Here is a 60,948-nt window from a genome sequence, read left to right as displayed (position 1 = left end):
ATAAAATTTAATTTTAATATTTGGTCAATGATACTCTTCTCATAAGAGAAATATAGGCAGAATGAGATTTGATTTTTATGGAATATAATAAAATTTCTAATGAGAGGAAGGCATAAAATTATGTTTCGACGGACTTAAAGAAGATTATGATTTGATAACATCAATCTAAAAATTGTCTTGAATAAAAACTAAAAAATTTATTTTTTGTGAAAATTATAAAATTTTGTTTTTTTTTTAATTTAAAAAGTTCAATAGAAAGAGTTGATATTTAATTTCACCCTTGTACTCATTTAAAATGTTCAACACAGTTCATTTTTAATTTTGATTTTCCGCTTCCGTGACCTTAAACGACAAAGAAATTTTCTCTTATTTCATGTCGTATGATAGAGGTGATTGATGGGTTGATTTGCCTCCGCCTTTCCAGCTTCCTCTAAACCAGACACGCATACGGCGTTGCTTGCCGCCAAGTACTCGGGTTGCTCTTGCTTCCTCAATAGAAGCCGTGCAAATGCTGATACGACGGTTACCTGTGATGATGATATCGCTCACTACGGCTCTTTCATGGCGGCATCCACCTTTCACCTTCTTCCGGACGCAAACTGACCTTATTTCCCTGAAATCAGTCTCCGCCTCCCCTAGAATTGCCCCGCTTTCCTTCTGTTATAGCTCTCAAATTTCTCCCGAACTCACAGGTTCAATCTCCGAAGACTCGTCAAAACGTGTAAGATGATGACCTTCTTATAACATTAGCTTTAGAAATTGGGCCTTTGGCATCTTACCACTTCTACCTTCATTTTCATGGCATATGATTATTGTTGCATTTGCAGGGACCTTTGAAACCTGGTTTATATTTAGTAGGAACTCCGATTGGAAACCTTGAAGATATCACCTTGAGGTGCTTGCTCAATTGGAAAATTAATTTATTGCTGCTTTCTTTCCTTTTTCTTCAATTGCAAAATTTGTGTATGAGCAACACAGGAAGCATTTCATCATTGCAGGGCTCTCCGTGTATTAAAATCTGCGCATGTGATACTTTCAGAAGACACAAGGCATTCGGGGAAGTTACTTCAGTATTACAATATTAGAACTCCTCTTGTGAGTTTGTTGCAGCCTTGTTTTGTCTTCAATTATCGTTTTCTAATCTGTGCTTTGCATTTTGTTAGTTCTAATTGTGCCTTTAGATTTCAGCTGAGTTATCACAAATTCAATGAGTCTCAACGAGAATTGACGGTGTTAAAGAGGTTAAAACAGGGTGAGATTGTGGCTCTGATCAGTGATGCAGGGATGCCAGGCATTAGTGATCCTGGTGCAGAATTGGTAAGCAGATTGTATATTTTGTTTGTGTTCTTAACTGAATCAAGGATTAAATAGCTATCCTTTCTGGTTTCTGGAACGTCCATCTAAAATTTGAAATCCCATGAGCTTGGATGTAAGTCTTTGATGGTTTGCCCGCATGTTTCTAATTGATGAATATGAAACCTATCCAAATTTTGATTGGAACTTTTTGATCCCTTGGACACTAGTTGTTCAGAAACAGTATCTCCATTTGAAAGTTTTCATATTCAAATGACTGAAATTAAGTTCTTTGCAGCATAAATATAATCTTTTGTTTCAGTTCCTTTAAATGTTCTTGAAATAATATAACGAATCAGAATTTTCTGGTCCTGTTCATCAAAATTTTGGAACAAAACTTAAAATTTGCATTTAGTTTGCTATAATCATGCAACTTAGTTCTTGCATTTTTGGTTACCACATAGAGTCTAATGAATACATATTCTGGAATCTTGCTACAGGCAAAGTTATGTGTGGATGAAAATATTCCTGTTATTCCTATTCCTGGACCTTCAGCTTTAGTAGCTGCTCTTTCTGCCTCAGGCTTAGCTACAGATGAGTTCACATTTGGTAATTTTTTTCCCTTTTTGCATGTAGGTTTGATGCCTGATATGCTTGTATTTATGTATGGACATGCACCTTTGAATAGACACTGTTAACAGCTTTAAGATTACAAGGACTTACATTTTAAATGCAGTTGGATTTCTTTCTAAGCATTCCAGATCAAGGAGAGAGAGGTTGATGGCTTCTGCAGATGAAGCAAGAACCCAAATATTTTATGTTCCTCCTCATAAGTTTTCTCAGTTTCTAGAAGAGACCTCATCCCTCTTTGGTGACTCAAGGTTTATGCTTCCTATTTTTATATATTTCGCTTGACTGGTCCATGACTACAATCTCTTGAGTTATCAGTGTATTATGTAGTCCACGTTCTCTAAGTTTGATTTTTAGTTTTCAAGATACGTAACTCCTAAGGTAACACTACAATACTGTATTGGATGTTTTCTGGTGGCTGATCCTGTAAGGCATAGGATTCTGATATAGAAAGGTTTTGTGTGCACATTTCTCTTCTTGGTTCTGACCTTTTCCAAAGGATATATGTAGCAACATGATGAAAGCAACATTTTGCCATCTGATACTGTCTAATATGTTAACCTTTGAATGGTATAAACCTTATTTGATTGCACATTCTTACTAGATAAGTTGAAAACAGTTTATTAATGAAGAACAAAAGTAAACTCAATTATATGGGTTGTGAACAAGCAACCCAGCCTTAGTTGCGGCAAGCCAGCAACATAGAAAAGTTGAAGTGGAGCAGCCTAACCTTAAACATAATTCCTAGTATCGTATGTTGATCTGAAGCCTGGTTAACAGTTTGCTTTCACCTGATGACAACTCAATTATCTCTTGTTCGAAGGTGGATGGACTTACATTTCTGAATTTATTAGTTACGGCATTGCTGCATGTATACAACTAGTTTAACTATAATAAAATTTATTTCCACCCTTGTCTTTCTTGAGTTAATTAAGATAGATAATTTGTCAGGCTGGCTGTAACAGTTCATTTTGTTGCTTTGCAGACAATGTGTCATGGCACGGGAAATTACCAAAATACATGAAGAGGTTAGATTTATTTTAAGCTACCTATTACACTGTTTATGTTGCTCATTCGATGGTTAAGAATTTTGAAGTCATGCTGACCAGGAAAACCTAAGCTAAGTTGCTTCATTTTACCTGTTGTATTTGTGATGAATCAATTAATATTAAGCCTTCCCCCTTCTCCTCACTGCTGATTCCTTTAGTCCGTTAGACTACTGAACATAGATGCTTGGAATAATTTATTCAAAGGGACAATTACTTTTTCTTCTCTGAGGTATAGCATAATTAACGGATTCGTCCTTCTATTTTTAAGACCCAACACTTCAGTCTCTGAAGTTTTATTCTGTCGAAATTATAGGTCCCTCTGTAAAAAATGTTGTTAGTAGATCGAACTACTCATTTTAGAATCTAACACTTTACTCATTGAAATTTAATTCCTGCAAATTTATAGGTCCCTCTCTCAAAAAATCAAATCGATAAAACCTTATTTACAAATTAAAATAACAAACTGAAAATCTCAAACTCAATTGCAACAAACAAATAAAAATTTCAATAAATTCAAGATTTAAACTCAATAAATACAATAAAAATCAAGGAAAAAAAATACTTTTTCGTCTATGAGATATAACGTAATTAACAGATTTGTCCCTCTATCTTTCGAATCCAATGCTTTAGTCCCTGAAGTGTAATTCCGTCAAAATTTAAGGAAGAAAATTTTAAACTCAATCTCCACAAACAAATAAAAATTTCTATAAATTCAAGATTCAAACTTAACAAGTATTATAAAAATAAAAAATTAAAACTCAATAGAAATTGTTTTTGTGATGTCACTTGCTGTCGATCACTGCTTATCGTTTGAAAGATGCATTAGAACGTCTTTAACATTTTAAAAAGTCTACTAGTTAGTCCTTTTGTTAATTTTAGTCATTAAGTATTATTAAAAAAAAAAATTTAAAATACCCTTGATACGGAGGGACTAATTAGTAAATTTTTTAATAATTTAAGTGACCAACTAATAAGTTTTTCAAAACTATAGAGACTATATAGTAAAATACTTAATGACAAATTCATGGATGGACTAACTAGTAGATTTTTTAAAACATTGGGGATGTTTTAATGTATTTTTCAAAATCGAGAGACTAATTAGCGGATTTTTCCGTACCATAGAGACTAAGTAGTAATTTTTCCGTTTTATTATTGACAAGAGTATTTTTGGGATTATATATATTCTCTTTCCTTTGACTAGATGTAAGTATAAATAATTAATTTAACAGAAATTTTTTATGGAGAGATATTGGATTTTGATGGAATTAAATCTCATGGATGAAAGTGTTGGGTTTTAAAAATAGAGGGACAAATCCGTTAATTATGCTATATTTTAAGGACTAAAAAGTAATTTTTCCTTTATTCAAATCTTAGAATTAAAATTCACTTGACATCAAAGGATATATATATATAAAGAATGGTAAGATATATATATAAAGAATGGTAAGGACATCATGGATAGAGTTCCACGGGTATTTCCCCTCAACTCTTAGGTTCATTATCCTGGTCCTCCACAATCCACATCTTGTCTTTGTTATGATAGAAGAAGAAAATATTTTGTAGTGAAGTTAGCAAGACTCAGTGGTGTTTAATTCAAAACAACTCAGCCAAGCATGACAGCTAAGCCACAAGAATGTCAATCTTGACTACTTCCACCTTGTCTAGAGCTGATTGCTGTGGCAGTAGATATATCCAATGAAGTTGAAGTGGTTATCTACTAGAAGCTAGTAGTTGCTTAACTAATGGAGTATGCATTTCTACCAATATATAAAATTGTTTAGATCAACATTAATATTAATTCAATAACATGGGGGTGAGCACAAATCCCACTTTTAAGAACTATAGCATATCAAGTGGAATAGAAATTGTAGCTTCAATTTTCAGTATCAGTCAGTATTAGTAGCCCATGTATGATCCTTCTGTGCCAATGATGATGATACTATTTTCATTTAATCAGTTTTGGCGAGGTACTCTGGGGGAGGCAAAAGAAATATTTTCAGATCACCAACCCAAGGGTGAGATCACGCTGTTGATAGAAGGCAAGATGAATAGCTTGGTTGAACCTCCATCTGAGAGTCAGCTTGAGAATGAATTGAGAGACCTGATCTCAACCGGGCACAGTCTATCTATGGTACTGACAGTTTTGTTTGGAATAAAATAATGTTGAATCAAGTTTTTTTATGTTATAGAGAATGATATAAACTCATTTATACTCACTTCAGAAGGTTGATATTGGGGAATTTGGTTAGATTAGGCAATTTCAAATTAAATGCTTATGTTAAGTATAACGTAAGAGGGATTGAATTTGAAATTAGGATATATTCATATTAGCCCTGTAATAAGGAATTGCAAACAAAATTAATATACTTATGATACATGATATAATTGCAATTGAAAAAACAAGCAAATTACAGGATGTATAAATCATTAGCCCTTTTTTGGAGTACTACTTTTTTTCTTTTTGGAAATATGTATGCAGTGTCATGAATTTGACGGGATAACAGCAAGGCATATTACAATAATGTGAATTGGTGTTAGTTGTTATACTCTTTTCACACTGTACAAAGTATTGGAGGGATTTTTGATGCATGCATATTCTTTTAAGATTGTGCTCTTATTAAACTAAAATGGATCCCTGACGAGCTGTACTATTGCAAATCAATATATTCATTCAGCCTGGACACAAAGCAAATCAATAACAGAAGGGTGGGGCCTCGTTACAAGCACCCTTCTGTCTTGTTTATTGTTACAATTTTTGTAGGTATTACAAACCATGATTATGATTATATTGATGTGTCTTTAGGCAGTCAAAATGGTGGCTGAAAAAACATCAGTCAGGAGGAAAACTATATATTCGCTTGCATTGAGGAAATTGGGGAAGCAGCTTGAAGAAGAGGATAGTTCAAATTGATTTGTAGCATTATCGGAGTGGGATAAAAGGTAGATTACATCTCTCGGAATTTGTTGAGCTTCTTTTTTTCTTAATATCTTTACTATCAGAGGGGTATAAAAGGTACATCACTTGGATTTTGTTGAGTTTGCTTCACTTTTCTTAATATCTTCTGCAATTGTATTCTCAACATATGCAACTGTACTTGAAGAAACGCCATATGCAGCACTAATGGCAATTTTGCATCAGCTATTGCTTTAGGAGTTGGTAGGGGTGCCGTTGTTGGTGCAAAAGAAAACAATATGTTTTGCTCTGTGAATCATCCTGCGGCTATTTCGGTAGCCTGTGTGGCTATCTTAGACAAGATATAAGCTTTTTAGATGAAAAACAAACAGAGATTGCAAGAGAATAACATGAGGACACTGGGATTAAAAGTGCAGTGTGTGTTAACTGGCAGTTTTGGTTTATGGCTGCTCAATGTCAAGCTCTTTACTGATGGGTGATTTTGTCCAACCTTGTACCGAACAAAATGAGATCAAGTGATCAATCAGCAATTTATGATTGAACTTTTACCATACTAGAATCATAATGTTAAAAAACATTGTGGTAATGATTGCTAATTAGTAATTTCTTAAGATGACAAAATAATATTTTAACTACAAGCAAATTACATGGTGGTTGAATTTGGTAGAAAGCCAAAAGGGTTAAAAACAGCCAAAAGGATGGAACTGGAACCACCATAGTATGAGCTGTGCTTAAAGAAGCTGCAGACGACCGGTCGAGATCACAGGGGTCAGTCACTCCAGTCAACTACATGACATGACATGTGTTCCTCCATCATCTCTGGACCCCATCCCTCTCTCCTCCGTCTGATCTCAATTGCACCCATACAGGCAACATATCCTCCACAGCCCCACCCCACTGTAAAAACAAAACCCTTTCCCATTTTCTCCTATTAAATCCTTAATAATAATATCATTATTAACTATTTCGATTTCCCATATTGCCCTCATGTACAAGATATTCCTAAGTCAGTATATGCTATATTAGGTGGTGTACTGTAAGTAAAAATATCTGTGCGTGTCGTCAACTCGATTACCACGGGGCCACGTTAGCAGAAGAAGATGAAGAAGCTAGAAAGGAGGGCGTGAATATACGTTGGCCAGTTGCTAAAATGCGCCGGGGATCAAATTCCATTTTCTTCTTGTAAAACTGGGACCACTTATCACCAAAGTGGTCCACCCACTGTTGCTGAGTAGTGTAATGAGGTAAATATTGCTTCACCTTGATCCCTGCATCATCACAGAATCTGAGTATCTGACGGTTCTGATTGCTTAGATACTCCAATGTCTGGGTCTCCTCTCCATTATCCAGAGCTGATCTTAAAAACGCCACCAAATAAAACACGTCCTCATCGGGCGTCACCGCGGAGCTCCTCTGATCCCACCTGCACGGTATCATCGATCATCATCGTCAAGATTACGCTTGTATAATCACAGAGATGAAGAGAGATTGAGTGAGAGATTTTGATTTGATGGTTCAGAAGGAACGGGGGTAGTTGGATTGTAGTAACTGCAAAATTTGTGGAACTACCAAAGTAACAGGACATGGGTAGCAATCCCATCAGGGAGGGTCCACGGGGAAGATCTCCTGACACGAGAATCTTCCCACTTGGTTAATCGTTACCGTCGATTTGTTGGGTTCCAGTCAACAAAAGAGAAAAGTGTTTGTCAGTCCTAGCTGGCTCTTGATTATTCATCTCTTTTGTGGTGTTGGCCATTTTGCATGTGGACCACGTGTCTCCCTCTTATTCTAGGACCACCATTTAGAGTGGGTCCCTTAAGCTAAAGGCTGCTTCATTAATTATCAGTTTAATCACTAACAAAATTAACAATCCTGTCAATTCCTGTTTTATCACCATCAACTCGTTGCATCTCCTGAGACTGCAAGGGGGGGCAAGTCAGAGCAAACGATGACGTTTTTGTCTTTTGATGCCCAAATGTTATAAACAAGAATCAAGTGACAAAATCCATCTTCATTTCTGTTAAAATTGTGGCACCCAATTTTTTATTTTTTATTTTTATTTATACCCATTTGTTAATCAGTGAATTAATTAATTAAAGATACTTACTTGTTTGTGTTCATGGGGTAAATAAGGATGGGTCCACTTGTTTTATTGTCCAAAATGCCCTTGAAGACTCCCTTGTCAAAATCAGCGATCCTTGATTTAGGGACAAAGAGGTTGAGCCAAGGATGAGGAACGTCCCACAAACCTTTAGACCGAAGCTTCAACTCGGCGTCGTGGACTCTGTCCAAGAAATCCACGTAAGGCAGATCCGTCGTGAACACTGATGATGGAATGAAATTCAGCTTCTTTAACAGAGACTCTACTTCCTGCACTCTCAATTCATACAATAATTATTATTATTGTTATTGTGATTAGAATAAGCAATTAATCAAAGTACACCCACAAGAAAATAAAATATAAAAATTAGAGGAGAATAATTTGGTGGGTTTGGTGAGGTTTAGATTTACTTACACTTATATTTAATTAAAATACCAAATATCTTGCATGCTTTAGCATTTGTTTATTTTACTGTGATTCTTAATTTGTACGTAAACTTAATTAGTTAACTGACATACCATGATCCCGTAACTACCAGGGAAAATTAATTAAAAAAAATAAGTACATACCTGATCAATAGTGTCCACATTGGATTGGTGATAATTCTTGGTGATTTCCAAGCAATAAAGCACACCACCATCAGCAGCAATAGAGCTAATCTTGACTGGGTTTCGAGGAGAAAAGAAAGAGGATCTCCAATTATTAATGAGACCTTCCTCTACAATAACAAAACCCTCAACGTAATCGAATTTTTGGGTTGGTGGGTTTCCATACAGAGAAATTAGATACTCTTGGTCTCTGGCAAAAGACGAAAAGCTGGAGTACAGTACTCTGATCCACCTCACCTACATCAATAATATAAATAAATAAAACACCCCAGAAAAAAATATATATATATAAATAAAAAGAGAGACTACGTTAGAAGGCAAAAGGAGATGTCAACAACATTGCCAGCTTTAGAACAGCCGTTTGAATGGGTTAAAAAAGCTTGTAGGAAATGGACCCAACTAGCTTTTCTGGTTTCGTCACTAACTATACTAGGAAATTTATTTATTTTACTTATTATTATTATTATTATTATCTCTGTAATTTAGTATGGTTTTAAATTATTGTTGGTTCAAATATTATAGGGAGACAGAGAGAGAAAGATAAAAGAATATATACCCTTTGGGGAGCAGGTTCAAGAGAAATTCTGGCCCTAGTGATGATGCCAAACTGACCCAAACCACCAAGAACGGCATGGAACAGCTCTGAGTTTTCATCCTCTGAACATGTCAAGATCTCACCTTTACCTGACATTACAATCTTATTTCATTACAGGACACCAAATTACAAGTACCCATTTTTCAAAAATTAAAGCAGACAATAAACAGTTTCAGTTATCTCGCCAGGATTCTTGAATAATAACTTTAAAAGGAAAAAAAAAAAAAAACACTCGAGACAAAAACTGTCTAATCATCCCATGTCAACAGAATACCTCATCTAGTTGAAGATAATTTTATAAACATCCATGCAAAGGAAGTGAGTTGTAACCTGTAACGACGTCGAGTTCATGAACATTGCTGATTTGAGGACCATGATTGAAAGCTTGCCCACTAATCCCTGCATTAGATAAGGTACCACCAACTGAAAGGTACAAGTAATCTGTCCATGATTTTGGTGCGAGTCCATACTCTAGTGTACTCCTCAATACATCTATCCAAAGCTCTCCTCCCCACACGTCCGCATGCATCTCTTTCACTGAAACCTGAGGAGGATTCGGATTGCCGAAGCCGAGCTGACTTCCTCTAGACCGGCGGCGGCTCATCTCAATCACTACACCACTACTCGTCTGTGCTTGGCCATTTATGGAATGCCCATGACCTCTAGCAGACACCGTGAATCCAGTAGCTGAATTATAAGCAGAGCGAACAAGCCGTGCTATGTCTTCTGCAGAAGCTGGGTGCAATACTGCCATAGGCTCGGCTCGGCTAAGCAAGCCGAAATCGACAGAAGCGATTTCCACGTCTGAGGGGTCAACACTTAGTTGACCGTCGACTCCTAGCCGGAGAAGCTCCGCGGGGTCCACGGTCAACCCCACGGTTACGATCAACCGACAAATAGCAAATGTCAAAAGAAGCTTATTAATTTCCATTTGTAAATGCGTCTTTGTTTTATCTTCTACTACTATAAGATAGAAAAAGCTGTGAAGGGTTAGAAAAAATGCGCACACCGGCGGAGAGAAGAGGCAGGCGGCGGAGTTGGGTAGTTGTGGATGTAGTAAATAAAGAAGAGGAGGAGGAGGAGGAGGAGGAAGAGAACAAAATGTTGTGGGAGCTAACGTAAGCGGGATTCCGCTTTAAAGATTTGGTGCTCTTTAATCTCTAGCTCTTGGCCTTTTTTCACGTAGCAGTTGCAAAGATAACGCACACTCATGCCTCTGCAGATACACATACGTATGTAAAGAAGAGAAGCAGAGGAATTGAACTAAAAGAAATTCAACAACATTAGAGCTTATTTTTTCTTTCTTTGCTCGATCTGGGAAGAATGTAGAGAGAGAAGGAGGGGGGCGGGGGTTCTTTACTCTATGATGTCTAGCATGTCCTGAATTTATAGGACAACACGAGGGAGAGATAACGGAGGGAGAGGGGGAACACGTGGATATCACGTGCGTGGAATAGGATACACGTGTGTGCGATGAGGGGGATGAAATGGCAAAAGTGGGACCATTGGGGGCTTGGGAGAGAGAGAAAAAGGGGCCCACTTATGGATACGGAAGATCTGTGTAGGGTCTCGAGCGAGGGAAGCGTCACGTGGGTGCAAAGACTGGACGATGTTGTTGTATGCAGCCAATGAAAAGATTCTGAAAGCGTCCGCCCTCTCTCTCTCTCTCTCTCTCTCTCTCTCTCTCTCTCTCTCTCTCTCTCTATCGGCTACCAGACAATACATAGCCATCCACATTCAACAAGCTAGCTTACGCTTTAAGCTCTTCATACTCTATTATTATTATTATTTTTATTAATCCATCTATTAATTTCATAATTAATTCATTTCAATATCTAACCCTAGATTGCAATTGGGCTATTTCCCATTTCTCATATCCCAATTAATTAAAAAAAAAAGTAATCATTGAAATAAAATCATAATGAAGCAAAGTGCATACTCCCTAGATATAGGATACACTCAAACCTAGCCAGTTATTTTTTAAGACATTTCCTTTTAATAATATAAAAAAATACTATAATCCTAGAATTGAGACAATGAACTTAATCATTTCATAACAAATGGATTTGACATAATATGTCTAATTACTAGACCTTTGATGGTAATTATGAATAAAATGATGGTTAGCTGCCTTATAGATTAGAAAAACTTGCATGGCCTACCCATGAATAATAAATTTTTTTTCCTACACAAGCATTTAATTTGTTGATGAATAAGGACTTAACAACTTATAAATATTATTCTCACTATTTTATTGGATATTTTGATATTTATTTTATAATTTAAAAAATTAATTTTTAATCGAATTTAAATTCAAATCTGGGAACGAGTTTTAATTATCATGGTATTTGTTAAAAATTATTATTATTAAATGAAATGACTGGAACCTATTACCTAAACAAAAGACATGGTTGGTGCACAGACAATTAGTCTTTATCGGTTTAGATTTTGACAAAATTCCTGAGGTCTACAAATTTATTTTAAACACATATGAAGTTAGGTTTAAATGGACCAAATTCTCCAGACAATAGAAAAATAATGGTTTTGATTACGATGGGTCTTGGCGATGGCTAGATGATAACAAGAAACATGTAGGGCCAACATTAGATGAGACCTAGCTAGGGTTTCATTATTGTCACACACATTGACTCTAACCCCAGCTTTGCCATTTGATGTGAACCCCATCTATTTAATTTTCCTGGAAAATAGAAGCCCACGTTTTTTTATTTTAAGTTATATGTATAATGGACTTGGTTTTGTTGCACTGCTGTGTGAACAGTTGAAATGAAATCCTCTTTAACTGTTCGTAATTTCTTATACGCTTCACAAAAATAATGTGTATTTTAAACGAATTTTAGAATATTTATTCTTCCTAAACTAAATTTCAAATTGAGTTAACAACTTTTCTTATTCATTATATATTAAATATATTTGAAATTTATTTTTTTTTAAATTTTAAAAATAAAAGTTTATATCTTCAACAACATATTTAAAGATTAAATCTTTTTTGAAGGGCTAAAAGAATTTTATCAGGTCCTTTTTATGCAGGGGGCTGCAGTCTCAGTTCAACTTTGGTGACTAGTCTTTTCTTAAAAGAGGAGCTATGTTACAGACTTCACCCTTCACAAGTTTTCCTTTAATTTGTATTTTCTTTTTTGGAATTGCTTTTATATATAATAATAATATTATTTTACTATTTCTATATGCATGATGGATAGTGCTTATAGTTCATTAAACAGAATAATTAATGATTAATTTTAAATAAAATTGTCAATAAAATCTATTGGCCATTACTGCCAAAGTTGACTAGGACATCTTTCTCATTTTAAAATACAAACATTAGCCTTTGGTTTTTTTTTTTTTTTTTTTTAAAAAAAGTTTAGATATGAATATATAGAAACAGATCACAAAGTTGTTTAAGAGATTGGATTCTTATATCAATGCACTCATAATGATGCAATCAAACTATTAATTAATAACTTTTTATTTAAATATTCATTCCTTGAGTTTGAAGGAGAACACTAATAATTATATAAGATTCAACTCATTTATGCCTTAGTTTTTTATTGGGTGCATAAGAATATAACTTTCTTTTTTGGTAACTGGGAATATAACATACCCAATTTTTTATTTGTGTGATAATCATTTCCTTAGATTATGAATGCTAAATAAATCCATATTTGAAATGAATATTTTATAGCATATTGATTTCTGACCAATTTTATATTAAAGGTGAATAAAAAAATATCAAAATAGTGCATGGATTGGATAGACACAAAATAAGATGAAATTTTTCTATACAAATGCATGCTCATGCTTAGTTCATGTGAATTTGTAGATTTAGGTACAAAGATTGGCGATGGATGATGACCCACCAAGTTGATGGAAGCATCTGCATCTTCCACCACCCAACTGCTTCATGCAAATTAATGGGTAAGCTAGAAAACAAACAAAAACTCTGGTCTGATTTTTTTTTAATAATTATTATTTTGATGGGTAATGAAAAACCCTATTTGGGTGACAAAAGCATGAGGTTGTTTATGATCATTTGTACTACCATGTTGACAAAAAGAACTGTGGTAGTTGGAAAGAGTTAGCTGCCATAAATGAATTTCTTTAAAAAAAAAATCCTGTAAATAATATTTTTAAGAAAAATCTTCTTCTTTGTCTCACAATGAGCTAGGGCTAGCTAGCTACGGATATATAATGCCATATAGGAAATTAAATAAAGAAAACTTGAAAGAACATTAAAAAGAAAAAAAGAAATTAAGCAATTGGGTATTGAATTATTCATCCGCCAATTATGGCTTTGCTTTTTAGCATAAGATTTAAAATAATAAGAAAATAAATCAGTGGGCTTGAGTGATGATGGTCACTAGGGTTTGCCATTATTATGGATTAAATGGGTATTTTATTTATTTATTTTTTCTTCTTCTTCTTTTTCACTAACTGATTAAACAAAATAAAGACCGAAAATTTTGCTTTTTGGTCGGTCTTTTTAATCTCTTTACACCTAATATCTTATATTCAAAGTAGGATTCCTTCGTCCCCAAAAAATTCAATATGTTGGTGTCTTTCTTGTGAAAAATCTTTTGTGTATCTCTTTCCATTATCAAAACATCATCTTGTCTTTCTTTTGAGTTGAAACCCTAAAAAGCTCTCTGTGTTTCTCTCTCTCTCTTCCTCAAAGTACAAAGCATGACCTACCCAACTGTCACTTTCTCAACAAAAGAACTTAACAGGCAAAACAACACTCACTTTATTTATTTATTTTATTTATTTATTTATCTAAGGGAGAATCAGCCTCTTTTTCTTCCTCACATCGATTAGATTCTTCTTCTGCTTCATGTTCTTTAATTTTCTTTCCCAGTTTATAAGGTAGGCTATAAAAAAAAAAAAAAAACTAGTCACTTAATCCATCTGATATAGACTTTAGAAAAAGGAGTGCATGGAATATTATGAGAAAACTAAGGAAGCTTTGCTTTCTTTGCTTTCTATGTTTTTACAGCTCAATCCTCATTTGTTAATATTATCATTTCAATTTCACTTTGCTCTCTTTCAATTAATATTTAAATACCCATATATGCATGCATGCATATGCATGGTAATTACTGGTGCATGGAGCTTTTTACACAGATTCTTTCAAAAAGAACTGTGACATGTTCTCTCTTTTTTTTTTTCTACTTTTTAATAAGTAAAATTTATTCATATGATAATATATATATATATATATAACTAATCATATGTCATCTAACTAAATCCTAACCAGTCGACCCTTTCAATACATCCAAATTAGAACAACATATGTTAAAAGAGAAAAAATAAATAAATAAAAATTATTCAAACCTGTTAGTTTTTAGAAGAGAAAAATATAAATCGATCGATAAAATTAGATATCATAAAAAAATATTAGATAGCTAAAAATATAATTAACGAAAACTAGCAATTTGAATTTAGAAACTAAATATTTTATTTAAAAAACATGGATTTTTTTAAATATTTTTTCTTCATTTTACTTATAGATTAAGTTTTGAACTTGAAATCTCATAGTCATGCATGGAGCCTTTTGTTTTTCCTAAAATTTCTTGTAATTGATGGCATTTTTCAGAAGATAGCTATATGCACCACGGCCGCCTACCACATGTCATCATTTTCGTGATGTGCAGAGACTTGGAGGCATTTGCTCTTTTGATTAGATTTTCCTCTATTCCTTCAAAATAATTCAACCTTTGTTTGGTAAACATGGCAGTTTACGTCTTCAATAGGACTTCTATATTTTGTCAATAACTACAGGTACAACAACCAATATTTATACATACATATTTATATTTATATATAGCATTGTCAATGGCCGTTTCCAAGAAATGTAATGGCTAGCTAAGCTAGCTCCCAAACAAGTCTTTTTTTTTTTTTTTTTTCTAAGAAAAAAAGAAGAAAGAAGATCTGAATGGAATATATAAGCTGCAAGAAATAGACAAAAAGGGGCCAGAGAGAGCCAGCCAGCTGCCTAACTTTGTCAAATTTTCTCCAAATATGAAAAAGCTGTATATAATATGATCATCAGCCACCAATCATGGTGGTTTGCTCTGTGGGCCACCCCACTCGAGCTGCTTCCTCTCCTCCCATGGACGCCAAAGTCCTAACTTAGTAAGATGCAGCTGTAAACTGGATAGACACAAAGAAAATTTTATCGGCAAATAATATTCAGTCATGCATTGTAATTAGTCATTAATTACTTTTCTTGAACATGCATGATAATGCAATGCATGCATATGTCTTAAGAATTATATGATGGTCATAATTACATAAATAATCATAATTATTGATGGGTTTTTGTTTTATTTTGTTTTTTTTTTCAAATTATAGTGGACATGTTTACAACATGTCCTTCCATAAAACAAAAGAAACCCTAATTTTAAATGAATTACGTGGGCAACGGAATGTGGTATGTTCCTCCATGCAAAATGCAAATGGTGGTAGGACATTCAGGAGAGGAATAAAATCTAACACAAAATCTTGGTCCATTATTAACGAGATGGTACTCAGCCCCATTATAACTCAAAATGATGGGTCCCCTCCATTGATAATGCACCTATGGATGATGATGATGATTGATGGAATCTAATTATTCACTAAGGTCGACCTCATTATGTTGTAATCTATTAGTAAAGATTAACGACAAAGGTTTTTTTTTTTTTTTTTTCTTAGAAAATCTGGAAAACGATTGATATATACATACTACTGGTTTAAAGTTTATCAGTTTATAGAAATTCAAATTCAAATTTAAATTTAAATCGATAGATGGAGTACTAAGAGAGCTTATATATATCTCTAATAATTATGTAATAATGCATTTTTTTTGTCAAATGGATTCCAGCCTTTCTCACACCCTATGATGTACCAGTTGGTTGTGCTCATCATGATCATGTTAATAACCTGGCACGTACACATCAGTCCAAAATTACACAATAATTAGTGATTTGAAAGGTTGTATGGCTTTGTTTGCACAGATAATTGATGGGTTTTGTTTTAATTATATATATATGATTTTCAATATTCATGCTTTCTTTCATGTCTTAATCTCGTTGAATGCTACCTTTTAACTATTTTTTTCATATTTCAACCACATCTTTTAGAATATTATCCAATCATTTTTATATAAAATCAAAAATTTCATTAAATTTTGTGAATTTTTCTGTTAGTCTTAAAAGTCAAAGCTACCCTTATTTCTAATTTAAAGAACTTCAAACCCTATTATCTCTTTTACGTTTTGTCTGTTCAACAGCAACTATAAAACATATACCACAACACCATGATATCATTACTATATACAGGAAAATTAAAACAAAAAACACTTCACATAAAATAAGTGCAAATTTCAGAAATCAAGAGAACTAGTAGCAGCAAACCCCATGCTAGTCACTTCTTCCCCAGCAACATTTGCAAGGGATTATGCTGACTTCACAGCTGCATAGATGGCATGCCAAATATCTGTGGACGATTGATGGTGTAAGATAAAGCCAAATAATTCGAACTTTATCTGAAATGCAATAGAGAATACCCATAAGAGCAATTACAATTAATTTACCTCCATCCAGTCACGTCCTTTGCATATCTGAAATGGACTACTAGCGGACCACAGAAGTTTCTCATTGTCATCGAACAAACCTAACGCACCAATCTAATACAATTGCAAACTTTAGGTGGTAAAGAAGGGAGAAAGAAATGAATCAGCACGGGCGCTGCCGGTGCCGACATGGACACGATGAAGACATGGTGAAGAGGGGCAGTGGTGGTCACAGTGGCGAACATCACGATGGAAAGAAGAAGCGGGAGTAGAGGAGTTATTAAAAGAAGGATCATAGAGAGGAGTGAGGCAAGCAATTGTGTTGTATCGCACCACTCTCTCCTCTTACCAAAATGTCATTTTGTTTAATATTTTGATTTAGTGAATTTCTGTGGATGGGATAATTTGTGGAAGATGAGATTAAGATGAATGTGGATTTGTTAAAGGTGATCCTTGTTTTTGGTTCATCAACTGCATTTCTCTTTTGAGTCTTGAAATTATCGTCTGCTCTCTGTAACTTTTATGTTACAAACAAAACCATTTCTCACTAATTTCTGCCATTTCAGTATATAAACAAATTGAAAGAGACAATAGTGAAGGAAGACGTGAGGACCGAGAGATTGATAGAGAGGATAGTTGGGAGAGTTTTATTGGTTAAATGGGGTAATTTGGGTATAAAAAGTCAATTCGCTCATAGAATTAACGGTAAAATCACAAAAAATAAAAGAATGTTTTGTGTAATTAATGGAATGAAATTATAGGATATTTTAATATAATTTTAAAATTATAAAAGTATTTTAATTAATTTGATTAAAATACTGAGATATAATAATAATTATTCTAAAATTATATTTGATTATTTTTCAATAAATTTTTATTTAAAAATTGAAAAAATTTAATTTTTTATTTTAAAAAAATAAAATTTTATATGATTTCATAATTTTTTTCCTATAAAATTGATGATTGCCGGACTTTTGGCATTAGGGGTGAAATCGGGCCTGAAGAAAAGAATAGACTCAAAGACTAGCAGGCAGACCCACCAGCACGTCACTCAGCCCGTGACCAAAACAGTCGAACTGGTACAAGACCTGAATTTATTAGAAGAGAGCCTAACTCATGTGATGCGACAAAAGGTAAAAGAGCAGATTCGGCTACACCACGACTCTATTAGCATGCGCGTCGAAAGAAAATTAAATGATCACCTGATGAGAATGAGCAAACAGATACGTCCGTATATACGAATCTACATAACAGGAACATGTGGTACTGTAATAGGGTGTCGATTATGTGTGACTAGAAAACGAAGATAAAAATGAATAAAAAGGAATACGTGACTCCGCAAATTAAATTTATATGTACTCTTGTAAACTCTATTTTTTTTTTAAATTTCTCAACATAAAAAATGAAGTGGTTCAAAATGAAAAATTGATAATTTTTTAGCATTCAAAAATAAAGATAAAGTCCAATTTCCTACTATTTTATTTATGTGGGACACCAAATTTTGGATATTTCTGAATAGGGCTAAAGAATCTGTTATTACCTCTTTAAAAAAATGCACATTCAAATTGTGTTAGATTATCCAGAGGGCAAATTTTATATAAGATGGATTAGAAATAAAACAAAGTTCATAGAATCAAATCAAATCATATAAAAAAAAATCAATCAAATCAAATCAAATCAAATCAAATAATTCTGTTCCGACTAAATATCATTGTATCTGAAAAATTGCCAACAATATTTGGCTTGCTGGAACCTGTAACAGGTTACAAATTTCTCAACTTATTTATATGGTTTCTCTTCATATCTTTAATGGGCTTTGCTTTTTCTCTGGCCGAAAAGCTATCCCCAAGACAACATCCTCCAAACATGAGCCATCGATATATAAAATAAAGGGTTTTATCCGTTATTACGGGATATGCTAGAATCAACGAGTAAAAATTTTTTATTGTCAATAATATAAAGTTTACGGTTATAAATTTATGGTAATAATATATAATTATTGTATTAATTATTATAAAATTACTGTTATAGATTTTTTTCAATAAAATTATAGTTATTATTAAAATTGTTAAAAAACTCTTTTTAGTAATTTTTATAATTTTTATTGTTATTAATTTTTTCATATATTATTATTAACAATTATTTATATCGTAATTATTGTTTATATTATTATTACTATATGTTGATTAATATAACAGTAAAGTAAAATTAATGTTATTAAAAATTTTTGCGTTAATTTTAATATTTATTATTGTGAGTTTAGAGAAAAAGAAAGATACGATTCAATAAAGAAATGGTTATTCTATTCTTCCCTCTGTATTTCTTTTGAATAGCTAATTACTACTGCATAAGTAATATATTGTGGCCAATTGCTAAAGAAGAGCCCAGAACACTACATGGGATTAAAATAAAAAATTTTAAATTAAAAAAATTATTTTATTTTATTTTTAATAAAAAATTAAAAATTTTCATAATTTTATAAAAATTCATTTAAATTTTTTCTTATAGATTGAATTATAAAAAAACATTATATTTTTTTTTATAGATTGAATTATAAAAAAAAAACTGAAAATGAAGTTAGAGACTCAGTCTGCCCAGCAGACCTTCGAGGCTTGCAAAGCACATGACAAGGGCTCTTATTCACATCTCCAGAAAATTTAGATGTAGCCGATTGACGCCTGAACCTAAAGGAGAAATATCCCCAGAACACATCATCCTCCACCTACACTTGAGAACAATATTTTAATAGATTTCAAAAAAGTGACACTTTATTACCTGCAATACAAACGATTTCATTTATGATTCTTGCGGAAGCGTTAGAATTTTATTTCAATTATATCAATATAGGGAAAATTACTTTTTAGTTTCTGAGATCTAATGTAATTAATACTTTTGTCCTTTTATTTTGACGACTCAACACTTAAATCCCTCACTTTTTTTTTCTGTCTAAATGCGTAGTCTTGCCGTCCAAAATAGTTATTTGGGACACGTGAATTGACAAAATTGACGCTCACTAAAAGTCTCGCTATTTCAAAATCACGAAACCCAAATCCAATGCCTCTTCACCGTTGATTCTTCTTCTTCTTCTTCTTCTTCTTCTTCTTTACCATAACTCCTATCCTTTCTGCAACTCTCAAATAATGCTTCAGAGAGAAGAAAAAGGAAAAAGAGAAAAAAAGAAAGAAAAATCAATAATGTCTAAAGGGAATAGAGGGAATATGAGGGAGAACAAAGATAAAAAAGAGAAAAAAAAAAGAAAAATCAACAATGTAAAAAAAAAAGAGAAAATATAAGAGAGAAAAAAGATGAAAAAGAGAAAAAAGAAAAAGAAAAATCAACAATGTCAAAAGGAAATAGAGAAAATATGAGGGAGAAGAAAAATGAAAAAAAGAGAGAGAGAAAAAAAAGAGGAGAATTAACAATGAATAAAAGATAATGGAGAAAATATGACAGAGAAGAAAAATAGAGATTTCACATTGAGAGAAAGGTATTTTTGGAAAAAATTATCACCTCTCACCTTTGAATTTTTGACCAAACGGTTTAAATGGACGGAAAGACTACGAATTTAGACAGAAGAAAAAGTGAGAGATTTAAGTGTTGGGTCGCCAAAATAGAGGAACAGAAGTGTTCAGGGACTAAAAAATAATTTTTCCTATCAACATATTATATTTTTGTGTCAATGGTATTAACCTATAAATATTAAGTCTCTATTTATTTCATTAAGGATATTTTTTAAAAAAATTTAAATAATTTAAAAAAATTATTTTCTTATAAAAAAAATTATTTTTCACACTTCCATATCTTATTAATATGTATATATATATAGAAATTTGTACTTCATTCCAGAGTGTTTATTGACAAATAGATAAGAATGGAAAAATTTATAATTTAATCCTTGAATCTATATTTTCATAAATCTATTAAAATGTTGTTATCTTTTTTCTCGAAATAGTTTTTTTTGTCTATTTTTATAATTAAAATATTTTTATTTTTTCTCTATTTTCTTTTTCTTTTTTTTTTAAAGAGGAAGAGATGGAGAGGATTCTTCTTCATTATCATTATTTTCTTCTTTCTTTTTTCTTCTTTATCATCATCATATTGTTTTTTCTTTTTCATTTTTGAAGAGGAGGGAGAGAAGTAAGAATTATTTCATTGACGGAGAGAAATAATAAGAATATTTTAATAGATTTGAGAAAAGATAATCACGTTTTAATATATCTAAAAAAAAGATAAATATATTTTAATAAATTTTTAAAATTATAGGAACTGACTTGTTAATAATAATAATAATATCCATAAACTAATTAAAAGGTTTTATTTTTTTTTAAGAGAATGGAAAGATTATTATGTTGACGAAAAGAATAGATAAGTACGTTGTAATAGATTTTTAAAAATATAAAAATTAATTTATTAATAATAAAAATATTCAAGTATTAAATAGTAAATTTTTTATAAAAATATAATAAATATAATAAATATTAAAAAATATATATATTTACGGGGAGGAATGGTAAAAATATTTATAGATTAGAAGTAAATATGGAGAAAATAGATGACCTGTCGCTTATCCGCAGCGAGTCCTGCTGCACTTGTTTTAAAAAAATCATTTTGTCAGGTGCCATGAAGCAAATATATTTTTTTTATTTTAATAAAATAATTAATTCAAATTACTTTAATAGTTTTATATTAACTATTATAAATAATTTAAAATTATCATATTTTATAAATATGGAATTAAATTTCAAGCTTACAGCTGACCGTTACATTTGATTTCGCTAAATTTGCGATATCATCATCATAACTGAATAAGATATAATTACTAATTAGAACCGGACTCTTATATATTGTGGTTCGTTAGTACTTTGAGCGGTTCCACCTTATTTCACACGAATAATTCTTTCCTTCCAAGCCCACTAGCTCTACACAATTTACCTGATTCAAAGTGGCTCTAATACTAATTGAAACAATACTATCCAAACTGATTCAAATAACTTTTGAATTTACTTTTTACTTGATTCAAAATGATTAATCTAAATTATTTTAGTAATTTCATACGACCTATTATATATAATTCGAAATTGCCTATTCCTCCTAGATCATCTTCTCTTTCTTATTCACTCATGTTCTATAAATACTTTCTCTTTTCCTCTCACAAATATATATATATATTGCACTTTTCTCATGAAAAAACTCCTATGTATATCTTGTTTTAATGATAAGAATACCATATAGCGAATGAATTTTAAAATTTTTTAATAAATATTTTCTTAGTAAGTGAAAAAGAGACAAGGCAATATGATATGGAAATTTTCAATAAAACCATTTGACTATAGTATAAAAAATAATATTATTAAAATTTTATGGAGCATTGCGTACTGCTTGCTTTGAATATGTTTTTCATATAAATGGAATCACTTAATAAAAATAAAAAGTGTAAAACTTCAATTGAAGCTAATAATTAAAAAAGAGCTAAAATACAGAAATAAAAAAGTATTTACTATTTATTTACAGAAGATAAATTATATATATATATATATATATATATATATATTATTTTCTATGTAAATTTTTTTTAAAGAAAATTATTTAATTTTAATTATTTGGTTTTAATTTTAAAAAATAACCCATATTAATAAATTTATATATAGTAGCATTAATAAAACTCTTAAAAGTGTAATAATTTATTTAAATTTTTTAAAATAGAAAGTTATTTTACTTAAAAATTATTTAATTTTTTTAAAAATAAAAAATATTTTTCATTATATTGAAGATGCTTGTAAAAATGTGAAAGCAGCAAGGCAATTGTGTTATTGTCTGACAATTCAGGAACGCTACCTTCGTTACGATACACAATTTTATTCTCTTTTGGTATAGACTCTAGAATTGCTGCAACTGATCAGAAGAGTTAACCTGAAAATGGGCATTCAAGCTAAATGACTGATGGTGCAGTTGGGGTGTAGGAAGTCCACAAGTATGTGGACCATGAATAATTTTAACCATGACAGGAGCCCTTTGGGTTGCCTGGCCCTGGGTGAAGCCCTGACCCATTGGGTCCATAGACATGCTCACTACCCGAGTAGAATCTCAGAGACTAGTTTCTTCTCCAATGTAATTATTATATAGAAATATCAACAACTAGCTAGAGAGAGTGAGAGATTGTGTGGTAATTAATAAGTAATTGAATTATTCTTTAGATTCACATGAAGCAGAGCAGTTTTATTGAAAGCCACCAGGATGACCTATAAGATCAAGCAGCTCTGTCTGACAAGCGATACCCAGCATCCATTATACATATGCCCGAGTTTATGATTCATGAATTAATTCTGTAAAAGCTTGTAGGGTACTAGATCAAATGAAAATCTTGAAGAGAGAGGATCTCGAGGTTCTGTTGTTTCCAAGCCAGTGTTGCATGTGGACACCAATGGCATCCAAGTAAGCTCCAGACCTTCCATGGAAACCAACCACCTTACCCTCCGTCGTGGCTGACGTGAAATATGTACCGATTTCTTCACCAAATGGGCCATACTGGCCTCTACTGGTGTAAAATGTGAGAGACTTCACTGCTGGTCTCTCTTCTTTGCTCACAGGGCCATAGAATCCAGATATTCGTATTAGCACTTCATGTGGGGACTCCAATTTCACCTGAAAAATTATGTTATTAAGTAAGAACAATCATAATCATATTGTAAATTTAATATAATTATCCATACCCTGTTGGTGGCTGTTCCTCCATGGCCTCCATGTTTCACAGACCACACAGATTGTCCATTTCGATCATACTCGATCTGTATTGAGCAAATAGCTTCAGCTCTGGTTAAGAATATCTGCTTGATCCCAGAAAAAACCCCATCATCCCACGGCTTCCCTCCATCACCACCCCAAGGACCTGGACCGCATGGAGCTGGCTCTTTTACCACAGCACAAGCAACCTGAAAATTTAACCACCACCTTAATTAAATCCATTTGTCTGAAAATCGAATGGCTTATGGGCGTGTACAAGAATGAGATACCTCTTCTGTTGGTCCTCTTTTGGCTATTACCAGCTTATTAGACCATGGAGAATTATCAATCTCAGCAACTGGTGCTTCTGTTTGGACAATTGCATCACAAAGATAATGCTTAGCAGGCTTCACTTTTCCTTCCATCACATGCACACCAATAGCATCTAGAAAAAGACCCTCCCTTCCATGGAATCCGACAATCTTTCCTTCGTTTGCTTTGTTGGAGAAAGATTGACCTTGTTCTTCTCCAAATGGCCCATGTTTCCCTTTGTTGGTGTGGAAAGTAAGCGACTTGATAATATTAGGCCCCATGTACATCAAGGGACCATAGGTCCCTGATATTTGTGTGAGTATTTCATATGGATAATCAAACACAATCTGCAGAAATTAACAGTAAGGGAATGGAAAATTCGATTCAAGAAAACACCATCTTCTTTCTGAGTTTGAGTCAGTCACCTTGTCAGTTTTAAATCCTCCAGTCCCTCCATGTTTGCTTCCCCATATAGCTTGCCCATCACGGTCATATTGAACTCTTATGTATACAATTCCAATATTGCGTGATATGTAAATCTGCCTAATTCCTGTGTAGGTCCCATCATCGAAAGTGGAACCGCCAGAAGTTCCACCCCAGGGTCCGTACGTCATCAAGCCTTCAGGTTTTGAAGGCAAACTCTGAATCTTCAGTGTCTTCTGAAATTAAGGCTCTATGGTTTCAGAAGTCATATTAAGGAAAAGGGTAAAAATTAAACATTAAAAATGAGATATCTTACCTTCTTATTGGCTTCTCCATCGCTGCTGGAATCGCTACTAGAACCGCTACTAGAACTTTGTCTGGAGGGTTTGCTCTGAAGAGGCTTGCCACATTCTAGCTCCTTTTGCCTCACAGCAACTACAATATCGTAACTATTGCCAGCACTTCCTTGTATCACAGAGTAGCCAATATTTTCAGTCCCAGTATTGACCAAGCTCTTTGTTTGTACCAGAGCTTTGGAGCTCTTCTGTTGCTGCACAGGCTTTAAATAAATACCAATTGCATCAAGAAACTGGCCACTCTTGCCATGGAACCCAACAATCTTGCCTCCAGTCATAGGGAAAGAAAAAAATGTTCCTTGTTCAACACCAAACGGTCCATAGGTTCTTTTGTTACTTTGTAAAGTAAGTGAACGAACAAATACAGGCCACCCCCATTCATTTGAGCTACCATAGTGTCCATGGATTGAAGTCAGATACTCACCTGGGTCATCAAGCTTGACCTGAGAAACAAAAAATAAAGCAACAGGAATTAATAATGGCTTCAGAAACTTGAGGATAAAGAAAAGAATGTGAGACGAACCTTGTCAATTCTGGTGCCGCCACTTCCTCCGTGCTTCTCTGACCATATTGGAGTCCCTTTTTTATCATACTCAATCTGGATGGAGTCGATACCTGACCCATGAGCTATTATCAATTGCCTGACCGTGGAGTAAACTCCATCATCCCAACGGTGTCCATCCTGACCACCCCAAGGCCCCACAACAATGGGTTTCTTCTCACCGTCCTCGAAGCTTTGCTGCAACATCATCAGGACTAATAACTGATTACTAAAATACAACACAAGCTGAACAAAAAGCAAGTATATATTGAGAGGAGAGGAATTGTTACCATTTATCGATGTAGAACAAAGGCTTCGTCAGACTGACCAGCGGACAGGATCAGGAACCGGCTTTAGTGTTGTTGCACGGTGTGTCAGGGAAGATAATAGACCAATATATGAGAGCTAAAAGGGTGTTTTTGGTGAGTGGAAGTTTAATAAAATAGCTTTGTAGAATAAGCGCATTCGCCATTCCACTAAGGAGGAAAATGAATGAAGAGGAGAGAATCAGATCCAAGAAAGAATACTTTCCGGGAAAAAGAAGAGAACACTCAGTAATCGACCTTGACAAGAAAGTTCCATGCATTATAGGCCGTCATTTATGGGTTTACACTTTTCATTAGTTTATTATAAACGGGACGTTAACCCCATGATCATGCAAGCAACTCAACTATTATTCCATTTTTCAGACCATTATGATTATGCCATCATTATGTAAACAGAAAGATGCCCTGAAAAAGATCTGGCAGACTTGCTTTCAATGATTCGCTTAGACACCTTCCGAAAGAACTTCTCCTTTTCTGAAATTTTCTTTAAAGTGGGGATGGGGAAAAAGGTTTTTTTGATTAAGTGGACAGAGTCGAACCTTATCCTCAGGAATTTGCTTGAGATATTGTTCCTTTTCCACCATAGTACGTATCCAATTGCATTAATGCCGATGATTTTTCCTCGAGGATTGAAAATCATTAGTTACGGAGATTATATTACAGACAGAGAAAATACAGCCGAGGACAGAAAGGAAAAAAAAGGCCTGTAATTACAGAGACTGTTATCTACTCTCTGCCAGGAAAAACATTTTTTTTTCTTTTAAGGGTAATGAATAATAAGCTAATTGAACATTGAGAATTTTACGTATACCTTCTCATTGGCTACTGCATCACTGGATTCATATGTCTGAAGGGCTTGCTTTGTCCAGGCTGACTTATTCCTCTCTTTTTTCCAAACTTTGATAGCCTGTAATATAATGAATTGCAATCAATTTTATATTGAGATTCTATATAAAATTTAATTATATTATATAAAATTACGATATATTAAATATAATTTAATAATTATATCATACCGCACCATCTCGCATGTGATATTATATGGATACATTTTATAAAAATTTTGAATCATTTTTTTAAACTCATTTTTTCATTAGAAATTCAATTCAATTCGATTCAAAAATTACAATTAATTTACTTTTATATTTCATTAAAAATTCAATTCAATTCAAAAATTACGATTAATTTACTTTTATAAGCTCAAATTATATTATTTACGACCTTGTTAAATTTGGGTCAAGTCTAATTCACTCTAAAAATTAGCTCAAGAAGGAGGAGTGACTATGACTCATATAAAGTGTGGGATTCAACACAAGTACCCCTCTCTTAAGATTTTACTGCTACGTGACATATTTATGAAAGGTTCAATATCAAATGGAGAATTCTGATACTATGTTAAATTTAGATAATACTTAACTCACCTTAAAACTTAATTCAAGAGAGAGGAGTGCCTATAACTCATATACGGGTCACATTATCTCTTTTCACAATCGATCTAAAATTCAACACTCTCCAACCTCAACTCTTAATAATTTTTTTAAAATTAAAAATTTATTATGCAATAATTATTTAATTTAAAAATTAATATAATAAAAATAAATTTATTTAATATCATAAACAATTAATTCAACATAGTATAATCTTATTAAATAGTTTATCACTACCTTCCATTCTATAATTTTTATTCATTTTAGTTTTTTATATATATTAAAAATATAATCTTTTATTAACTTTTTAATTTATTCTCATTTTAAATACATTAAATTTTATTAAATATTAATAAATAATTTAAAAAATTTTTTAAAAATTATAAAACAAAATTAAATAGAGTTATAATAGTTAATTTATATGTTATTATAGTTAAAAAAAGAAAAGTGGAAAATAATTTTGAAATAAAAAAATAAATAAAAATTATGAGATGATAGGAGTATTATTCTATTATTTATTATTTTTTGCATATATAAATTAAAATTAAAATTTTATTAATTCTCATATATTTATTATTTAAATTAATGACAACATTTTAATTTTTTAGATATATAAAATAATTTTGATAAACTACATCTATAAAAATAATTTATTTTATTTTTTATTTTTATATGTTCTAAAATTTTAATTGATTCATAACTATATATTTTTAATTTTAAATAATTATATGGTTAATATATATTTGTACAAACACAAAAACACAAATGAAGCGTTGCGTAAGCAGAGCTGAATGGTGTTGCTCGTGGCCTGGGGTGCAAGGCCAAACTTGCTGGGCCTGGCGCTTTAGACTTGGGCCTGATCCATCCCCATTTTTCTTTTTCATTTTATTTTTATAATTTATTAATTTCAAAATTTTAAAACATAGGGAAAAATTCATTTTTTAAATTTATTGTAACTGTAGTCCACTTTTAAAATAATTTTGATGAATTTTAAATTTGATCGCATGTGATGTGAAATATTATTTATTTAACATTTTTAAATATTAGATAAATATATTATTTTGAAAGCATTTAACTCTTATTATTTTAATTTTTAAATTAAAATTTAAAATTTCTAATTTAAAACTATTTAGATTTAGAAATTTCTGAAATATAATTTTAAATTTTAAATTAAAGATTAATACAATAAAAGTTAAGTGTTTTAGAATATATAATTAACTAGAGATAAGAAATTATTTAGTAAATTTAACTAATATTTAAAATTAAATAAAATTTAAAATTATTTTATAATATTGTGATTTCTTTATTTATATGTCAATGTCCAATGCTATATATCATCCATGGGATTGCTTAGTCGGGAGTTTATCTAAAAACGTTATTTTAAAAAATCTCTCATTTTAGACATGCTTAACGTTGCATCGTTATTCCTTTTATGGACCACTTGAGAGAGATTCTTCACAATGACATCTTCTCCAGCTGGTGGAGGGAAACCCTCTGTGGTCCTTTACTTGATTGTCGATAGCTCTTTCGTTTATGGCTTAATCATGGCCGCAGAATTGGAAATTATGTTAAACTAATCGATCAAATCTTAAATTAAAACCCATCTTTCATACTTGCAGGAATCAAAATCAAACAAAACCAAAAATACAATGAATCATTCGGTCCTAACTTGTCGGACGACCAGTCATGCCTCGTCGGACTTCATAGGTGACTAAGTGTCGTAGTGTTCCTAACATTTAAAATTTTAGATGTTAAATTTTGCATCTGGTTAAAAAATTAAGCTAAGAACACCATTAGGGACTTTCACATCCCCTGGCTGGCAGCCACAAATATACAAGCAACACAAATCTTCTTCATAGAAAGCTCTGCACCTATAATGAGCATGACAATGCAATAGAAAAAAGTACATATTAAACATGCCAAGGAATGGCCTCATACGACCAAATAACAACGATATGAAGAACACAGTTCAGCAATTTCATAAACACACTAGTGTCATTTTTATATCTATAAGAACACTACACTGTAGTGAGCAGGCATTCCTTGAAGACCATTGAAGACCCAGAATGCTTCATCTATGATGCCGCTGCCGCCTCAAGTGGCATGCTTTGTAATGGTCGCCTGCAGTTCCTCTTTCTTGGCACCCACAACCTTGTCAACTATTCTTCCTTCTTTCAAGAACATAAAAGTTGGCATTGCTTCAACAGCCCAATCCTCAGCAACAGACTGCAGAAAACAAAGTAAAATATCTATCAGTAAAATGTAATTGAAGATTTCTTTCAGTAAAATAGATAGAGAATTCTCTATGTGCGCGGAAATTCTAATAATTAGGGATGGAAAATTATGTAATGGCTTAGCTTTATTACCCTCAATTCATCCACATCCACCTTCAAGAATGTGACATTGGGCATCTTCTTGGCCAAATCTGCCAGAATTGGAGCGATAAGACGACAAGGCCCACACCAGGAAGCAGTAAAATCCACCACAATCTGTTTTCAGAAGGCTTATTAGTAAGAGTACTAAAATCCACCAGCAACAACACATCAGACCCGGCATATGGGGGAAGATGAGGAAAATATCCACCCTGCCAATATAAAACATGCCTAACGCAGTACAGAATAAATTGTAAAGACTAAGAACAACGAAGACTTCGTGACTTGTTGCAATATTTGACCACAAGAACCAAGATTTCTAATGGGTTAGAGACATTATCGCATCAATCTCTATCAACGTTGGAATTTTTTTGTTCCCCACCCAATGAAAAATTTTTGTGCAAGCTTCCAAGCCATACATCAAGATCTCAGGAGCCCATTCTGGCCCAATAACAACTCTGGATAACCAAATGAAACTTGCAGCAAACAGGGTACTCAATTCTAGTCAATAAGAGTCGTATCTTGGTCCTTCAGAAGGATACATCATTCATGACACTTATAAAACACCGTGTATAAAAGCCCCAACATTCAAAAAACTGCAAGAGCAAAAACCAATGCTTAAACATATGAAACCGAAGATTATAGACAATTCAGTGCAACCCAAATAGCAACAACTAGCAGGACATCAGGAACCCCATCCTCACCTCGGATGAAAGGGAAAAAAGAAAAGAGCCAGCCCCATTGTTTTAATTGAGAAAATTTTTTTAAAAATGAAAAATGAGGGAAGCCATAACTCATATAGATCTAGCTTGTAAAGCTAGCAGAACCCCATCTCGAACAGCCTCAACAGACCATTTCATATACATATATATATATATATATCCCAAAAACCTAAGCTTAACCCAATAATCAGAGCTTAACAAGACCATGGATTTCCAATATCCCAGAATTTCAAAAATTACACACAAAAATACAGAAAAAAATATAACAACGATGGAGATTAAATACCAGTTTATTGCTCTGCTGTCCCCTCTCGAGCTGCTCGGTCCAACCCTGAACGGTGTGGCAGGAAATCACTTGTCCCTCTTCAGCCATTTTCTCTGAGTTTTGTATGCTAGTTTTCTTCTTGGATTTAACGATTGCTCTGAAGTTGATAATTTCCTTCGACGAGAAGCGACATCCTCTGAGCAGCATTTATAGCCTCTTCAGCTTGTTTTACTTACTGAAAGTACCCCTGATATTGAATATTATTACGAACGTGCCATGTCGCGTATTGTGGACGCGATTGATCTTTATTCCAAGTTTGGGAAATTTCTTTTTGTATAAGAAAAGGCAAAAAAATAAAATGAGAAAGATGTTTTTGTTATTTTCTTCGGCGTTTATTTGAATTTAAAATAAATAAAATAAAAACAAAAATAAAAATAACATCATTTTATTTAAAAAAATACAATTAATGAATTTAATAAATTTATAACTTCATCATATAAGTTTTCCAAATATTCAAACAAATTATCAAAGAAACTCGTGTGACGCATGCTTACACGTCAGATTCAGGAGAAGCAATATTACATATTTAACCGGCGGTGGCAAAAAAAATACAATGATATTACGAAAATAATTGCTTTGTTCATTGATAAAACAGGAGTTATTAAATTATAAAAATATTTTTTTGTTTTAATGAATTTATTATTTAATTATAATAATAATAATAACAATAAATATTTATTATTTAATGAATATGATTCAACAGGTCATCGCATACATCACGGTTTCAATATGTAACAGCGTGAAATGGCCACGTAACCGGGAATGGAAAAGGAGTGATTACAAGCAAAGAAAAGGACGACACGGCATCTCCTTGGGCGAGGGTGTATACAAGGCGAAAGCAATGAAGGAGGAGGTTGCTGCCCTTGAAGCTAATGCCCACGTGTCATTTTTTTTTTTTCCAAAGAATTTCAATTTTGACTTTGACCTCTCAGCGGGGAGAAATTATATTATATTGTGGTATAAATTATATATATATATAATTATATATATATATATATATATTTATTTATTTATTTATTTCTGATAAATTATTACCATATATTTTTAAAGTTTAATCTATACAATTAAATATTTTTATATTTTTAATATTAAATTAAAATATTCTTACAATTTTATTCCGTTAACCATTAAAAATATTCGTTCGTTGATTTATTATTAAAAAAAATTAAATTATTCATATTTCAAATAAATTTCTAAATTTAATAACAAAAAAAAAAGACATATCATACACAAAACTCTAAAATGTAAAAAAAAAAAAAAAAGTTTCTTTCCGTCTCTCTTACTAGTTACAATTAACTTTCAACAGAGGAACAATAGCGATTCCATGCTTGCTCTGTGCTTAGGTGCCATGTCCAACTTAAAAGCTAGAATTGTTAACTTCCAAACCATTAACGACACCCTTCACATTCAAATCTTGTCTAGGATTGTCTGGTATTATGTAGTTAAAATTTATGTCAGTAAGCCTTATAGTTTCATAGGGGACGCTCGAACTGTACAACAATGTCACTGTAGAATTGGAGTTATAAGAGCCGTTGACGTTCTTCACATAGATGTTACTCAGTTTTATAAGAGAGGGTTATATGCACACAGACTAAAAATTAATCGTGTGTTGCTTGTGATTTGTGAAAAGTGACGAGGATTTATTTTTTGAAACATGGATGATTAATTACCTTAGATGAGTCGCAACTGTTTGAAGGCCAATATTCTTGATCAGGATTTGAAACATTGGTCATGACAATATTCTAGAAAGTAATGATAGAAGCTTTTCTTGCTGGAGATGCTGGCCACGTTTTTACTCGAACAGAGAATGAGATTGGACTCACAAAGAATTCACCCTGAGGAACGTTGAAGGTGGAAGTTCCGGCATAACTGCAAGGGGCATCCCATGTGGCTAAGAATGCCTATTGAAAAGTAAAAAGATGGAGATGGTGGAAGATCTATTTAGCTAAGAAATTTTCTCCACTTCTCTTTTTCTATTTCTTTTTTAGGGCATTTAGAAAATTAATTAGTTTTCTCCTTCCATTGATCAACTAAAATGATAATAACTAACCACAAAGGAATAAAAATTTAAACAGATGTCTGATGCAGTTGGAAAATAAATCTGTACTATGATTAATCAATCCTGCAAAACAAAAATCATGAGGTGGTGGGTACCCATGGCAGCCACTCCGACGCTCAAATTAATAAATTGAAGAATAGAGCGAATGTAAGGAATTGCTTAGAATTCAAGTGTAGTTGTGTAAGAATTGTGTACCTTAATTTTTATAATTGTTAGCTTTTATACTATAAGATGAAGGAGTTAAATATAGCATTTCCTTATATTTCGGCGATGATGAAGCCAGCTATTTGATAAGGGATCTCGCCGGTTTATCTAGTTGATGATCCTGTGATTACAAGTATAACGAGAGTTTACTGAATTGTGCCTGCTAACGGTAATTTTATGTGAAGGCTCAATGGGTGAGTTTTAATGAAGAGCCGGGTGTAACGGTGTCAGGGTCTTCCTTTCCTCGGGTGAGATCGAGTACTAGCTTATCGGATGCTTGACACGTGGCTCTTTTTTATGGTGACAGCTCATAGCTCACTATGGGCGATTCTTGTGTAGTATCAGAGGTCCCCTGCTAGTCTTTGATTCTTCAAATCTGAATGTGACAGTTGTTCTCATGATCTGGGGCACGTAGTCCATCAAGATTGGTCCTTACCTGATCACGCCGTTTTGCCTACCTAACTCTTCAATGATGGCTGTCCCATTTCTCGAGCCATATTTAAAGCCTGTTGTCGAAACCGTCTTATAAGAACCTCTCTTCTCCTCTAAATATCACTTTTGCTTACAACCGTCATTTCTGCTTCTAAAAATATTTGGTCACTTCTTCTTTCTCATTTATACTCCCTTACTTTCATGGTAATTTATATTTCCTTTTTCTCTCTTAGAATGAGTACTTCCTCTTCTTCTCTTACTCCTAGCGGAGGTTTCGCCTCAAGCTCCTCCTCTAATGGCCTCATTCGCACTCCAGCTCCTATCATTCCATTGAGGGCGACTCCGATAAATGAAGATAGCCTTATTAGTGATATCCCGTCTATACTAACGAAGCAAGAGGTTGATTGTCTTTATGCTAGTACCAAATTTCTCGAGAAACCTTCCGTGTTTTTGTTCCATCCTCGAGCGTCCACATGACCGACCAGATCTCTGCGGAGGATACTTTTATTGTCTATGAAGAGCAGCTAAAGGTGGGTCTTTGGTTCTCCATGGACTAATTTTTTATTGAGATCCTCCAATTTCATAAGCTTGTAGTCACCCAGTTGCATTCTAAAAGCTGGAGAATGTTAGTGGCCTTTCGGTTTGTTTGTTTCAATAATAACATCGAGCTGAGTGTGTCCTTCTTCTCCCAACTGTACTAATTGGGTACTCGAAGAAATGAAGAGTTTTGATTTTTAGCAGGCGAAAATGCTAGACGATGTTCAACCATATACCTTCTTCATTAAAGTCGTGGAAGAACAAGTTTTTTTTATCTTAAGTCACCGGACTTCCGAGGGTTTTGGACTCCTCCAAACGAGCTGGAACCTGTGGGTGGAACTGAGGAAGGATGGTGTCCAACACGAGGAGGGATGAGGATGAGGCTTTAGTCTTTCTCTTAATAATTGCTAGGTCCCCTCAAAAAGTGGACATTACCAAGGCAGTGAGGAAAGCCGTTTTGTTTTGGCAGAGTCATCTCCAAGCGAATCAGTCTCGGGGTCCTCACTTGCCCAGCCTTCTTAGACTTAAGGAGAGCACTTCCCTTCCTAGAGATTAGGGTATTTTTCTTTCTGCCTTCTTTTAGATGTCAAACTACCTTATTTACTTCTTTTTCAATTTACCGCAAAATATGGCAAGGTCAAGAAGTAGATTTGCTGAGGTAGCGTGTGTTGTCCTCAAAGGCAAAGCTATCGCTGGGACAATCGATCCCCTTCCCAAGCGTGCTCGCTGGGCATAAGAAGTAATCATGCTTCCTCCTCCTCCTCCCTAACCTACTCTAGAAGAGCCGGCTCACTCGCAGCTTGAGTCTTCTGCAATAAGTGCTTCTGCATCTGTCCCTATTTTCTAGCCTTCTGCTGCAGTCTCCACTCCTACTGAGCTCATTCCTGTGAACGTAGGGGTTGATTCCTAATGGCCTCCCAACCTCTAGAGCCTGGCGCTGGCGCTAGCCCGGATACCCTCTCTCCTTGAGGATCCCAACCTAGCTGTCCTTTTAACCAAGAATGCCCTTGGGACCGCCGTCCCCTAAATGAACTCGAGACGGATGAGCTTTTTGACAATGTTATGCATTCCGCCTTGGAGAGTGCCCTCTACACCTATGTGGCCAAAGAGCATAATAAAGTCTGAGGCAGGAGTTTGGTGCTCAACAAAAGGACAAAAGAATCCTAGCAAAAGAATGCTCGAGGCTGAAAATTCAAGTTGATAAGGTGGAAGACACCATGAAGGAGATTTTGGAGTCCATGGACAAGCTCCAAGCTGAGCTAAGTGAGGCCAATGCTTCCAAGCTAGTCCTTGAGAATCAGGAAAAGACTGTCGAGGATCAAGTGGTCCTGCTGCATCGCTAAGTCTTGAAACTGCAGGCTCAAGCTGAGTAGACCTGGGCCGCCTCTACCAGGGTTGCTGAGCTTGAGGCAAAACTTCAAGAGATGGTGGCCTAGGTTGGAGAGATATTTGTTCAAGGCCAGAACTTTGTTAAGAAGGAGCTTCTCAAATGTTTTCCTGCAGATGACTTCTCCTGGATTGACGACATCTTTCCTGACGAGGAGGATGAGGATGGGTGGGACATGGAAGGAATAATTAAAGACAACCCTCCTGACCTAGCATCTACTGCAATAGCTAGTGATGAACCTGTAACAGAAGTCCGGGCAGAGATGACTAATAATGTCCCTCCTGCCCTATAATACTTATTTTATTTGAATAAAAATATTTTATTTTGATAGTGTTGTATGATCAGTATTTAGCCATAAATATTGACTAATCATTGTCAACAAGACTTAAATGTTCTTTTTTAAAAGATTGCTAAGGGACTAATACCTGACCACTATGGTGGTGATAGAAATAAATAACTTGAGAACTTCTTAATACCGAGGCTAACACTCGGACATATATATAGGCTGGTGGATGCCTGCCTTGGGCCTAAGATGCCTTATAAGATTTCTTATAATCATGTGCCTTAAGTGCCTCAGAAATTGATATGGGATTAACACCCGGTAGTTGTGCTCGCCTCATAGCCTAGCCCAGATGCCTTTTAATGGGACCAAGGCAATTCCATTGTTCATTGTCATTGAAGAGCACAACATATGACAAATACCTCGTTAACTGTTTACTAATAAAATTTTCTCAGATTACAAATATTTCAGGAATGAAAAATGACTCATCTATCTAACTTATCCAGCTTATAAGATCATAGGCGAATAACCTTCGAGACTCTAAATGGTCTTTTCAAGTTTTCGTTTACCTTACTAGACTCGGTATGATCTTGGTTACATCTATTCTTTTAAGGACTAAGTTCTCTACATTAAGGGCATGTGATATGTCTTTACTGGTAATCCTTCAGGACATCTTCTGCAACTTGTTTATTTCATCGCTGGGTCCTTCTGCAATTATATATACAACCCCTATAGGTTCCTGGTCAGGGGGAGTCTAAGGAGTTGTTGCCTCAGGCTCGGACCTCCTCTCTTCTCTACTTTTTCTAGCAAACTTTTGAAGTGTGTCGTCTCTTATTAGTCTCTCGATCTCATCTTTTAGTTGTCAATATTCCTCCATTGAATGTCCGTGGTCTTCATGAAAACGATAATACTTGGTCCTATCTTACCTTTTCGCTTTCTTAGGATTAAGTTTGGGAGGCCACCTGACTTCCTTGTCATTTTTTCTGATCCACATTAAAATACATGTTTGTGAGTCATTTAATGGGGTATAATTCTTATACTTACTCAGGTCATCCCTCCTTCGAGAGATGAGATAACTCCTATGGTCTTCATGTCCTTGCACTCTGGCTTTTGGTTTTATTTTTTATTCACCCTCCTGTCCTCTCTTAGTACTTAGACTTCGTCATCCAGCCTGATATACTTCTGGCCTTTATCTATCAGCTGTTGATACGTTGCGACTGGGTTTTTAATTAAGAAATTCATGAACTAGACGTTGCATATTCATTTTTCCAATGCTTCACTTGTTATCCAATGATTTAACTCCTCTACCTGTATTGCTTCAGCATTGAACCATGAGATAAACCTCCTTAAAAACTCGTCCTCTCCTTGGCGGATCTTCCGCAAGTCAGAAGAGAGTTTTTTAGGAGGTATACAAGTAATAAATTTATATTTAAATAAAGTAACAAACTGCGTAAAATTCTAAATTAAACCTGAGTTCAGATGTTGATACCATTTCTAAGCCAAACCTGTGAGTGTTGATGGAAACACTCGGCACAACACGAAGTTGTTGACATCTAAAAGCTGTATGGTTGTTCTAAAGATTGCCAAGTGGCTTCTAGGGTCTGCTGTTCCATTATATTTATCCAAGTTAGACAATTTGAACTTGGTTGGTAATGTTTCTGCTAAGATTTCTTCTGAAAAGGGCAGAGCATCATCTAGGCCAAAGTCCTCTTACTCTTTTTAGTACCTTTGAACAGCCCGTACCAGTTTTCAGTCTATTCCTTTCGGAGCATCATTTGATTCATCTTCTTCTAATTTGGCCTTTCCTTTGGACTGCCTTTTGATCGCCTCTATCTGAGTTCTCAGAGTGTTGACGAAGGCTTCTACCATTTCCCTGGGAGCTATGACTAATGCCTCCCTCCGAGCCTTATACTGCTCGAGAGTAGTCTGCAACTTTTGGATGTACTGGATCATTTACTCGTTGTTTAGGTTGTTGAGATTTGCTTCATTGACCATTGAGAACGTGTTTTGTCCACTGCCTAAGGTGGAAGAAATGATAGCACCTTCATTGGTTGCAACCTTAGCTGCGGCTTGAGAATTTTCAACCATTTCGTGAGAGAAAAGGGAGAGATTTCTTTTTTAGAGAAAAGGTGTAAGAGACCGACTTTAATCCAAATGAATAGAAAGGATTCAATGGATTTTTCAGCAAAGGAACCAAATGATGCGGTCGAAAAACAAAGCTGTGTTGTGATTGGTCAATCCTACAAGACAAAAAATCAGGAGGTGGTGGGTGCCCACAACAGCCACTCCGATGCTCAAGTCAGTAAACTGGAGAATAAGGCGAATGTAAGGAATTGTTTAGAATTCAAGTGTAGTTGTATAACAATTGCGTACCTTGATCTCCGTAATTGTTAGCTTTTATATTGTAAAATGACATAGTTAAATATAGCATTTCCTGATATTCTGACGATAATGTGACCGGTTATTTAATAAGAGATCTCGCCGGTTTATCTAGTCGGTGATCCTGTGATTACAAGCGTAATGGGAGTCTGCTGGATTGTGCCTGTTAACAGTAACTTTATGTAAATGCTCTATCTCTTTAGGGGAGTGCGAGTCTTGATGAAAAGTCGGACATAACAGTATCTGAGTCTTTCTTTTTTCGGATAGGACCGGTTATCGGCTTATTGAATGTGTTGCCACGTGACTTTTTTTCTGTGATGACAGCTTATGATTCACTTTGATAATTTTTGTATAGCATTAATATTCTTAATGATTAACGAAATAAGACCGAGAGTATATTTTAATCCAATATAAAAAATATGAAGGCATTTTAATTATACTTAAGTTAAACCTCAAAAACATAGTAATAATTTACTTTTTTTTTTTTTTTTCTAAAAATCATCTCTATTTTTTTTCTCTCTAATTCTAAGGAAAGAAATTGGACATTTTAGCAATAAAATAAAAGCTCGTCTATTAGATACGAGTAATAACTGATAATTAATTTATTTTAGATATCTAATAAATTATATATAATAGTTATTATATAAAATAATTAATAATAATAAATAAATTTATTGTTTTAATAAAATAAAAAATAAAATAATATATAAAATAATTAAAAATATAATTATTTTTCATATATATTATAAGTTTAAAACATAATTATTTATTATATTTTTAATTTATTTATTATGTTTTATAATTTTAAATAATTTATTGATGTGAAAATTTAATTTAGAAATTATAATTAATAAATTTTAAAAAAATAATATAGTTTAAATAAAAAATTTTAAATAGTTATTAGTTAATAAAAAAATAAATCTAATATTAAAATTAATTTAAAATGCAGCCGTCGTCCATTAATTATCAGTTATTTTTTTAAAACTTAATAAATATTAAATTAGTTGTTTTTGGATGCCTTATCAATTAGCGTAAAGTATATAAACCAAACACCTATTGGTATCAGAACATATGGATGGGTCACCAAAAAGCACATGATCACTAACTTAATTGGTACTTTCACAGATGAACTTCAAGCCTTTTTTAACTCCTGCGATTGTGTACGGGAGAACTCCCTCCTCCTACTTGAATTGATAGGCAGTTAAGTTTTTCTTCAGGCCATATTCTTCTTTGGAAATGTTTTTTTTTGCTAGTAGCGAATACTGTTCTCTTTGGAGCTTTTTATACATTAAAGTTTTTTATTATTTTTTTACATATAATATACATTAAATAAAAAGAATTTGAATATTTTCACTAAAATTTTAAAATATAAAATTAATCTTTTAAATTGTATTTTAGGCCAACTATTAAATTAAATGGTTCAAATATTTTTTAAAAAATAATAATTAAATTTGAGATAAATTTAAATAATTTAAAATAAATTTATTTACTAATATATATATATATATATATATTAAATAAGTTCAAATACTGCTCACATTCTTAAATTTAAGTATATTATTATCTCTTTAAACAATTAAAATTTTATTATCAGTACTTTTAATAAATTAAAAATCGGTGTGGCGGTATCAAGTAAATCAACTCGGTGTTTTTTTCTCTTGTAAAACATTCAAACAATATCATTACTTTCAAAATAATGAAAACTAAGTGTTAATATTGATAAAATTTAAGATCTTAAAAATAATTTATCCTATATTCTTTTGAGTTTCATTGAATCCAATATTAAAATTTCTGTTTTCTTGCAATCTGAACAAATGATAAATAGCAACTTAATGGATATGGTTTGATTTAATTCGATTAATAAATTTTTTTATTTAAATTTAATTCATTATAGCCTCAAGATATAAATAAGTAAATTTTATTTAAAATTTTCATAAAAAAACTAACTTATTTATCTTTTAATTAAATTTATACAAAATTTTCGTTTATAATTTAGTTTAAATCATTAATTTGCTTTAATTTTTTTTTGCCCGAGGCTTTAATTTGATTGGCATTAATCAAATTAACTTATTGTATATCCTATAGATAAAGAATTTGAGATTCATCGCATCTAATCCCTTACGGAGGCCAAATAATCAAAGAATTGATGATATTGCCATCCATTTTTGGCATACGTCTCTATACATAAACAGCGAGGCATTGCCAAAATGGGGGAGAAACTCCGTACAATGGGTCCAAGCCGTAGTGCATGAATTCCAAGCCTTGAATTTTAGGCCGTGTGCACACGCTGACTCCCGAGCCTCAAGAGAGTCGGGAGCCCCCACGTATCCATCAACCGTTGATACACTGTCGTCTATAGTTTTGAGAAGTCCAATATGTTCTTATCCCCAACCTCTTCGCCTCCAATGGTTAGGGCCAATTATCCAACGAAAATTAACAACACACACCCAAATGCAACCGCCCACCTTCTCCTTGCTTGCCACCTGAGCTTGTGTACGAACAACCTCCTAGCCAAGTGTATCTATTACACGAATCTCAATTGACACGAACATTCTGGTTCTTCTTGCCAAGTATCAGCCCAAGCCCAGATAGAGACACGTCTCGTTATGCCTCTTTATTGCAATTATCCCTCGTTGCTGATGTCTAAATACTCGCCCTCCCGTCCTTTAACGGGCTCATCAACTTCAGCTTCATCTTCACCTTCTCCAACATTAACTTTCTACTCGGGTTTCCTTATCTCCCTCGCTTTGTTAATATGTCAAAATCAATCACGACTCCTTCTCTTGTGGAGAAGAAACAGCTCAGGAAGCCTGCACAGGCTAGTTCAAGGAAAGGGTGCATGAGAGGCAAAGGAGGCCCAGAGAATGCACTCTGTACTTATAAGGGTGTTCGCCAGAGAACTTGGGGAAAGTGGGTAGCCGAAATTAGAGAACCCAATCGTGGTGCCCGTCTCTGGCTTGGTACCTTTGACACCTCCCATGAAGCTGCCATGGCTTATGATGCTGCCGCTCGTAAACTATATGGCCCTGATGCCAAGCTCAACCTGCCGGAGTTGCACCTCAACAATAATCGATTTCCAGCCCCTTCTGGCCATACCCAGGTTTCCCAAGTCTATATGGGAAATGAATCCCAACTCTTGGATGATTCGGATGCTACATGCTCATCAAGCAATCCAATCATAAGGTCTAGTGAAATGAAGTCGACCTATTTTCGAAAGTCGATTATGTCTTTCGCTGATGAGAACGTGGAGCCCGATGACAAGGTAGCAGAAAATGAAGGAAATATCGACGAGTTATGGGCAAATCTAAACGTGAATCTTCCGTTGTTTGATGATTCAATTTGGGCAGAGGCAGCAATGTCAATTGATTTCCCGGCGATTGATAATCCAGGAATTATCGGTGGAAACCTGATGGAAGGCACGGGGTGGGACGCGTTGCAGACTCCGTGGTGCATGTGAACTAGGTTCAATTCCTGACGACGGCTGGCCACGAATAGCCACCTCAAGTTTTTTAGGGTTTATCGTGGCTCTTGTGTACTGCAGGCACCTATACATATATATACATCATGTAACATATTAAATTGCTATGTAATATATTATAAAATAATAATAAAAATATATGAAAACAAAAAAAAGATTTTGTATGTACAAACTGCTGGGGCAGCTAATCTTTTCATTTTTTTTTATATAAATTTTATAAAGTATATATTTATAAAAAGGAATAATCCATGTCATTCTCACAGCAGCCGTCTTTTTTCAACTTTCGATGAAAATTTTTAAAAAATAAATCTGATTCATCAGGTCTCATATATTTGGGAGGATGTATTTACCTATATTAAAATTATCTAAAATTTTCCTCTTATGGAAGTTCTGGCATTTGGAAAAGACTGTTAGTGTCGCTTAAAATTAAGAATGCGAATAGTTTTCTTTTCTTTTTTTTTTTTCTTTCTTTTTTTATATATAAGAAAAGGGCAGGAGGACTTCTGGTGTGATGGGGTCTTTGGCATGTGAAAAGTGGAATTCTCTCTGCAAACTATTAAAGGATGACCACTTGTCTGTTGTCTCCACCATCATTGGGAACTCTTCACCAATTGTGGGAATTCCTCGTTAGTGAAGCATTCATGATTTGGAAGATTATAGAATATAACAACGTTTAATGTATAGGATTTTTTTTTTTCAATTCGCAACATCTCATTATTAATTATATGATTTAAATTGGATAAAACATACAAAATAGGGATTTGGAGTACAAAACACGAGACTTTTACAATCCATTTGCCCACCCAAAACATAAATTCAGCTCTTTCTAGAACTCAATCCAATTCAAAGCAATACACAGTAGAAGTCTCGATATCATGCCGATAGCCACACAAACTAACTAATCTGTTGTAATTTAGTCCGTAAATGAAATAAATTAAAGATGAACATGGTTGTAGTTCTACATTTGATTAATAATAGAAGAGTCTTTTAAATAGGTAAGGTACAAATTAAAAAAATAATAAAATTATTAAAAAAACAGGAGCAAATTATTGACCACTAAAATAGTAACCATTCTAAAATAATCTCCTAAAATCTAGCACACCTGGTGAACTGATTAAAACTAATTAAGACACGTTGCTTAATCAATTAAGAATCACAATTCAACATTCAACATTCTGCCTTGATTCCAAATTGCACATTCCAAGCAAGGTTCGTAACTAGAAGAAATTTCTCCATTGGCAATGACTTTGTCAAGATGTCTGTTAACTGATCATGGATGTTGTAGTATTGGACATCCACAATTCTCCTAGCTACCAAATTTCTGATGAAATACAATCGCGTATCTATGTATTTAATTTGACTATGCAACGCTGGATTCTTGGTCATAAAAGTAGTCGATTTCTTGTCGTAGAAAATGATAGTTATTGCCTTTTATTGTTGTTGTAAGTCACTCAGAATACCTCTCAACCAAACAACTTGGCATGCTGCAAAAGCCACTACTACGTACTCTGCTTCAGTGCTCAAAAGCGCTATTATGGGTTTTTTTTTTGAGCTCCATTCAATAGTTTCTGATCCCAAAGTGAAGACATGGACTGAAACACTTCTTCGATCATCAATACAGCTTGCATAGTCAGAATCTTAGTAACCATTTAATTTTCCATCACAATGTATATTAATGTTGGTAGAGTACTAAAACCCATAATTTACTATACCAGCAACATATCGTAAAATTTATTTTGCAGCTCTAAAGTGTATGTGTGATGGTTTCTCCATAAACCTAGAAATAGTGTTTACTGAGAAGGCAACGTCTGGTCGTGTATGAGTTAAGTAAATTAACCTGCCAACAAGATTCCTATACGAGGTGGGATTAGTTGCTGTTTTGCCATGACTATTAGCAAATTTATCATTGATATTTAAATGAGTACTAACCATTGTGTAGTATAACATACTGAATTTTTGAAGCAATTCTTTGACATAGAGCTCCTATAACAAAAAGATACCATCAGCTTCTTGCTTTACCTCAAGACCAATAAAGTATCAGAACGAACCCAAATCAATCATTTCAAATTCATTTATCATTTGATACTTGGACTCATCAACGATAGCTTTTGTTGATCCTGCATAAATCATGTCATCTACATACAAGCAAACCAGCATAAAAGTTCCATTGTCTACCTTTTTCACATATAAGGTAGGCTCTCTTTCACTCCTCTCAAAATCATTTTTTAAGAAGTGCTGATCAATATGATTGTACCATGCTTGCGATGCCTATTTGAGCCTATAAAGGGCTTGTTTCAACTTGTACACTTGCTCTTCTTTCCTTTTTTCTTTGGATCCTTCAAGTTGTACAACATACACCTCCTCATTAAGATCGCCATTAAGAAAGGTTGACTTTACATCAAATTAGTAAACATACCATTGTTGTTGAGCTGCCAAGGTTAAGAATATCCAAACCATCTCAAACTGAGCCACAGGAGAAAAAGTTTCTTCAAGTTCGATCCTAGCTTGTTGTGTATATCCTTTCACAACCAGTTGTGCTTTTTTACTTTTAGATCTTGCTATCTACTCCAAGTTTTGTTTTAAACACCCATTTGAGTCTTGTAGAAAGGTAATATTCATTGTCTATTATAATAGAGATTACAATATATTTATACATGATGGACCGTATCTAGAAAGAAAACGAAATCAAGCTTATGATGGTGCAATCCCTAAGATTAAGCGACTAACACATCTATCAATATTTACTTCCTACATTAACATGTTTACTTCCTATAACATATAACAAGTCCAATTGCTCTTTTATCAACAGGTAGGTCGCATAAAGTCTAGGTTTGGTTATTGTTAATAGCCATGATTTCTTCTTCCATTGCCTGCAGCCATTTCTTCTTTTGACAAGCTTCTTCAAAATTAACAAGATCATCTACAACAAGTGTGAAACCACATGTTTCATATAAGTCAGCTAATGTTCTGTACTTTCTATGAACTGATGGTGTAGATAATTCTTTTGCAGTAGATGAGCTGCCTAATTTTGCAATAAAAGAGCTGCCTGGTTCTGTCTGTGACTGTGGAATTGATATTGATGAAGGTGTGTTTGGTAGAATGTTTGTCATGACTGTTATTTGTTGATGGCTGCTGTTGTAACGGTCAGCTGCCTGCTTCCATTGCGAAAGTCGTCCCACATCGAGAGATTATAGAAAATCAGAATTGTATATAATAGCTAGCACAAAACTACTAATAATAACTTGGGTTAACCATTTTGGGCCAAGTGAAAAATGGGTCCAAAAGTTATTTGGGCCAGTTTGGGCCGAGCTGTTTCAGCTGTATCTCTTAAATGTTCATCATCTTCAAAAACTTCACTAGAAGTTATCATAGTATTTTCCTACCATTTCTAACTTGAACTCTCATCAAATACAACATCTCTCCTTGTTAAGATTTTATTATTTGTAGGATCTAACAATCTATATACTTTTGATTGAGTGCTATCCTACAAATATACGTTAATGAGACTTTGGATCCAATTTTCTTCTATCCTGTGATGGAATCAAGGCATTATAAATAGAACAAAAAATTTGCAAGTGACTTACAAAGGGTTTGTACCCATTCCAAGCTTCAAATGGAGTTCGATTTTGCAATGCGTTTGTAGGAGATATGTTGAGAAGATACACAATGGTGGCTACTACTTCTGACCACAAATAGTTTGGTAAACTCTTACCCTGCAACATACTTCTAACCATCTCAATAACAACACAATTTTTCCACTCTGCAATACCATTTTATTCTGGAGTGTACGGTATTATTGATTCTCTATGTATGCCATACTCTTCACAAAAAGAGCTACTACTTCTGACCACAAATAGTTTGGTAAACTCTTACCCTGCAACATACTTCTAACCATCTCAATAACAACACAATTTTTTCACTCTGCAATACCATTTTATTCTGGAGTGTACGGTATTATTAATTCTCTATGTATGTCATACTCTTCACAAAAAGAGTTTAACTTGTTAGATATAAATTCTCTGCCATTATCAGTACATAGAATTTTGATACAACAATCACTTTGCGTCTCCACCAAGGCTTTGAAGCTCTTAAATTTTTCAAAAGTTTGATCTTTGCTGTTAAGAAAATACATCCAAGACATTCTGGTATAGTCATCAGTTGATAAAAGGAAGTACTTACTACCTCCAAGAGACGTTGTTTGCATAGTTCCACATAAGTCAGCATGAAGCAATTCTAAGCATGATGAGGCTCTCCAAGATTTACCTACAGGAAACGATTTGCGTGTTTGCTTCCCATATACACAACCTTGGCATAACTTAATGTCATCAATCTTTGGTAAGTCTTTGACCATATTTTTATCTCGAAGCAATCGCAATCCCATAAGGTGTAAGTATCCATATCCAAGATGCCGCAATATGGATTCATCATCTTCTATTGCTGTAAGCACAAAATTCCCCATTTGAGATACATGAAGAGGAAACATTTGGTTTGATGTCATTTTGATAGTCACCAAAGGTTTCTCTATCTGTTTGTCTTTAATACAACACTCTCCATTTTCAAACAATACCAAGTAGCCATATGATATTAACTTCACAACATTGATGAGATTGAAACCTAAAGTAGGCACATATTGAACATTATGTAAATATTTAGTTTTGCCTGAACTGAACTTAAAACTTACAGTCTCTTTTCTTTCACAAGAAGAGTGCTTCCATTTCCCAGCTGCACTTTTTGTATGTCTATTTCATCAAGTTTTGAAAAACAATATTTAGAACCAGTCATAAGGTTCGAGCATCCATTATCGACAAACCAAATATGTTTTTGATTGTCTTCTGTTGGTGTATTGTGAGCCATAAACAGTTTTTCTTCATCTTCTATAAATGCATTATCACTTTTGTCTCCAGTTGTGAAATTGGCTTGCTCCTCTCTAGGCCAACAATCCGCTCGCATATTTCTATAGTTCCCGCAATTATAACACTGTATGTTATTCATATGTTGTTGTTGGTCATCATTGCGATCTCTACCACGTCCAGCTGAACTTCCTCTCCCCGGAAAATAACCTCTATAACCTCCTCTACCACTGCCTTGTATGCTAATATTGCTATTTTGTATTTACATCTAAAAAGTTGTCTTCCACTTTATCAATATTTCTATTGATTCTAACTTCATGAACTGTAAGGAACCCATAAGTTCATCAAAAGAAAACTCGAAAAAAATTTTTGACTCCTCTATAGCCGCAACAACATGATCCAATTTAGAATTGAGGTTGCGAAATACTTTTTCAAAAATTGTTTGATTGTCAATTTTGGCTCCATATGTTTGCATTTGACTGAAAACACCAACAACTTTAGCAAAAAATTCTAATAGTCTCTTTGTTCCTCATTTGAAGCATCTTAAAATCTCTGCGAAGAGATTGAAGTCAAACCACCATCACTTTAGAATCTCCTTTAAATTCCTTCTACAATACAATTCATACTTCTTTTGACATAATTGCTGCTGTAATTCTGGAGAACACGTTATCATATACAGTTTGTTGAATGATTGCAAGTGACTTTGCATCTTTCTTCCATGTTTCTTTGAGTCTGGTTTGTTTCTCTGCTGTCAGGACTTTCTCTGCATCAGGTTCACTGTAACCATGCTCCGCATAATCCAATACATTCTAATATTTGAGTAATGTCTTCAGCCTGATAAACCAAAACTCATAATTCTCCCTTTTGAAAATTAGAATAAGAGGCTGTGTAGCTCCCATGGCATTAGCATTGTTGCTACTAGACATGAGTAATCCCTGTTTATTTGCAGATTTCACTTACTCGTGGCTCTGATACCACAATGTTGTAATTTAGTTCGTAAATGAAATAAACCAGAGATGAACACAGCTGTAATTCTACATTTGATTAATAATAGAAGAGCCTCTTAAATAGGTAAGATACAGATTAGAAAGAAAAACAGAAACACTAAAAAAAGGAGCAAAATATTAACCACTAAATCAGTAAATAACCGTTCCAAAATAATCTCCTAAAACCTAGCACAACTAGTGAATCGATTAAGACTAATTAAGACACGTTGCTCAACCAATTAGGAATCAAAATTCAACACAATCAGCCCCATCCAAAACTCGACAAGCCACTATTAAACAGCCATCACACCACTAACAATGCAAACCCCTAACATAAAGCACTACAATAGAGGACAAGCGAATGAAAACTCTAGAAAAATATCAAATAGAGTGATAGGGATAAATGCACGGGAACCAATTATAAACCAGAAATATTGGTTCTCGGGCAGCTACACCTTATCTCGCATGGGTAGCCCTTTTGCATATTTTTCTTATCTAAAGTGGTTCTGATATCAATTGCTCAAATTGAGCCAAATAATTTTTGAACTTATTTTCCAATTAATCCAAAATGATTAATCTAAATTATTTCAACTAGAAATTATATATTACATAATATTTTCTTCCCTGCACGATGTGGGATTCTAAATCCCACATATCCTGAATCCCACACCATCGATGTTGCACCTCTGAACCCTTAACTAACACGGAACCCTGGCTTTGCAACAAAGAATAAATCCTCCATAGAAATCTTGAACCAAAACCAAAGATACCAAATAAAATAGAAAAGAAAACATTCCAACAAAACAAAGGGAAGGAAAACTTTCGCCAAACTGGCCAAAACCCAAAAAGGCCACCATGCCCTGTACAAAAGGCAAGGGATAGGAAGCAAACAGAAGCAACAAATAGCTAATATCACTGAAAAACCTCACCAACAAGATACTTGAGCTGAAAACCCAACCATCAACCCTTGCGTCTATCGCCTTTTTCTCACCCTTTCAGTATTGTCTCTTTAGTTTCTCTCTTTTGTTCTTACGAAATCTCTATATAGTGTGCTAAATCGATACAAATTGTATATGGATTTTTAGTGAATCATTCACCTCTTAAGATGGATTTTCATCATATTCAATTTTATTCATGCGTTTAATTTTTTTTTTTATGAATTATATATATGAAATGGCTAGGGCATTTCATAATTTCTCCAATGATTCACTCGACATGCGTCTAATAAATATCAATATTTTATTAGCCAAAAACGAATATTGCACATTATAGTTAAAGAAAAGTCGATTAATATAGTTTAGTTTTGCTCAATGTATTCGATGCAGATTTAGAATTTAGCATAGTTAAAAAAGATTCATGTAATTGAGACTTAACCATTTGAAATAGCACAATTCTTATCTAGATCAAATTTATATATACCGAATCGTAGTGTAAAGATTTCATGCTGGCCTTACGATCATTTCACATTATCCATTTATATAAATAAAGTCTAGGTAAATAGACAATCCCTATTATGCTGTATAGTTTATGCATATTCAATTTCCATTCCATTATGCAAATAAAATCATGTCATAAGCCACTCGCTATTCTTTATTTATGATTAAATGTCTCACGACATTAGCAAATATATATTTTGCTGGAGATAAGGTGAGTAAATATCACAAGCAAGTTAAGCACTTCAAATGTAAATCAATGGTGAGACATTGATTACTGCAGTTTATTAGATCCTTAGAGAGGCAGATCACGAGCTAGCTTTCTCGTCACATGATTCTGAGACAGATAATTCTTCTGATGAAACGTGATATCGATTGGACAACCATGTAGAATCAGCATTCACAAAATAGCCATCTTGATTACGATACCAACTCCAATGGGCATGAGTCCTATTCTTTATTTCCAGAATCCCATGACCAAAGCTTGCTTCTCTAAAAGCCGAGTAGTTTGGCTGAGGCTCTGTCATGCTGATTAAAAAGAAAAGAAAAAAAAAATCCAATTATCACAGGAACTAATTAAGATTCATTCTACTAAGAGTATGATTATGGTAAGAGCAAATACTTGATCGACAATCCTTCTATATTTCCTCCATCTCCAATGGTTATGTAAACAGGAGCAGTCTGATCAATTTTAGGACTGCATTTCTTGTTTGTGATATTGTATTCGATATTCGACACAGGTTCCTGTGACATTATATTCCATAACCAACTCATTGATCAGAAATTTGTATTTTCGATAATAAACTCGAACTCAAGATCTGAAAGTCATGATAGAGAACTGCGTACTCACGGATCGCTCGTAGGCATGAACATGGCCAGAAAAAACAACATCCACGTTATGCTGGACAAACAATTTCTCGTACTGAACTCTCATGTTTTCGCCTTCCATGTAGTGAGACTCGTAAGAGTTGTACATTGGGCCATGCATGATAACTATAAGCCATGGTGTCTCATTCCTGTCTACTTTGGGCAGCTCTCTCTCTATCCAGAAGTATTGAGGAGTGTATGTCCCTGAAATATTTTCATTTCTTTAAGCTGGATATATATGATCTTAAGCTTCTGTGAAAGGACATGGGTCATTGTGAAGAATTTTACCTAAAGCTGAGTAAGTGGACACGACAATAACGTAAGCAGAAGCTCTCTTGATGGAGTACCAGAGAGGAGATGTGCTGTTTGAAGCTTCATATGGGGTATGATATCTGTGCGTAAAAGGCTTGAAGGGTTTTGGTTCACCCTGCAACAAACACAGCACCTTAGTTTTAAAAATTTTCAGCAATCCAAAAGCTGGAGCCAGAGGTAAATATTTCAGGCCTTACAATTTCAGGAGCCCAATCAATTTCATGATTTCCTGCAGACCAAATCCAAGGTTGGTAAGCTACATTTCTTTCTGTGAATCTTCCCCATGTGTCCCACCTTATGTTGTTATGAAATGGATAATGATCAGCATAAGACAGGTCCCCAACATACAGAACTGCCTGTCCTTTTGCCGGATTCCTTTCGTAATGTGTTAGTGTTCGATTCGAGTCATAAGTTTGGCCAAGATCCCCTACTCAAAAATGCTACTAATATAGTAAAACGAAGGCAAAATATATCATAAAAATGGAAACCAAAGCTTGACTACCTATAAGGCCAAAAGTATAAGGAACATCAGGGCCTGATTTAGGAGGAGTTGTAAACCAGAATTGACGTGTCGTATTCCCAATGCCGACCACGTAGTTATATTTAGTATCAAACTGCATTTGTCAAAAAAGTTAGCGACAAGCTCCAGAAACATAAAAGATTCTGACAGGTTCATACCTCCAAATTCTTGATGGGGCAGTGGTGGATGTAACCAGAAGTATAATTGTAATACTTGTATCTAACGTGAAAAGATTTTGCAATAATTCTGAGCCCGCTGTTATCAGGCCAGTATAGCACTTCATCAGAACCTGGTTCATCTGGGGTGACCCATGAGATTATAACACTATTTCCTTCGTAATCTCCTTGTGTTATATGAACCTTACTCATTAAAAAAAAAAAAAAAAACACATTACTCAAGATTATTACAATTAACCTGTATGAAGAAAAATTAGGAGGACAAGTAAAAGACAGCAGAGATATGCTTGCCTGTTGAGGAGCATTATAACCAGGAGGTACTGCAAACACATCACTGTCCAGTGGCATATCTTCAGAAGCTTCATCGTTTCTTACATAACTGCTTGTTAATCCACCACTTGATATCTCCGCAAAACTCAGAATCAATCCCACAACACTAATGACAACAAGATCCCACCTCATTTTCTTCTCTGCTTTGCAGTCCAAATTCCAGGTGCTCAAGGTTTTATAAGTGGTTAGCTTGTTTCTGTCGTCACAGTGAATAATTTTCCCAAACTTGGAAGTAGAGATTGATTTTAGGATAAGGGAGCAAATTTCAAGCAGGGCCCATAAATTTATTCCTTCCGACCAACTTGCAAGGGAAGTCATATGCTGCAAGGACTTTTCGTGTAATAATTCCCATGTATTTATGAATTTATTAGTTTTCTTGAGAGTGTTTTGCTTCCCCTTGCATTATTCAAAAGGAGTAAAATGCAAGTACAAATTCCTTCAGCAAACAGACAACATTGTTGAGAATGCCTAATTAAGAAAGGCAGTGCCATAAATTTCATTTTACAGAAAAAAATTAAAAAAAAAAACTAATTGAACCCTTCTTGCGAGTATTAATTACAGTTTTTTATTTCTAATTAAACTCGGAAATGTTAAAAAAGAAGAGGTGAAGAGCAGAACATGCATATAACATGGATGCCCTTCACATCATTAAAGCACAACGCCTCATGCTTTTGGAAAAGTTAGTGATATGATAATTAATGTGATAATGATTCGATTGCTTTAATGATGAGGGAGCAGATTTGTAAGACTGATACAAATAACTTTTAAATTTATTTTTTATTTAATTTAAAATAATTAATTTAAATTATTTAATAATATTACATTAATTATTATATATAATCTTATTTTTTTTAAACAATTGATATGGAATATAATAATTCTCCTTCACTCGATTACACAATGTTTTCGGTACGATTTTATTGTAGTGAATTAAATACAATTGCCACATTAGAATTAAATTTTTGAGTATTATATTTCCTAATATTTCGGGTAGTTTTATCTCATATTATGAGTAATCCTTTGCTCATGGTCCACTGATTCACATAATTTTTCTAATCCAATATAACTCTATATTAATTATAGCAGTTCAATTCAAACCGACTTAAATGACTTTTAAATTATTTTTTATTTAGTTCAAAATAATTAATTCATTAATTTTGTGCAAGCTATATTTCACTTTTACGTAAACAATCCAACTGAGACGTGATAAAATTTCAAGCAAGGCCCATGAATTTATTCCTTCCGACCAACTTGCAAGTGTAGACATCTGCTGCAAGGACACTAGGACTTTTCTTGTGATAGTTCCCATGTGTTTATGAATTTATTGTAGCAGAATGAGATTCATATGCATGTATTACTCTTTGAATCAAGACTCTGGATGTTGTTTAGTTTGTTTAATAAGGGAAAACGTGGAATTTTCAGATAGAATTCACTAAGAAAGTTAAAAATACTGGCAATAAAATTTATGTGAAATCAATTAAATGACCAAATACGTGTTAAAATTATATATATATTTGCCTTTAATTTTATATAAAGTATCCACTAAAATATCGTTATAGTTTCTTTGTTTTGAGGAAACAGCAAGTTTTTCTGATTTTAATTTTCTATTTCTTCTCTAGAAGACTTTTTTTTTTCCTACTATTTGGTGTGGTTGTCCCTCGTCCCACCTCCAGGTGAGGTTTTGAACATTTTTTTTTTTTTAATTTTGTTTTCTTGTTGGTCTAGAGATTTAAGAAAAGAAAAATCAGTTAACATTTCTAAACTTGTCTTTTAGCTAATCTTTTATATGTTCTGTACTGGAATTTTATGCAGGGTTATAGTTGGATTTGACTCTTCCGATAATGTTTACAGTGCCAACGTTCTTCTAGCTCCTAATTCTTAATTAAGGTTATCTAGTTTTATGCAGGGTTATAGTTGGATTTGACTCTTCCGAGAATGTCTACAGTGCCAACGTTCTTCTAGCTCCTAATTCTTAATTAAGGTTATCTCAAGTTTTCTTTTCTTCTCCTAGGTTCTAATGACTTAATCTTGATATGGCTGCTTATCTTTTATTATTTGGCAATTGGTTGTCGATGAACTGGGAGGATCCAGTGGAGTCACTAAATGCAGACATCTAAGCTGTGATTTGATTCGATGAGCAAATCAATGAGTCGTGATAAGTTTAATGAGGAGTGAATGACTTCGAGACTTCATATGAGTCCCTCCATGTTCGATCTTAAAGAAGAGGCTTGCAAAATATAAAAAAATGGTTAAGGGTTTACTAGGAATGTCCTGGAGGGGATCCTCTGACGTTCAAGTCAGATATGTGAATTAGAGTAAAGTTTTAATGGTTAGATATATAGAGAAAAGTAATGGAGAAGAGAAAAGTAATGGAGAAAAGAAGAAGAAGAAGAAGTATTGAGTTGGATAAGTGGTATATATATTCCTGATCGTTCTAACACTCTTGTGTCTTGTCCCATTGGACTGGACTAAGGTGTACTTTTGTAGGTGTGTCAGGTGGCTTAATGAGGGAGGTTGACTAATAAATGTGGAGCTGGCTAGTCCATATCCTATCTATTATACTCGTCACGTCAGTCCATTTTATTGCACGTGCATTTGTAACCTCGGCAGCAGACTAGGGAGACGGTCAATGCATAGGAGGTCGGCATCCTACCTTGGTCTTGCCAGATCGTGCTATGCCCGATCTATAGTGAGGTGGGTTCCCCAAGTTACTTATATTTGGTATGAATTACTTCAAATACCAAGCCTTGAAAGGGTTTACCCATCTGTTTCGGGTTTTGGTTGGGTCAGGAGTGTTGCTCTAATCTTTGTATGTCATAGGTTGGGCTTTCTGCTTTCTGGTTGGACCAGTCGGTTAGATTTACAGAACACTTTTGAATCACATATACATGTATCGTAATTTTAATGAATCCTATCATTTATATGTTATCAAATGTCCTTTCGCTTCTCTAAGGGTTATTTATGACAGTTGGAGGAGCGAATTTAATCTTAAGGATCTGTTATGGATAGTTTTCAATGCATTTTTCTCCAAGAAACATGCCCTCATCATTATCGGTTCTTGAACATGCGCCATTAAATGAAGGTAATGATTACGCGAGGGGTTTTTTAAGAATCGTCACTTGTGATCTTTTGGAAAATTTGAATTTTTAATTTTTTGGCCTATAAAAGCCTTCTCCTGGGCGCTTTAATATACTTTGGTATTTTGAACTTTGTCTCTCTGCTTCTATCTCTCTCCTTTTTTTTGTTTTTTTTTACTGGGATTCTCTGCTACAAGTATGTCTCTTTCCGCCATGGCTCCTATTGAGTTTCCTCCAGTCGAGAGGGTCCCTTCTAATGTTACTTTTAGCAATCTCTATTAGGCTATTTCTAAGGAGTTTTTATCGGCTCCTTATTATATTCGAGCTCCTTGTTCTACTGAGCAGATCACACTCTTTTTTTCTCCTCCTTTTGCTGGTCTTGAGGATGCTCAAAACGGGAAGAAGTTAGTTTTCTTCTTGAAATAGTTTGAGTACTGGCTGTCTTTTCCTCTTTTCTACTTTTTCATTGGGATTTTTAGATTTTATGAGGTCTCTCCTAAGATGCTAACTCATGATTCCATACTATTCATGAGAGCCTTTGAGGCGATGTGTTGGTGATCAAGCATAATTTAGCCACATTTTTATTATATTTTCTACTGTTTATTTACACATTTTTCTAGCTTAATTTGTGTTTTTGATATGTTTTTACAGAAAAGGAAGAAATTGGAAAGTTAGAGAAAAAGTGAAGAAAAAGCTGGAAAAGTGATTGGGTCAAAGTGACTTGCCCAAGTCACTCGCAGGAACTGGCCAAGTCGCTCGCAGAAACAAAGACAGAAACTGGACTAAACCCCAGGAAGCGATTGGGGCAAAATGAGCAAGTGATTTGCCCAAATCACTTGCAGAATCTGCCCAAATCACTTTAATAACAGAAAATACAGCAGAGGCGGGAAAAGAGCAGAAAATCCAAATTCAAAGGAAAGAAGTCCAAGTCCACTTCAAACACCACAAGATCAGTCCCAAGAGCCACGCCCCTCATTTAGAGAGTTCCATTCTCAATCAAACACAAAATTCAAAGAGGAATCAAAGACTACAAAGAAGACCAAATCAAATTAAGATTACAAAACCCTAATCAAATTGGACTTGGGACTCTCCAGCTATAAAAGGGCAGCATCAAAGGCATCTGATCATCTCTTTCAGCATCTGCCATCCTCGGAAATTCTCCAGCAACACAGCAGAAATTATCCTTCTTTTCTTTCTTCTTCCTTTTGTGATTTTGTCCACCATGAGTGGCTAAATCCAACCTTTTCTAGTTGAAGTTGGTGAATTTCAGATTTGTGATGAATTGGGAGATTTAAATCTCCATTATTAAACTTCTATTTATTTTCAATATTTATGCAATTTGATCTTTCTATAATTGTTGCTTTGCTTTTAGAATCAATTTAGGCCTATTGCTTTTAATTGCTTAAGTAACAATTGTTTGAATAATTTAGGTCCGTAATTGCTTAGATTATTTAAACACACATTTAATCAAGTTGCATAATCTAAACTTGACCACGCGGTTGGCAAGGTTAGAATTAGGTTTCTCTAAGTCTTAATGCAGTTGACAGTTGTTCGATGCTACAATGCCCCAAGGACGTTCCTTGGCAACTTGTTGATTAGTGTTTGATTAGCGAACGTTTCCTAATCAAACTAGAACTAAGGAGGAATTTGGATTGTGAGAAGCCTCTTCCACATCCTAAACTAATTTATTGAAATAAATAGGAGTATCGAAAAGATCAATGATCAATTCTAAACAAACTGAAATAGATCCATTCTTCAACTAGAATTCTTCTCCTATTGAAATTCTCATCTATTTAAATTATCGCTTTCTCTTGCTATTTAGTTTTAATCATCAAAACAAAACCCCCCTCTTTTAATTTCTTATTATTCACTTGTCCAAGTCATTAGTAGGAAAATCCGTAGTGTCAAATCCCTGTGGTTCGACCCTATTGCCACTATCTACAAGTTAATTGTTGATTGTTTAATAGGTTTATTTTTGACGGCTTCGACAACCGCTTATCAAAAATTGGCGCCGTTGCCGGGGATTTGATCTAACTAACGTATTTTCATTTTATGACCAGGGCTGATCGTAAAGAAGCTCTTCTTTACGATCCTGAAATTGAACGCACTACCAAGACCTTACAAGCATGGCTACAGTAAGTACGTCTTTTCTCTCTTCTCAAATTTCTGAACTAACCTCTCTTGTGGATAGTTATGTCAAAGGTCGAGCTCAACACTTTCAGCCACCAAGATCATGTAGGATCTGTGGATATGTGGGACACCCAACTGATCAATGTCCCACACTTTATCAATATGACCAACCAGTGCATACATTTAGAGGATTCAATAGCCAGTCTAGACATGCATATGGAGGATTCTATGAACAGCCAAGACATGATCCGTACATTGACACATACAATCCATATTGGGGAGATCAGCCGAACTATGGCTACACTGAGGCTAACAACTACCAGGACCACCAAAACTATCAAGCCCAAGCAACACCTCGAAACTCCAATATGGAACTTGAAGAGTTGGTAAGGAAGTTGGAAATTTCTGGGAAAATTCTACAACAGCAAGTAGATCAAGCGGTCAACTCAATGAACGCGCACATATTAAGAAGAGAGGAAGAGCTTCAAGATCTATGGGACGATGACGAAGGTTCCCCAAAAACAGACCAAGCTGCTGGATCTACTGCCACACCTGCCACTGCTGAAATTACACCAGAAACCAAGTTCCAGATTACTGCAGAAAATCCAGCAATGGCAGAACCCCCTGTTGCACGTGAAGAAGCTGAAATTCAAGCTGAAAATCTGCCTGTCCAAACTACTGCAAATAGAGACAGCAGTTGCTGTTCATCTGCTGAAAATTCCACAATTACATCAGCAATTGCTGAACCTGCTGTCCAAAAATCAGCAAGTGCTGAATCTGCCACCATTACATCCCTTGTTGCTGTCCAAACACCAGCAACCTCAGAAATTGACACCACTGAACCAGAAGTTGTTGCACTCGCTGAACCAGCAACATATACCACTCAAACAGCTCCTGAACAGCCAGCAAAGAAGCAACAAGTGGGACAAATGGCTTCATCCTTGAGTAAGCTTGAATCACAAGGAAAGCTACCTTCCCAAACTGAGATAAATCCAAGGCAAAATGTTAGTGCCATCACATTGAGGAGTGGAAAAGAGTTGCAAGACAGTGGGTCTGAAAACTTGCAAAAACAGGCTATGAAGGAAAATCTGCCAGAAAGTGATCAGGGCAATTTCTGCGATCGATCTGCCCAAGTCACCTGCGGTAATCTGCCCCAATCGCCAGAGAAGACAAACTTGACAGAAAGTGATTTGCCCAAATCACCAAACGATTTGCCCAAATCACCAGATCAGGCAGAACCCAGTCAAGGGCAGAAACAGCAACCAGCAGATAAATTCAAGGTACCTCCTCCTTTCCCCAAAAGATTTGCAAGGTCTCAAAAAGAAAAAGAGGAGAAAGAAATACTTGAGACCTTTCGCAAGGTGGAAATCAACATTCCCCTACTTGATGCTGTAAAGCAAATTCCAAGGTATGCTAAGTTCCTCAAAGAGCTATGCACCAACCGAAGGAAACTTGCTGAACATGAAAAGGTGAGTGTGGGGGAGTGTGTCTCAGCTGTTATTCAAAGAAAAATTCCAGTCAAATGCAAGAATAGAGGGATGTTCGCTGTTTCATGCAAGATAGGCAACGTGGGGATAAAGAAAGCCATGTGTGACCTTGGAGCTTCAATCAATGTCATGCCTCTCTCTATTTTTAATTTATTGAATGCAGGTTCACTAAAAAGCACCAGCATTGTAATTCAATTGGCTGACCGATCGATTGTCTATCCCAAGGGAGTGCTTGAAGATGTGTTGGTGCAAGTGGACCAACTAGTCTTCCCAGCTGATTTTTACATCATTGACATGGAGGAAGACAAGAGCAATACCACCTCTGACATCCTACTTGGAAGGCCATTCTTGAGCACAGCAAGAACCAAAATTGATGTGCATGATGGCACATTAACCATGGAGTTTGAAGGGGAGATTATCAAATTCAATGTTTATGAAGCTATGAAATTCCCTAAAGATGTTTCTCCTGTTTATGGCCTTGATGTCATTGATGACTTGAGCCAAGAAGTCTTTGATTTTGATCTAGAGGAAACACTCCATGCTGATTTGTGCAGATATGAAGAGATGGACAAAAACTGCTCAGAGACAGACCAGATAGTGATGTGGGCAGATTCTGAGAGTGATTTGCCCAAATCACCCAGGCAATCTGCCCAAATCAACCAGCAGACAGAAATGACAGAAGGTGATTTGCCCAAATCACCCAGACAATCTGCCCAAATCAGTGAGCAGATAGACATGACAGAGGGTGATCTGCCCAAATCAACAGATGATCTGCCCAAATCACCTAAGCAAACAGACTCTGTCTTGCCCAAATCACTAGAGCAGACAGACTTGGTAGAGAGTGATCTGCCCAAATCACCCAGACAATTTGCCCAAATCAGTGAGCAGACAAACATGACAGAAGGCGATCTGCCCAAATCATCAGTGCAAGCAGAATTCAATTTGCCCAAATCACCAATGCAGACAGACACGATAGGCAGTCGATCTGCCCAAATCATCAGCGATGATCTGCCCAAATCAATCAGCAGACAGCAGGCAAAGTCCCAGATAGCAGCTGCACCAGATCTGAAGCCCTTGCCCAGCCACCTCAAATATGCCTACTTGGAAGTTGAAAATACACTTCCAGTAATTATTTCCAACCAACTCAGCAAGGAGGAAGAAGAAAAGCTCCTTGATATGTTAAGGAAACACAAGAAAGCAATTGGGTGGACCTTGGAGGACGTAAAAGGCACCTCAAGACCCTTTGGTGGAGGCTCATCTCACCAGAATCAAGGACAGAATGCAGCATATGGGGCACTTGTTGCAGCTGCTGGTGGACCATTTTTCTGCCCACAGACCAGCCACAACAGTGATTTGGCCGAGTGATTTGCCCAAATCACTTGGCCTAATCACCCACATCTCAGGCAGTCCCTTTCCTTCTCCTTATTAATTTTTTCATATTTATGTTTAAACATTGAGGACAATGTTTGGGATAGGTGTGGGGGTATTTACTGCTAGGTTATATTTTTGCATTGATTACATTATATTTTTGCTTTCTTTTTTTGTTTCATTTTGCATCTTTTTGCCCCATAAACACACACCAAAATTTTTCACACATTTTTTCATTTTTGCATTGATTACATTATATTTTTGCTTTCTTTTTTTTGTTTCATTTTGCATCTTTTTGCCCCATAAACACACACCAAAATTTTTCACACATTTTTTCACTTTTTGCACACACACACACAGAATTTTGACTTAGCTTTTGCTCTACTCAGCATAGATAACAAGGTAAAAAGAGCTTCCTATCTCATGACCCCATTGATTATCCAACCCTTTAAACCTAAATTGAACCATGCACAGTGTGTAGCCTTTACTTAGGAAGTTTTTCTTCTTAAATTGAGTTCTTGAAACTGCTGTGGCCAATAGGAAAGGAAAATAAAATACATGCAATAAAAGTTAATGTAATTCTCTTTGAGTTGATTTGCCCAAATTGATATAAAAAGGAAAAAGAAAAAGAAAAACTCAGCAAATCAAAAAGCACAACCTGTTCCTATGATCTAAGGCTATGAACTGAGCTAATAGTCACTTGGACAAGTGACCAACTGAGTAACCGGAGGTGTATTACCCATGTGCACCGTCGCGTAAAAAGGTTGGTGACTTTTCAAGCATAAAATAAAGTTTCGATGGTCTAAGATTATGAACAGAGCTAGTAGCCACTTGGACAAGTGACCAACTGAGTAACCGGGGGTGTATCACCCATATGCACCATCGCGTAAAAAGGTTGGTGATTTTTTCAGGCAAGGATAAAAAGTGCTGGTAATTAAAAATGCTTAAAATAGGGCAAGTCACTCTTAAGGGATTGCATTAAACCTAATATAAATTAATAAGCATGATCAAATAAAAAACTTTCCCTTGGCCATGGTGAGCGATAGGAAACAAGGAAAGAAGGGGACAACCTTAGTACATGCATCCTACACTGTAGTGTTTCAATTTAGGAGTCTAGGGGGGGCTGATTAAGTGGTACTTAGGCTCAAAAGAAAAAGGAGCTTGATTGACTAAGTTGTTTGTTGCTTGAGGACAAGCAAAAAGCTAGGTGTGGGGGTATTTGATCAAGCATAATTTAGCCACATTTTTATTATATTTTCTACTGTTTATTTACACATTTTTCTAGCTTAATTTGTGTTTTTGATATGTTTTTACAGAAAAGGAAGAAATTGGAAAGTTAGAGAAAAAGTGAAGAAAAAGCTGGAAAAGTGATTGGGTCAAAGTGACTTGCCCAAGTCACTCGCAGGAACTGGCCAAGTCGCTCGCAGAAACAAAGACAGAAACTGGACTAAACCCCAGGAAGCGATTGGGGCAAAATGAGCAAGTGATTTGCCCAAATCACTTGCAGAATCTGCCCAAATCACTTTAATAACAGAAAATACAGCAGAGGCGGGAAAAGAGCAGAAAATCCAAATTCAAAGGAAAGAAGTCCAAGTCCACTTCAAACACCACAAGATCAGTCCCAAGAGCCACGCCCCTCATTTAGAGAGTTCCATTCTCAATCAAACACAAAATTCAAAGAGGAATCAAAGACTACAAAGAAGACCAAATCAAATTAAGATTACAAAACCCTAATCAAATTGGACTTGGGACTCTCCAGCTATAAAAGGGCAGCATCAAAGGCATCTGATCATCTCTTTCAGCATCTGCCATCCTCGGAAATTCTCCAGCAACACAGCAGAAATTATCCTTCTTTTCTTTCTTCTTCCTTTTGTGATTTTGTCCACCATGAGTGGCTAAATCCAACCTTTTCTAGTTGAAGTTGGTGAATTTCAGATTTGTGATGAATTGGGAGATTTAAATCTCCATTATTAAACTTCTATTTATTTTCAATATTTATGCAATTTGATCTTTCTATAATTGTTGCTTTGCTTTTAGAATCAATTTAGGCCTATTGCTTTTAATTGCTTAAGTAACAATTGTTTGAATAATTTAGGTCCGTAATTGCTTAGATTATTTAAACACACATTTAATCAAGTTGCATAATCTAAACTTGACCACGCGGTTGGCAAGGTTAGAATTAGGTTTCTCTAAGTCTTAATGCAGTTGACAGTTGTTCGATGCTACAATGCCCCAAGGACGTTCCTTGGCAACTTGTTGATTAGTGTTTGATTAGCGAACGTTTCCTAATCAAACTAGAACTAAGGAGGAATTTGGATTGTGAGAAGCCTCTTCCACATCCTAAACTAATTTATTGAAATAAATAGGAGTATCGA

General features: G+C 34.5%; 6 protein-coding genes across 11 annotated transcripts; 2 read left to right on the top strand and 4 right to left on the bottom strand.

Moving 5' to 3' along the window:
- Positions 1–392: 392 nt before the first annotated feature.
- LOC110616143 (ribosomal RNA small subunit methyltransferase I) lies at positions 393–6,437 on the top strand. 4 transcript variants are annotated; one of them, XM_021758476.2, is made up of 10 exons: positions 393–721; positions 828–895; positions 999–1,095; positions 1,189–1,317; positions 1,794–1,902; positions 2,030–2,174; positions 2,909–2,951; positions 4,930–5,103; positions 5,776–5,912; positions 6,124–6,437. In XM_021758476.2, the coding sequence occupies exons 1-9, from the start codon at positions 509–511 to the stop codon at positions 5,881–5,883; spliced, it is 1,086 nt and encodes a 361-aa protein (XP_021614168.1). In that variant the 5' UTR covers positions 393–508; the 3' UTR covers positions 5,884–5,912; positions 6,124–6,437. The 4 variants fall into 4 exon arrangements, with proteins under 4 accessions (XP_021614168.1, XP_021614166.1, XP_021614167.1 ...); XM_021758474.2 differs by having other exon boundaries at positions 6,112–6,437; XM_021758475.2 differs by having other exon boundaries at positions 6,074–6,437.
- A 36-nt stretch (positions 6,438–6,473) lies between these two features.
- LOC110616142 (cytokinin dehydrogenase 5) lies at positions 6,474–10,536 on the bottom strand. Of its 2 annotated transcripts, none has more exons than XM_021758471.2 (5): positions 9,521–10,536; positions 9,152–9,279; positions 8,557–8,832; positions 7,994–8,256; positions 6,474–7,309 (listed from the first exon to the last, which is right to left on the bottom strand). In XM_021758471.2, the coding sequence occupies exons 1-5, from the start codon at positions 10,119–10,121 to the stop codon at positions 6,958–6,960; spliced, it is 1,620 nt and encodes a 539-aa protein (XP_021614163.1). In that variant the 5' UTR covers positions 10,122–10,536; the 3' UTR covers positions 6,474–6,957. The 2 variants fall into 2 exon arrangements, with proteins under 2 accessions (XP_021614163.1, XP_021614164.1); XM_021758472.2 differs by having other exon boundaries at positions 6,972–7,805.
- A 12,416-nt stretch (positions 10,537–22,952) lies between these two features.
- Positions 22,953–25,634, bottom strand: LOC110616279 (jacalin-related lectin 3). Of its 2 annotated transcripts, none has more exons than XM_021758654.2 (7): positions 25,400–25,634; positions 25,092–25,324; positions 24,529–25,011; positions 24,215–24,445; positions 23,768–24,136; positions 23,468–23,686; positions 22,953–23,399 (listed from the first exon to the last, which is right to left on the bottom strand). In XM_021758654.2, exons 2-7 carry the CDS (start codon positions 25,317–25,319, stop codon positions 23,106–23,108), a joined length of 1,824 nt encoding a protein of 607 aa, XP_021614346.1. In that variant the 5' UTR covers positions 25,320–25,324; positions 25,400–25,634; the 3' UTR covers positions 22,953–23,105. The 2 variants fall into 2 exon arrangements, with proteins under 2 accessions (XP_021614346.1, XP_021614344.1); XM_021758652.2 differs by having other exon boundaries at positions 24,215–24,448; positions 25,400–25,630.
- Positions 25,635–28,694: 3,060 nt separating this feature from the next.
- LOC110616302 (thioredoxin H1) lies at positions 28,695–30,450 on the bottom strand. Its single transcript, XM_021758686.2, has 3 exons — positions 30,243–30,450; positions 29,229–29,351; positions 28,695–29,088 (listed from the first exon to the last, which is right to left on the bottom strand). Exons 1-3 carry the CDS (start codon positions 30,426–30,428, stop codon positions 28,957–28,959), a joined length of 441 nt encoding a protein of 146 aa, XP_021614378.1. The 5' UTR covers positions 30,429–30,450; the 3' UTR covers positions 28,695–28,956.
- A 9,803-nt stretch (positions 30,451–40,253) lies between these two features.
- On the top strand, positions 40,254–41,016 carry LOC110614248 (dehydration-responsive element-binding protein 2D). The gene has a single exon (XM_021755736.2). It carries the CDS (start codon positions 40,315–40,317, stop codon positions 41,014–41,016), a length of 702 nt encoding a protein of 233 aa, XP_021611428.1. The 5' UTR covers positions 40,254–40,314.
- A 7,424-nt stretch (positions 41,017–48,440) lies between these two features.
- On the bottom strand, positions 48,441–50,844 carry LOC110614875 (purple acid phosphatase 2). Its single transcript, XM_021756561.2, has 8 exons — positions 50,473–50,844; positions 50,164–50,364; positions 49,988–50,099; positions 49,683–49,912; positions 49,462–49,600; positions 49,157–49,377; positions 48,929–49,050; positions 48,441–48,834 (listed from the first exon to the last, which is right to left on the bottom strand). Exons 1-8 carry the CDS (start codon positions 50,827–50,829, stop codon positions 48,615–48,617), a joined length of 1,602 nt encoding a protein of 533 aa, XP_021612253.1. The 5' UTR covers positions 50,830–50,844; the 3' UTR covers positions 48,441–48,614.
- Positions 50,845–60,948: the final 10,104 nt, after the last annotated feature.

Source organism: Manihot esculenta, chromosome 5 (genome assembly GCF_001659605.2).
Source record: "Manihot esculenta cultivar AM560-2 chromosome 5, M.esculenta_v8, whole genome shotgun sequence".
NCBI classification, from domain to species: Eukaryota; Viridiplantae; Streptophyta; class Magnoliopsida; order Malpighiales; family Euphorbiaceae; genus Manihot; species Manihot esculenta.
This window is presented reverse-complemented; position numbering and strand designations above follow the sequence as displayed.

Bases quoted from the DNA above. Each gene is read 5' to 3' on its own strand.
- LOC110614875 (XM_021756561.2), bottom strand. From the start codon at position 50,829: ATGACTTCCCTTGCAAGTTGGTCGGAAGGAATAAATTTATGGGCCCTG. The intron at 49,378-49,461 runs GTAAAATTCTTC...AAAATATTTCAG, and splicing joins GTCCACTTACTCAGCTTTAG to GGACATACACTCCTCAATAC. The intron at 49,051-49,156 runs GTGAGTACGCAG...ATAATGTCACAG, and splicing joins TTCATGCCTACGAGCGATCC to GAACCTGTGTCGAATATCGA.
- LOC110616143 (XM_021758476.2), top strand. From the start codon at position 509: ATGCTGATACGACGGTTACCTGTGATGATGATATCGCTCACTACGGCT. The intron at 896-998 runs GTGCTTGCTCAA...TCATCATTGCAG, and splicing joins CTTGAAGATATCACCTTGAG to GGCTCTCCGTGTATTAAAAT. The intron at 1,318-1,793 runs GTAAGCAGATTG...ATCTTGCTACAG, and splicing joins GTGATCCTGGTGCAGAATTG to GCAAAGTTATGTGTGGATGA.
- LOC110616302 (XM_021758686.2), bottom strand. From the start codon at position 30,428: ATGCTGCTCAGAGGATGTCGCTTCTCGTCGAAGGAAATTATCAACTTC. The intron at 29,352-30,242 runs GTATTTAATCTC...TTCTGAAAACAG, and splicing joins GACAGCAGAGCAATAAACTG to ATTGTGGTGGATTTTACTGC. The intron at 29,089-29,228 runs GTAATAAAGCTA...TGTTTTCTGCAG, and splicing joins TGGATGTGGATGAATTGAGG to TCTGTTGCTGAGGATTGGGC.
- LOC110616279 (XM_021758652.2), bottom strand. From the start codon at position 25,319: ATGATGTTGCAGCAAAGCTTCGAGGACGGTGAGAAGAAACCCATTGTT. The intron at 24,137-24,214 runs GTGACTGACTCA...TAATTTCTGCAG, and splicing joins GAGGATTTAAAACTGACAAG to ATTGTGTTTGATTATCCATA. The intron at 23,687-23,767 runs GTATCTCATTCT...TTAAATTTTCAG, and splicing joins AAAGAGGACCAACAGAAGAG to GTTGCTTGTGCTGTGGTAAA.
- LOC110614248 (XM_021755736.2), top strand. From the start codon at position 40,315: ATGTCAAAATCAATCACGACTCCTTCTCTTGTGGAGAAGAAACAGCTC.
- LOC110616142 (XM_021758471.2), bottom strand. From the start codon at position 10,121: ATGGAAATTAATAAGCTTCTTTTGACATTTGCTATTTGTCGGTTGATC. The intron at 8,257-8,556 runs GTATGTACTTAT...TTGAGAGTGCAG, and splicing joins ATGTGGACACTATTGATCAG to GAAGTAGAGTCTCTGTTAAA. The intron at 7,310-7,993 runs GTAAGTATCTTT...GATACCGTGCAG, and splicing joins TACCCCATGAACACAAACAA to GTGGGATCAGAGGAGCTCCG.